Genomic DNA, 64,775 nt, shown 5'->3' with positions numbered 1-64,775 from the left:
CCGGCGGTCGAGGAGCGGCGGCGGAGGAGCCGGCGGCGGGCAGGTGAGTGCCCCGGGCCGGGTGCTTAGTCATGGCACGGCGCCGGGCTCGCCTCGCCACCGGAGCCGGGCGGCGCGGGCAGCCGAGCCCGGGTGCGGGATGCGGGATGCGGGATGCGGCTTTGTCCCCGACGGGGCCACTGGGGGTGGGTTCCCCGCGGTGGGGCGTAGGGTGTATAGCAAAGGGAGAAAGTTAGCGTGTGTGTTGCATTGTACCTGGGTCCTTCTGAAAATCTGCTGGGGAATGTCACGGCAATGTTACGGCTTCTATATAATCCGTCTGAAACAAACCAGCTGGTGGTCCTGCTTATCTGTGTCGAGGGATTATTTCTTTGGGAACTTCTGTTCTGGCGTTTCCTAACTTGTTAGCAATCAGCAAGCCCTTTCATAGCCGTAATCTCTCTCTTTGCTATTACTATTGACTACTGCATGGGCATTTCACCTGCCTGAGATGAGCAATGGGATTCTGGGCCTTGGAGCAGAAAGCAGAATAGGAACGCACCGAGCAGGTTTCCTACATGCCAGCTCCATGCAAGCTCCAGCCTGGGCAGCTCTCGGCAGGGCTGTGCCTGCATGGGCACCCTGCTGCTCCGGGTGGCCCCACTGAGGGCTTTGAAGGGCTTCCAGGTAGGAGCTGCTGTCACGGGGCACATGGCTGGGACAAGAGCAGGTGCCAACACACAGCACCCGCAGCCCGCATCGGCAGGACAGCTCTGTGGGAAGAGGGAATTGCACCAGTGTTAGGAAATGGGGGCAATGGCACTTGCTGGTGTGCTGCACTTTCAGAGAGTTGAGAGAGAAAACCCAAACGATGGTGATGCTGTGAGGCGTACCCAATGCATGCTGTGCTGTGTGTTTAGGAGCAGCCTCACAGACAGCCCCTCAACAGGGTTGGGAATGCAGCGTGGGGAGAGCTCCGAGCCCAGTAAGCGATCTGAAAGCGGTCACCTTGTTTTGGTGGAAGGGGGATCTGCCCATACGGACTCACGCTGTGCTGTGACATTTGTCCTCAGAGCTGGGAAATAGGACCTGGTCTGGTTTAGCTGTTAGAACGGATGTAGATTGTAACATGATTTCGGAAGTATACTGCCATCTTCTTGGGGGAGAGACTGTTATTTTGTCTTTTGTGCACATGAATACTGACAGTTTGGAATGGCGAGTTTTTGTACTTACTCTTCAAAGGACAGATGAGGTTTGTATGCTTTCATAAAAGCCTCCTGATTTAAAATTCCAGGTTTGAAAGGTGCCAGATGTCCTTGACTATCATTCAACTGATCAGAACACTTAGCAACTGCTGGCACTGAGAGGTTTTTGTAGCGTGGGTCCTTCCCAGAGAATCCTATGAAGCCCATAATTCACAGAATTAACCACAAATTATAGAAAATATGTCGTTATTCTTTGCTTCAGGAACAAATACAAAAATTACATTTAAAGGGAAATGGAAGTTAAAATGTATTAAATCTGAAGAAGTGAAACTACATGATGTCCTAATGAGAAAATTATTCACATTTTCATTATCTTACTTACCGAACTTTTAAAAATATATATTAGCAGATTCTGGAGTTGAATGGGTCAGCTGAGTACTAACTGAAAATAGAAATTGTAGACAAATACACACACACACATATATGTATGTATAGAATTTATATAGAAATGCAGAATTCTTCACCTGGGATGGAAGAACCTTATACAGCTGTACAGGCTGGGGACTAACCGGGTAGCAAGTGTTTTGCAGCAGGACATGGGTAGCCTCCTGGGTGAGAAGTTGCAGTCTGTATCCTGGGCAAGGATGCTATGGAGAAGAGTAAAACCCGCAGGTCAGGGGGTGTAATAATTCTGGTTGTCCAACACTTCTTGGAACGTTGCGTCCAGTTTGGGTTTCCTCTGTAAACAGGGCTGAAATACTGGAAGAAGTCCAGTGGAAGGTCATCACGATGGTGAGTGAACTGGTTTCTGATATATAAGGAGAGGGATAATTGAGTTTTTCTACTCTAAAAAGAGAAGGTAAAGGGAAGAACCAGTGCTGTCTCCAGCTGCCTCATGTGAGGGTGTAGAGAAGGGAGAGGCAAACTCTTCTTGGAGGTACATTTCTCTCCCAATGAGAAATTAGGAAATAAATGTTCACCTGGACAGCGGTCAAGATTTGAAATGAGTCCAGAGAAGCTGTGAAATCCCCATCCTTGGTTATATGCAAAATCCATTTGCATCAGACTGGGAGGACCAGTTCACACTTTGAAGAGGGCCCTTCTTTAATGGGAGTTGGACTGGGTGATCTCCCGTGGTCCTTCCCACCCTAGGGCATGCCACAGCTCTGATTCTGTAACCCTTAGGTAATGTGGCTGAATGCCCCACTGCTGGAAAGTGACTGAATGTTGTTATTATTAAAGAACAATTGCTGTTTGCCTTACACACGTTACTTTCCTCGGAATGGTTGTTATTTATAATGTGAGTGAAGGTTTGGTATCTGCAGCAGTTTGGTAGTGTTTGTGGAATAACCTCATCTATGAAACTCTTGAGAAAAAGATCTAGGCTGCAAAGTCAGGATTATCTCACAGCTTCATGGATGGTGCTGGAGAATTAGTGGATTCCCTCCAGTCGAGACCATTAAATGCTGCTTGTAACCAGATACCATATCACAGAATCATAGAATGGCTTGGGTTGGGAGGGACCTCAAAGATAATCTAGTTTCAACCCCAGTGCCATGGGCAGGGTTGCCAACCACCATGCCCAGGAACCCACTAAGCCTGGCCTTGAATGCCTCCAGGAATGGGGCATCCTGAACTTCTCAGGGCAGCCTGCACCAGTGCCTCACCGCCCTCCGAGTGAAGAATTTCTTCCTAACACCTAACCTAAACCTCCTTTTAGTTAAAATTCTGCGTAAAAATCACTCCCCCTCCTGCTTGTAAGCTCCTTTCAAGTATTGGAAGATTGCAGTGAGGTCCTCCTGCAGCCTTATCTTCCCCAGGCTAAGTAATTCCAAATCCCTCGGCCTTTCATGGCAGAAGTGGTGCTCCAGCCCTCTAATCTTGTGCTGGGGGCCCCAGGCCTGGACACAGTACTCCAGATGGGGTCTTATAAGGGCAGAGTAAAGGGGGACAATCAACTCCCTGCTGGCCACCCCTCTATTGCTGCAGCCCAGGATACGACTGGCCTTCCGAGCTGCAACAGCACACTGCTGGCTCATGTTCTCTCATCTACCAGGACCTTCAAGTCCTTGGTCGCAGGGCTGCTCTCCAGGAGTTCATCTCCCAGTCTGTACTCATATCTAGGATTGTCCTGATCCAAGTGCAACACCTTGCACCATCTGCTGGAGGTACCTTCCAACTCGAAACATCCCAATGTGCTGATAGTTGGAGGCTGAGTGGGAACCCCAGGCACAGTCACTGCAGAGCCAAGTCCTATGTGAATGTCCAGCTATTTCCTGCCTGTGGGGATGGGGTATGTAGACTTTTACTGTCAACCTGTATACAGATCTCTTGAACCTTTGCACTTAAAACAGGCAGAAAAGGTGAAAGGAAATGACCCTGGAGGTGTTTTTTTTTCTGAGCAAACCCAGTGAATAAAGGAGAAATTCAGGCTACAGGGGAGGTGGTGCTGCTGAGATAAGCTTTAAAGGAACATGTGTACTCACTTGATGTATACAGCAGCACTGAAAGCTCTGCTCGGTTCCCAGCCAGGCTGCTCAGTAAGTGTGCAACCTGTCAGCGCAATTTCTAAAACTCAGGTAGTCACCAATTAAATTTCATTTAATGTTCCTCATTTCCCGCTTGCTCATTTTACATCCAGACATGCTTTCTGAACACACTTGCACACCGCCCACTCCTTCCCTGCAAAGGCAAAACTTTCAAAACGTAAAATACGCCAGATATGAGGCTGTTCTCACACCCTCACAGCCCATCCACACTTCTGATTATCACTCCAGTCTTCCCAAAACTAAGATCTTCAGGCATGTGTTGTGATAGACTTGTGATGCCCTGCTTCTGGCATGGTTTGGATTTCAGTGTCCTGTGGTGGTAGGAAGGCAGTTTTGGGAGTGAGAGGAGGAATGCTGAACCAGAGCTTTTCATGGACGTGCTCCAGTTTTTATGTCGTTTTCATCTTTTTGTCTTATTTATTTCATAAATCCTTTCTCAGAGTAGTGGCTGTAGTTGGGAAGCAGGTTGAGAGGTTCCCTCCATCTGCACTGGCCCATGCGTTACAGCATTTACTTGGGTCGTAGGACACAAAGGTTCAGAGCATCCCAGCTCAGACTACTTGAATGCCGATGCCTCGTATCCTAAATGAGTATTTTAATTGCCAAGAGGCTGGTTGTTCTGGGTAGCTCTCTCTTCTGCTGAAGCTGTTTAGGAATGACATATTTAGGGGAACACGGCTTTACCCAAGCAACAGCCAAGTGCCACAGCAACTGAAAAATGAAGTCACTCTTTCTCTTCCAGTAAGTTGAAGTTATATTCTGCAGAGTGGAGCAGTTCCAGGCTGAAAAGCTGCATAGGACACTTCGGGGCTGTACAAGAACCTCAGGGCAGGAAGAAGGAGGACCTGAGTGCCCCAATTCCCAGTGTCCCAGGGACTGACCCCTCTGCCCAGCTGGGCTCTCCTGCTGCTGATGCTCTTGAGGATCTTTGAAAAGTCTGATGCAGAAATGAAAACAGTAAATTGAAGTCCTTTTGTCTTTTTCTTTGTATGGCTGGAAAACTGCATTCCTCATTCAGCCCCTCATGGCAGGTCTACTTCAGTTTAGGGCATGCAAGCCTTCCTTTAGGAATTATCACCATTTGTATGAGTTCAGTGACATATCTAAAGTTTAATTCTTGCAGTAAGAACAAAGAAGAACAAGAAAAAAAGGTTTTAACAGAGCGGTCTCTTTGTGTATCTGTCTTACCTTGAGCAAAGTCATCTCTTATGTAGTCTCCCTGTACGTGTCTTGAGTTTGTCCATGATCTATTACACGGACAGCCTGAAGGGAGGATGGACTCAGTACCTGAAATACTGTGCTTTTCTCAGTAAGTGCTCTGTCAGGAGTGTTTACCAACCTTCTACCTGATGTGAGTTAACTCCTGTTGGAATTAATCCTTAGCTTCTGCTTAGGAAAAAAAAAATAATCTTCATTCATAGTGAAAGATGGAGCATAACTTCAGGAAGTCTTACGGGCAGCACCTGCATCATTCACTGCCACCGTTGGGGTTGCACTCTGTGTAAATAAATGAAATATAAATATTTTATCCCTCCTTTCATACCTTCAGGGATAACATTAATCATCTGTGTAATTTCAGGGGAATCTGTGGAGTTGCTAGGTGTCAGATCGGCTTTTAGTCAAAGGTTCTTTGCAGTGAGCAGTTGTGACAGCGATGCAATAACTCGGGGCCTGCCTCAGGGGGTGCTGCCCTCATAAGGCATCCACAGCCCTCATGTGTTTCTCTGTTGATAGCAAATACTTAACATGTATATATACCTGCATCTGTAATATTCTGTACCTGTGGTCAGTCCCTAGGAGCTGTGCCTCTCTCCTGTCTCTGATGGAGTTATTCTCTGCAGGTTGCAGATCACTGTCAAAAATTATCCGTATTTCTGATTTTTTTTTTGAGTTTTAAAATGTCAATGTATATTATGCTTCTAGGAGCACATAGTATCCTGTGGGTCTATCAATCTTCTAGAATAGCAGGTCTATAGAAAAATAATAAGAAACTGTGTGTGAAGTCTAGGTAACTCCAACTTAATACATGAGCTCTGGCAATCAAAGCTGCCAATGCAAACTCTCAGGGCTCTGCCAGGCAGACAGATGGCACAATGACAGGGAATGGATGGGTCTCTAAAACTCAATTATCACTGCAGTTCAGGCTTTTTTCCTTATGCCAAGTTGTGGAAGAGATTTGTTTATCCTGAGCGTTATGCATTTTGGCAGATAATTTGCATAGATGTGAAGCTGTAGAAAGGCTGTGGTAGCATTAGCCTGAACATGGCTTTTCCTGTCGTGTGCTGTTTTCCAGGTTACCTTTCTGCTTCCTTGAGAAAGGTAGGTTTCTGAACACTTTTACAAATAAGTCCATCCATAGCCTGGAAATGTTCTCTCAGAACTCCAGAGACAAAATACCTTAAGATTCATTTACAACAATAAGGATGGAAATCACTCAAATAGTTTTCCAGGAGAGCACTTTTTGAACTATTTTTTTCCAATGACTCCTTCCTTCCCTATTCTGCTTCACTTGGCTCCTTGGCAGCATGTTGCCAAGCCCAGATCTTCCTTGATTTGATACATTATCTCCAAACCATCATTATCTTTTGCATTCAAGACTGATTTTGCTACCTTAACAAATTGGTTGCGTGTGCAAAAATGAAACCACAGAAGTCAGCCATCAAGTAGCATATTCAGTGGGTGATTCTTTCCTCTTTTTCCGCCCTGATAGCCTAATTTATTTATTTGCCATTGGTTGTTGCCTTCTCCCCTGAAGACCTCTGAGCAGTTGCAGCCACATCCTTCTCACTTACATGGCATAGAAAGCATTGGTTGTTCAGATTTCTCAATCTGGGTATTGCTGATGGGTGTCTCAGGTTCATATTCACATGCCGCTTCCTTCCAGCTGTGGAATGCTTTCCTCCTCTTGATTTTTTTACCATACCTATCACAGGCAAATGACGGCAAACCTTTCCAGCTATTTGAACAGACTGCAGTTTTTAGAGGACCCCGAACATTATTTTGGTTCCTTCTACTTCAGCAGGCACCTGATGAAGCAGTGTCTTGTTGTTACAGCTGTAAGATTCTCTGAACCCACAGGATGGAAGTAACTGCATAAATTTGTCTCTATTTCTTTTTTTTCTCTGCAAGGATTTTTAATAGCAGCATCATTACTTTTGACAGCCAGTATTCACTGCCTTGACAGCAAAATGTTGTCAGACCTTTCTTAATTGCCTGGCAATGTGTTTTATTACAAAATAGCTGATTTTTTTTTTTTTTTTTTTTGTGGATGTCTGCTGGTCTGAATCAGGGCTCGTATCCTGTGCTGCTGAGATGCTGAACCCACAGTCTATGAGCTGCAGCACGTACGGCTCAGCAGGTTTCAACAGTGGGGCTGATCTCAGCTACTAAAGGAGCCAAAAATGTGACTTCCCTACAGAATTTCAAATTAAATTTAATCTGAATCTTCCATTCTGATGCCACTAAGTCCTTTCAGAGTCTTGAACGATCACACTTCATAGGATGTCTTCATTCAAGAAGGTGTTATCCATCTGCACAAAAGATGGTTCACAAATTACTTAAAAAGATGAGCCTTATTTTGGAAACAAATAAGTCTTGCTGTGTTTTGTAAAAGGACTCAAGACCCTGATACCTCTTCAGAGCCAGTGTCCTTCCTCCTCTGCACACTCCTCTGCCTTCGCTTCACTGTACACTAATGCCTCTCCTTTATTTTGCTTCTTTTTGAGCACAAGAATAGTTAACACGGTCAGCTTTTAAACGTCTTTACTAGCAACTGACTTGGCATGTAGGTTATAAATGACATTTTGTAATCACAACAATAGAAAAATGGGGAAAAAATGAAAACAATTAAGATGTTGGTGTTTTAGAGCCCTCCATCCAACACCGACACATGACAGCTCCTATCACTCAGCCTTGCCTTCCAGCACTGCCTCAGCCTTGCAGAGCTGGCCACACACACGTGTGCCCCTCATCCCTCCTGACTGGGCTGACCTCCAGCCACCATAGCTCTGTCCTTCTGCCATTGTCCCTTCTGCAGCACAGTCAATCTCGGTAGCAGTCTGTAGTGGAGTCATGGCTTGGTACACAGTGGGGAAGAGTCACAAAGACAAGTGGTCTCTCCCAAAGGTCACTTTCTCCATCTCCATAAGGCTTTCTTGCAGCTTTTCTATTTTTATGACAGCTGTTATTCTAAGGATCCATAAATCCTAGTGTCCTTGCCCTAGAGAATCCCTGCTGCCCAGTGAGAGGCATGCCCCATTAAACACCGCCTTACAGCATCAAATTAATAGTAAGTGGTACAAAAGATCGTTGTGGGTTGCAAAGAACCACAAGGAATTAATTAAGATGTGAATGGTAACTGCTGAGTCATGGCCTTAACCACTGATTGAGCACCTGGAGGAAAGACCCAGTCAGCCCTGGGAGCACAGGTGAAGGCAATTCACCTGTGTGACCAGAAGGGGTGGAGCCAGGCTTCACTCCTCTTAGGCCTCATTTAAGGGCTGACTGGCCCTGGGAAGGGTTTTCTTTCTGGAGATCCCTCCTTGGTGGAAGCTTTTCCCTGGGAACCCAGAATCTTCTGATACAGGTGAGTGATCTGCTTCCCTTCCTTTTTAGCACCTTGCTATTGTGCTGGTCCTTCCACCTCTTTTGTAATACCTTTTCCATCATGTTGGTCCTTCTGATTGCTACAAGACGCTTCTTGTAAACAATGATTGATAAATATCAGCTGGACAGGTGAGGGTTAGTGCAAAGGTTTGGCCTATGTGAATAGAGTTTGCCATGAAGGTGTCTAGTATTCATTCCACAAATTTATGATAGCTGTTTTCTGTGAGCATCTTCAAAATAGGTGAAGGAATAGCTTTCCTTAGCCAGCCTATGGGTCTGGCAGTACCTCTTCCATTAATTTTGGGGAGAATTATTATTTTAAAATGAGTTAATAAAACTAAAATGTATAAATCCAGATCACTGAATCCTCTGTACCAATTCGAAAATCTCAAGACCCCTATCCTGTACCCTTTCAGAATCAGGAGAGGCATGAGTGTGTTTGTGCTGTATGAAAAGCAAGACCAAATAGTCTCTGAGGTATGTTCCATAGGCAATTAAGTTGGCCTATTAGGAGAAATCACCCTCTGTAAATTAAGACGCAGCAAGTAATGACATATGCTTCTGTTCTTGTCAGCTTACTGTAAAACAAGTTAGATTAACTGCCCTGTATTGCTGTCTTTCTTTGCACTGAAGCAGGCGTATGCACACAAAACCAGTGTGGGGAATGTAACCCTCTGATATTTACCAACTGGGTTGCTTGTGAGTGTGACCCCACACCCAAAGCAAGGGAGAGCTCTCCTGGGGAGGTAGGTCTTGGTGTACGTTGTGATGGAGCTCAATGTTTGCATTGATTAAGTCCCAGTTTGGTGATTTTATCATTTGGTCATTGTGAGTATGGTGCAAATCAAAATTGTAAGTGTATACATGCAAAGCATAATGCATGTAGAGCTCTGTTGTAGTTTAATGGGTCAGCCATTCACTGTTTCCCTTCCAGTGGGATGGAGGAGAAAATCAGAAAAATGGCAGAACTCATAGGTTAGGATACAGACAGTTTAATAGGACAGGAAAAAAAAAAGGAAAATAATATTAACAGTAAGAGTGAAAGAAGACAGAAAACAAGTGATGCACAACACTATTTCTCACGACTTGCTGAGTGATGCCCAGCCAGTCTCCAAGCAGCAGCAGTCCCCAGGCCAGCTCCCCCCCAGTGTTATTGCTCAGCATGACACCACACGCATGGGACGTGCCTTTGGCCAGTCTGGGTCAGCAGTCCTGGTTCTGTCCCCTCCAGATCCTTGTGCTGCCCCACCAGCGGGGAGCTGAGGGTGCACAAGAAGCAGGAAAGTCCTTGAATCGGTGTATGCACTGCTCAGCAACAACTAAAACATGGGTGTGCAATCAAAATTGGTCTCATCCTAAATCCAAAGTGTGGCAGCAAACCACACCAGCTACAAGGAATAAAATTAACACTATTCTAGCCAAAGCCAGGACAGGTGTTAGCCACTGTAACATGCCTGTTGTCCCTTTTTACACTGACTTATTTTGGAATGCATCCTCATTCAAGATAGTGTTTAGTTTCATACGCGCACTTTAATCCTACAAAAATAAGCAGGATTTAAGGTTATACTTAGAGATAAGAAGGTGATTTTTGAATTAGACTCTGAGACAAAGCTTGGGAAAATTGTCACAAAGTACAGGAGGCAAAAAGATTACACTGCAGAGAAATGGAACTATGGAAATGTCCCTTCCCTTTTAGGTAAAAAGAATAGAAATCCATCCAAATTCCTCAGTAGGATTGTAAGCAGTGCCAAGGAAAAGTCTATACTACACATAAGTTAAATCAATTGACAGCTATTCATCCACAGAGAAAAATAATGTAATTGTAACTGCGAGCAGCAAAATGGTTCTGCCTAATAGTTAAACATCAGTAAGCACCAGTAGTGTGTCTAATAAAATGCAGATCTCATTATCTGTTTGTTATGTGCATCATGAGATAAGTGTTTGAGTTGAAAAGTATAAAAATTTGATTTAATTCACTGACATTTTGGATACAACAGGGTCAGGTCGGTCTCATAACAAAGAACAGCTTGGGGCATATGGAAAGGAGTGTAATTGAAGATAAGGCTCTAGCAAGATGAGTGGAAAATGTAATAGAGTTCAAGGATACATTAAACAAATGCATCCTGGCCTTCACACTGTAATCACCTACATGTGCTGTAAGGCAAACAGCAAATGTAATTGACACCCCGAGGAAGATCATTACAGCTTTGGTGCCTTCTGCCTCATGTCACAGTTGCTGCCATTTGCAAGACTGAAAATTCAGACTTGGCGAGTTTTGGGTCCCTGAGGCTGCTCTAATTTATACAGGGAACTCAGAAAGCTCTAAATAAACCTTGAGAAGTTTGCAGTGGCTTCTTAAACATTAAACCTGTGGCTGTGTCTACTGCAGTGTAATAGACTTAAAATGACCAACACGGATGAGAATATGTCAGGAAACTCAGGAAAGAGGAAGATGTTCCTTTAAGGATATTTTTTTGAGACCTAAAAAGTTCAGGCTTCGGTATGCCAAAATGAAAAGGGGCAGATTATTCTCAGGCTGGTGTCCCGGGGAGGTTCCATGTGCACACATTCTCTTGTGTGCAGCATGGCAGTTATCCCTCGTCTGCAGTTTCTGGGCAGTTTTAACCATATCTGTCTCTGCTGTAGAGGCATCGGGGATATTCCAGAGATGACAAATGTCATTACACATGGAAGGAGCCATGCTGTGAACTTAATCCTTGCCAGTTCACAGAGGAATTGGGCCTTGAGACATGAATCAATTGGAGGCCTTCTTGGTTCAGAGAACTGTTTGTTCACACACAGGGAGCTTCAGCATATCACAGAGCATATCTTCCAAGTAGCCAAAACAATTTGGGATTCAAAGAGCCTTTACTGTCCTGAAAGCATCCTGGAAGCAAAAAGAAGAGTTAGAGCCAGGGCTGGCCTGAGAGTCCAAGCAGTATGGCTGCATTTGCATTTAGCTCAGGGCAAAGAAGTCTTGACAGTGAGACCTGCTTCCTTAGATTCCATTTCCTGGTTATTACTGAGTAGCTGAGGTCATTAAAACAGGCTTACTCTATATACCCAGTCAATAGTTCTGTTTTTTTTTTTTTTGCATTGAAGAATGGCAGATAATTAGGGACCTAAGCAGCAAATGTGTTACTTCCTAATGTTTTTCACTTGGCATACTAAAAAGAAAGAGTCCTAGATATCAATCTGTAATTAATTAAGCTGGCAATGAGGTCATGTTAAAATTATTGATCAGCTAAGAACAGCAGTGGATTCTTCAACTCAATGGCTCTGTATCAAGATTCTCTTGATACTCTTTTTGGGAAGTTCCACTTTATCTACTCAGGATACTCAGTTCACACAGACTATTTTGGATAAAATTTAAGGATAAAATTTAACCTATAAGAAGAGCTGGCCAGAAGATCTACTGGTCTCTTCCATCCTCAGAGCTGTGTGAATGCATAGTTTTATTTCAAGCCTAAATGCTAGCAGAATGCTATCAGAACATAATTTTTCAGAAATGCTGGTGTAAGTTCATTTCATTTGAAAATATGTAAGTAATGAAAACCAGGTCTCTTCCACAGAAAATATCATACAATCATAGAATCATTAAGGTTGGAAAAGGCCTCTAAGATCATCTAGACCAAACATCAACCCATCCCCACCATGCCCACTGACCATGTCTCTCGGTGCCACATCTCCACATGGTTTTTCTTGAACACCTTCGGAGAGGTGGTGGATGCCCCATCCTTGGAAGACATTCAAGGTCAGGCTGGACCAGGCTCTGAGCAACCTGATCTAGCTGCGGATGTCCTTGTTCACTGCAAGGGAGTTGGACTAGATGACCTTTAAGGGTCCCTTCCAACTAAAATGACTCTGATTCTCCAGGGATGGTGATTCCACCACCACCCTGGGCAGCCTGTTCCAACGCCTCACCACTCTGAGAATAAATGCTTTCTCATATTGAACGTGAACCTTTCCTGGTGCAATGTGAGGCCATTCCTTCTTGTCCTGTCACTGCTACCTGGAGAAGCGGTCAATCCCCACTTTGCCACAACCTCCTTTCAAGTAGTTGTAGAGAGCAATAAGGCCCCTCTTGAGTGTCCTCTTCTCCAGATTGAACAATCTGAGCTCCCTCAGCCACTCCTCAAAGACTTGTGCTTCATGCCCTTCACAGCTTTGTTGCCCTTCTCTGGACATGCTCCAGGGCCTCGATGTCTTTCTTGTAGTGAGGAGCCCAAAACTGAACAAAGTACTTGAGGTGTGGCCTCATCAGTGCTGAATACAGAGGGACAATCACCTCCTGCTGGCTGCATTATTTCAGATACAAACCAGGATGCCATTGGCCTTCTTAGCCACCTGGGCACACTGCTGGCTCATGTTCAGCTGGATGTTGACTAATACCCCCAGATCCTTTTCGTCTGCGCAGCTTTCCAGCCCTCTGTCCAAACCCGCAGCAATGCATGGGGTTGTTGTGGTCGAAGTGCAGGACTTGGCACTTGGTATTCCATTCCATTGGCCTCAGCCCCCCTGTCCTGGTCCCTCTGTTGGGCCTTCCTACCCTTGGGCAGATCAACACTTCCTCCCAGCTTGCTTTCATCTGCAAATTTACTGAGGGCATGCTCAATCCCTTTGTCCAGATCATCAGTAATGATATTAAACAGGCCTGGCCCCAGTACTCATCCATGGGGAACACCACTAGGGACTGGTCACGAGCTGGATTTAACTCCATTCATCACCAGATAGTCCAACCATATAACAGCATCTTCCACCTGTGTGCTCTGGGAGCTTCCAAAGCCACAACCATAAAAGTATGGCATATGCAATCAGCTTCTCTATTTGCAACATGTCATAGGCAGGTAAATACTTACCACATTAGTGCCCATGCCATGCCAACACTGAAGCAGTAACTGAGTCAGGGAAATGACCTGCTGAAAAAACAACTGTTTTTATGAGGCTGTTCTCAGCAACACTGGTGTGGGTCATCCCTGGGGCACTGCAACTTTTGTGTGAGCATGTTGCAGAAAAAGTGCAGAGGCATAAATAAGTGACCACGACCAGGGGACATTTTGGAACAGTTTAATTCAGTTGAAGTGATGTTGCAGGTAGACTGACTTCAAGCATGCACTTTGTTGTGTGTTGCAATGGGAGGAGAGACAAAAAATTCTCACAGCTTGTTTTGATCTATGAGCAGGAGTGAATTCAGACAAGTGTAACTGGTGCAATTACACTGCATACCATCCTGCTAGCATTGCAATGCTTTGATAAAGGCATACTCAGATGCAGCTTAGGGCTATTTTTTTTATCTTTGCAATGTGACATGCTACATCTCATTCACCTTTCCCCGTGGACTAATATGCCAGATAAATTCCTTGCCAGGCAATAGAAAGGCATGTATCTCCTCCTTTAATATCATCTTACCTCCAATTTAAAAAATGCCCTTATGTTATGTGCGTTAACAAGAGCGTTCCCCTCCCCTACCCTTGCATGCACTGATACAGTAAAGGTATACCTTATCACTTGGCATTTGCAAAACATTTTGTAACTATTCCATTAAAGAAAGAAAACTGTCAAGAAAGCGATGACACACTCTCAGTGCAGATCTGGAACTTGAGGAGAATCAAAACTGAAATGATCAGATCCAAATAAGCCTTTTAGGATTCAGTGTTGTAGTACAGAGAAAAAGAAAGTTTTTAATTATAAATCCTGTTTGCCTTTGCATGTAGTTCCATTGAAGGAAAGAGGAAACATGCACATTTCAAGCTGAAGTGGAGCCCTCCATGTGTTCCGCATATTTTGGTTTTGATATAAAACCTCATTCTTATTCGCATTAAGAAATGTGTATGGTGACAAGGCAGGAAGCCTGCTGTATGTGATGTTTCAAAAGCTTTCTGGATACACTGAAACTAACAGCATTGGTATTTTGTGAAGATATATTTTCTTGGAAAAGTAACATGTAGAGCACCAGCTGGTATGAGTATATATTATTAACACAGGGCTGGGAAAAGCTTCTGCTCACTGGAGTAAAACAAATATACAATTTAAGCTCGGAATTTAATTAACTGCAAAAAAAAAATTCAAAATGTTGCCTTTTCACAAGTAATTATGCTTAAATATGATGCTGTAGGTGCATATAAATTTTTCATGTAATCATTTGTGCACACAAATAAGGCATTTATGTAAGCAAAGACTAATAGCACAAATCTTGTCACATCGATAGGCTTTCCCTGTGTGCAAGCAACACTGGTTGCAAAGGAAACATCATTCTACAGCTTTTGTGAATATAAACTTGTGTGTACAGACCTTGCATTGTTAAGGCATTAGATACTGCGCTTGATGTTTTTATACAACAAAAAACATGCTGTTCAGATCATTGTGGACTCTTTGCAATGTGCAAAAACTCTGTCAATCTATCCACTAGAGTAACTAAGGTCAGAAATGAACTCATATTAAGACGTTGGTGGTCTCTGTGAGTGGTTACTCCCATGGAATCACAGTGTTGTGATGCATCACAGCAAAGGCAATCGCACTTTAAGAAAGAGTCCAATCTCAGTGTTTCCTGGGTAGATTAAGGTTTTGCCATGAACTAAGCATCCCTGAAAAGGTTAAGTTCTCTTGGATTGGTTTCATCCCTCTGTGCTGGGATCAGACCTATGTTCATTCAACATGTTCATTCCGTATTCAACAACAGTTGCTTGGCTTGACACGCAAACACACCACCATGTGGCTCAGCATCCCATGTTGTGTGATGGGCACATGTCCAGCAATGTGACAGGGAGGTCCTGCAAACCCTTCTGAATGAGGGTGAAATGAATGGGTAGAATGAACACTGTTAGAGAAAACTACGTCATTATGGATCCAAGAGAGACATGGCAGCTGCTGCTTAAAGTCCCCAGGTCCAACCAGTAGCAAGGCTGAACATGTATTCTCATCATCTATTTTTATCCCCATGCACCTCTATTTTCCCACTTCTGTTCCTCTCTAAATCTATGCCTTGCTAGAACTAAGCAGACCAGCCTGCTGATTTGGCTTACCTCTGTGTGCTGTCCTCTGAGCAGAATCTAAAGGTTAATTTTGGCAAATACAGGGGATATTTTCCATGTTCAATAGCATACTTTTTCAAGCTACTTTTCTGTTTGTTTCTAAACTAGATCACAGGTATGATGAAGAAACAGGAGTTATTCATTTTTGTTTGAAGTAGTTAAATTATTAGAAATTAAATAACTTGTTGACAGATAATTCATTAAATATATAAAGAAGTTAAAAAGTCTTCATCAATTTTGTTCTCTACGGACAAATTATAGCAGCCTTCCAGTACTTAAAGGGGACCTGAAAGAAAGCTGGGAGGCATTGGCACTGCTGCCTGGAGAAGCAGTGGATGCCCCATCCCTGGAGGTGCTCAAGGCCAGGTTGGATGGAGCTCTGCGCAACCTGCTCTGGTGGGAGATGTCCCTGACCGTGGAGGGGGTTGGAACTAGATGATCTTCAAGGTCCCTTCCAACCCAAACCATTCTATAATTCTAGGATTTTTAGTTGATAATTCAAGAAAATAATTTGTACATTTCTACAGTAGTCGCTTCTCCTGTGTGTGATCATCTTGAAGCCAGCAAAACTGTGGATAAAAAAATATATACTTACGTAGTATCACTGCTTAGATGATATCACTACTTAGATTCATATCACTGCTGATAATACAACACCCTACATGACCAGAAGACCGATACTGAGATTTACCAAACCACTTCTCAGCAGCCCCTAAAACTTCTAGCTATCTAAAACAGAACATAAGGAGGATGCAGGCATCCAGTGTCTATGCTTACCTGTGCTTCAGAGGAAAAGCTCCTTTTAACTCATTCAGGAAGAGAAGGAAAGACCTGAATGTCTGTCTCCCACATCCCAGTTCAGGGCTTCAACTTTATCTTTGCTTTCTGGGATCAAATTTTATAAAAGATTTTTTCTTTGTAAAGCTATTTTAATCAATTCTTAATCTCTATTTCTACAGATGGAATTAAACTTTTTTGTTATAATTAGTCAAAAAGAACAATTCTGTTTAAGACTGGCATCATCTTAATGGATATCATTTTGCAAAAAAAGATTTTGCAATGAATGTCAGTGTTCTAACGCAGTACTCTGACCTTGTATTGCTAATATCATAGAATCATAGAATATCCCAAATTCAAAGGGTTCCACAAGGATCATAAACTCCAACTCTTGGCTCCACATAGGACAACCCAACATTCAAACTCTATGACTAAGAGTGTAATCCAAACCCTTCTTTGAACTCTAACAGCTTAGGGTCATGACCACTGCCCTATGGAGCCTGTTTGATGCCTGACAACCCTCTGGTGAAATCTGATATTCTGTAGATGATTTTAAAATTGATAGGATTTTAAATACCACGTTTACCTCATATTTTTCTGATTAGTTGAACAAACAGAAGATCTAAAGTGACACAACCTGATGCTTCAATAGCACAGTTTGAGCTAAATGTTTAGGAAAGGACGTCATTCTTAGAAACCACGTTCAAAATACTGTTTGTTTGCCGTATGCTTCTTTGCTAGTATTAGTGCAGTGCCTGATTGGAAATATTTGCAATCTGATTGTATGAAGAGCTAAAAATAATGTGGATATGGTGAATCCAAAGGATAGGAACACCAGGGGAACTCATTATAGTAACAAAGAAAATAGGCTGAGGAGAGAAATCAAGAGGAGGGATCACTTTGGTTTTCTTTGTGCAGAACGGGAAGATGCAATGGCATATAAAATTAGATATAAAGAAAGAACTCATGTGGAAAGGGGCAATTTAGCAATCACACTGAGAAAGAAAATGAAGCCAAGTAATGAATGACATCATGAAGAGAAAATAATTCAGAGAAAAACGTGAAACAAAAACCTAAAACCAGCTATATTTATGCAAGAAAAGAGGTGAGAATTAATGCTAGAAGATGCAAAGGAGGTACTGAAATCCAAATGGAAAGAAAATTCAAGAAGCAATGGTTTTAATGATAGCTGATAGATCAAAAAGAATAGGAAAAAGTATTTCCCTCTAGGTGAAAGGATATTTTGGTCAAAGTAGTTCCAATTTAGTGGGAAGAAGTCAAAATGGATCAAAAATGGATCAAAAATAGAGTTAGAGTGAAAATTACATGACAAAGAAAGCAAGGGCCAGATTTGAGGGGCCTGGATGGCGTCTTTATACAAAGGCAGAGAGCAGGAAGGTGTTCTTTCTTCAAAGACGGTCTGGGAAATACTTGGGGCATAAGAAAATGAGAATAACAGGAGTCAGTTATTAGGAAAGATAAAAAGTGAGATGAGAATATGAATTATTGCATGGAGGAGACAGACTGAGATGCAAGACCAGATAGTTCTACATTTTTTCTGTACTACAAAAAAAATGTATCATATAGAAGTGTAATGACTTTGTACCTTAGTTTGCTAAAATATTAAATTGTAGTCAGGGAACTAATACAATAAAACCTACAAGCAAAGGGTAAGATCTCCTTGAACAGGAAAAGAACTGGTTAGTGCAGACTTTAATAGGTTGGGTGTTTCTTCCTTGGCTGGAGTAGAAGGGGATAGATGTCATAGTGAAGAATCTGAAGCACAAATTTTATGAGGAGAGGCTGAGGGAACTGCAATTGTTCAGTCTGGAGGAGGCTGATAGGAAACCTTATTGCTCTCTACAACTCTGAAAGGAGACTGTGGTGAGGCGAGGGTTGGCCTCTTATGAGTAGCACTGATAGGATGAGAAGCAGTGGCCTTTAAGTTGTGACAGGGGAGGTTCAGGTTGGATATTAGGAAGAATTTCTTCTCAGGAGTGGTGCTGCACTGGCACAGGCTGCCCAGGGAGGTGGTGGAGTCACCATCCCTGGAGGTGTTCAAGAACTGCGGAGATGCGGCACTGAGGGACATGGTCAGTGGGCATGGTGGGGTGGATTGGTGGTTGGACTAGATGATCTTAGTGGTCTTTTCCAGCCTTAATGATTCTGTGTGAAGACTTGGGAGACCAGAAGAAAGGCAAATGAAGTATCTTCCATGAAAAAGGAGGAAGAGTCAGGAACTTGTACACTATACATTTCACTTCAACTATTAGAAAAATAATGGATAAATAATAAATTCCTTCTAAACAGATTATTAGTTTCTGCTTGGTATGCTTCAAGAATAAATCAGGTTAAATAAATCTAATTTCTTTTAAGAAAGGCCTTGTAGTTAGGAGACAGACAATAGATGGCCAGTAGTCTTATTTCAGTAAAACTTTTGAGGGAAAAAGACTCATTTCAGTAATATTCTGTACGTTCATTAATGAGCTGGATGTTGGGATACATTCTGTGGCTATTGGGTGTGCACAGGCTCCCAGCTGGAAGGGCTGACAGGTAAATTTTGGGAAAGGACTGAACTTTGGAATGGTTTTGACAAGTTGAAAAAATGGCTTGAAGCTGGAAAGTGCTCAGTGTTGTTATGCGGTGTGTGCAGCATGGCTGCAGCCAGGGCCGCTCCGCCAAGCGGCCTCCAAGGCCTGCCCCTGGCAAAGCGGACAGCGAGGAACGGCTGAAGTGGTATTCTACCCGCGGGCTACCGCTCCGGCCTCAGAAAAAGAAGCTAGAGGGTTGAAGCGGCCGCTGAGGTGAGCGGCACCGACCCGCCCGTGGGGGCGGGGCCGAGGCGGCGGGGCGGGGTCCGGGAGGTAGAGGGGCGGGGCCGGAGGGCGCCGCGCTCCCCTCCCCTCCCCCCTCACCGCGCCTGCTCGCTAATGGGCGGGTCCGGGTATCCCCGCTGCCCGCCTCTGTCGTTTCGGGAGAAACCATTGCTTTCCGCGTGTCGGGGGGGAGCCGGGCCCGGCCGCTGGCTCCTGGTTCTGTTCGGAGACAGGGCGAGGAGCGGAGGTAGCGGCCGCTGAGCAGGAGCAGGGGCTGTTCTGCGGCAGCGGAGGTGGCGGTTCGGAGCGGGGAGCCGCTGGGCGCCGGAGGCCCGACCCACCCCTCTCGTGCCACCCCCGCGTCCCGGCGGGGGATGGTGCGTCCCGCAGCGCGCGCCTTGCTCGCGCGGTTCGGCGGCACGGCGGGGGAGGGGACGGGGGACCCGGGCCCCGCGGTTCAGCGCGGCGGGCGGATCGAGGCGGCGGGGAGACGCGCCGTGCGGGAGGGCGGCCGGCCGGCACCATGTCGGCGGACGAGGAGGAGCTGAAAGTCCCGGAGGAGATGTTCAAAGATGTCAAGTTCTTCACGGTGGGAGACATCGACCCGAAGGTACCGCCTCGGCCGCCTCTTGGGCTCCTTCCCGCCGCGCGTGTCCCCGCACCCCAGGCGGGAGGTGTGTGTGTGTGTGTGGGGGGGGGGGCAGGGTGGAATCGTCCGCCTCCGCGCAAACGCTGCCCCGCGCGCCTCGCAGCGCGGAAGGGGTGGGGGAGCGCGGCCGCGTCCGCTCAGGGGGTGCGCGGGGAGCGGGGGGCGCCGCGGTAACGGCCGTTCCTTCGCCGCCCGCCCGCCATAGGAGCCGGCGGCCGCGGCGCGCAGGCCCCGTGCAGCCTGCGAGCGGAGGAGGGGCGGGAGAAGGGACTTCCTGTGAGAGACGGGGCCGGAGGCTGACCCGGCTGCGGGGAGCGGGCCCGCTGTTCGCCCCTGGCGCTGAGGAGTGGCTGAGGGCCGCGGGGCCCGCGCGCGCGGAGGCTCGGCCCAACCCCGCACGTGTGTGTGTGTGTGTGTGTGTGTGTGTGTGTGTGTGTATGCGGGGCTCGGAGCGGCCCGCGGCGGTGTGGCTGAGGGCAGCTCCCGCCTGCTGTCCTGGCCGTGCCCCGCACCCGGTGGCGGGGTTGGAACGGCCGGTGGGGCGAAGGGGTTATCAGACAGGCGACCAGAAGTTGGGGTGGGCTCCTGACGCGTTTGACGCTGGAATTAAAGTCTCGGTTCCTTTGCCAGGTGCGGGAGTTGAGTCTTTGTTTGGAGCAGGTTGCTGTAGGCTGGTGTCCTGCCGTGCACTGAGTCTCGTGGGCCTGAGAGACAGTTCCAGGAGTCCGCGCTGACCTGCGAGATGGGTTCTATAGGTTATGTGTTCACTGCAGCCTTGAGGTGTACTCACATGGGACGTTCTCCCCGAGTCCTTAAACTATTTGAGAATGGTCTTGGGATAACGACTCCTCTGTCTCAAAATCTATAGCAGCAATAGTATTGTGTGTATGAAGATGAGTGCAGAAAACAGATGCCTGTTACCGTATAAATAATGTCCCGAAAGGCATTCTGTTAGGTTTGTGTTGACATAGCAGGATGGTCAGCAGTGTTGCCAGAGAGGGAGTAAACAAGGAACCACTTAGGCAAGTTTTCTTTTCGTGTGAAGTTTTATCCTTCCTAGCAGTGTCATTGTTACAAGGCTTTGATTTGCTCTAGATCAAGTACACAAAACACTCGTCTCTTTGTGGTTGGATTTCTTGAGTTTCAGATAGACTCTACACTTTATAGTTTCTCTAAAACTTATAAAAAAGCTTTGCATGTATTTATTTTACATACCAGTGGATGCTAGGCTGAATTTGCAAAGCAGTTTCTTTCTTCACCCTTTGGGCATGAGCACACTTAGATCAGCTTGTTTCCAAATGTTTTCACTGAAGACCGGTTACTTTAATAAATATTGAAACAGGCCTAGCACAAGTGAGCAACCGAATCAAAACAAATCCAAGAGTTAGAAAGGAAACGTCATATAGTCAGGTGATAGCTGCATACCCACTACCTGTTAAAGCATATGCAGCATAAACTAGAAGGGAAACAAAAGTCTGGCATCATGCCTGACTGTTCTTTGGCAAATGAGGGAGAATTAGGCTGCTGGCACTCAAATTTGAATCCATTCCATTGGGATGTGCACTTGGCTGTTCTCACCTTACAGGAGGTGATGACTAGATGTCAGCTATTATTATTTTTTTAGATGCTTTTATTGCTTTCCTAAATGTGTAAACCCAAACTGTGGAGCTTTGGTAACTTTGGTTAAAATCAGTGTTTCATGCAGACAGAGAAAATAATGCAGTGTAGCATAACGACTTTAAGCAGGGTATTTGGTTTCTGGTTATCTCTTGTTTTATTACAATTATTATTATTATTATTATTTTCTTAGTATCCATTGTCTTATTTCAGAGACTCAGACTCTTCTTTTGCTTCTTTTGACTCAACCTTTAGTGGGAATGATTGAAGAGGAAATTTTTCATGCCTAAACAATTAAATTTCATTTAGTGGATTTAAGCTAGCACCTGAAGTGCAAGATTTTTTACAGTAACCATTTTAGGGCTTTTCAGGAATTTATTTTCTAGTTAAAGATATATGTACATATACGTGTGTATCGTTCTGTACAGGGAAAAATCTCTGGGTATAACTTTTCAGCCCTGTTGCTACTTCAGCTGAAGAGATCGTGTGCTCTGGGAAGAGTTTTGAAGCTTTCTAGGGTAGCCCATGTCAAAGTTTTCTTCATATTGCTTTAATCCCATGAAATGATCTTCCTCTGTTTCACCATGTTAGACTTACAGCCTGATACTAGCTTAACTTCCTGCACAAGCAAACTCTTTACATTGACTCTTTGGTGCAAAATTAAAAAATATATATCTTTATTAGTTGTAAGTTTTTCCTCATGCTGTCAGATTTGGATGCTTGGCTTTGATTACAGTTTATCCTCTCTTACCCTTCCCATAAATAGACAGTTGAGGGGAACATGTAACTTGTAGGGCTGTGCAGGACAAGGAGCTTGTGTGATGGAGCTGATCTAGTATCTACTGTGATGTTTGTGCCAGTTTGGTTCTGCAAAACCATTACATAGTAAAACTGTTTGTTTCCAAATAATGAAGGTAAAAAGGAAAGAGTAATCTTAAGTGGGATTTTCAACACTGGAACTTTAGACCTCACTTTTTTTGAACGTTTTTCTCCTGTTCCTCTCCTCACCCTCTGCCTTCTGTGTTACCTTTATTCAAATCAAAGTGAGTTCCATTTCTTGTCTCCCATTTTTCTTATCAGCAGGGCTAGATTCATCTCAGAGACCTCTACTACAGAACTGAGCAAATGACGAAGTCTTAATCCAACACTTTACATATTGGCCTTGCAAAAAATGAATAAGATATACTTTGTGAGTAGTGAGGGTTTTTGCGTTTTCTGAGGACAAATCAATGGAATGAAAAATTTCTGCTTTACCTCTTTAAAGTAGTAAGTTAGAGGGCATATGTCCTGCTTTTTTTTTCTTTTATTTTCTTTCTGCTATATCAAAATCAGTTTTAGTCCTCCACCATTTCGTTTCTCAATACAGCAGCTCTTTGTTAGCAGCCTCCACTTCTCAGGACAGTGGTTATGACTTACTTTGCTTGTAGGGCCTTCTCATATCCAAATATTTTTTGTATGTTTTTTTTCCATCTGCTTTTCTGTAGCTTTCATAGCTACAGATTCTGTTAGGTTGCTTTTGTTTTCTTTGCGCCAAGTGTATTCAAAGACTTCTGAAGCTAACGTATGGAAAATCAAATGCTGAGGGGAGAGAATTTCTTCATCTGCCTGAGAAAAAAAGTTTTTGAGGACTGTGTTTTTTGGAAAGATGGTGAAACATTCCAAATTTCTGCCCCAGCCTGAATTATTTTGGAAGTAGAACTTCAACTTGAATCATCTAAACACAGCAGAGTTGGAAGCCTTGGGAAATCAGTATTTAAATGGGTTGCATCTGCCAAAAAAAGAGTGCTATCCATTTATACAAAGCAACCAAGGGAGAAGGTTGAACTCATTCCCTTGACATGCTGCTGTTCTTTCGTTATTGTTTTACTCAAATGAAAGGTAATAATTTTTCACTTCTCCCCTTTCTCTTTTGGGTTTAGGTTATTCAACTTCTGAAAGCTGGGAAAGCAAAGGAAGTTTCTTACAATGCCCTGGCCTCACATATTATTTCAGAAGATGGAGACCATCCAGAAGTTGGAGAATCTCGTGAAGTTTTTGATCTCCCCGTGGTGAAGGTGAGTGACTCCTCCACTATGTTGTCTGACATAGATATGAGGCTATTGTAACAGAAAATACTAGTGTTTAGATAATGTCTGAATGAAATGTATCTTTGTATTTCTTTTATTCTTGTTTCATGATTTTTTTTTTCATGGATTGTAGACTTTTACAATTCTGTTCTTTCCTTCTGTTGTTGTTCTGTATCTAGTGATCTGTTGGCAAGTTTTCTTTTGTGTGTGTGTCCCTTCCCTGAAATTCTTCATTGTTCTGTAAGATGCTGCACTGTTCAGCTTTACTTAAGAACTTTCCCATCAGAAACATTTCTAGTAATTTTCAGGCAGTGGAAAACCTCAGCATAAAAGGTGTAGAGGTTGAGGTCGTTTTTTTTGTTTGTTTGTTTTCAAACACACGTACTTGGCAAGATGCGGAATCATAGGATCATTTAATGTTGGAAAAGACGACTAAGATGATCTAATGCAACCCTCAACCCATCCCCACCAAACCACGTCCCTCAGTGCCACATCTACCCTTTCCTTGAACGCCTCCACAGACCGTAACTCCACCAGCTCCCTGGGCAGCCTGCTCCAATGCATTATCACTCTTTCTGAGAAGCAGTTTTTCATGATATCCAGCCTGAACCTCCTGAGAGTGATTTTGTGGATTCTGCGTGTGTGTACGGTGCTAATTTTCAACGAAATAAACTTAGAAAAATAGACTTTTTTTTCCCTTATTTTTTTTCAAGTCTTTTGACTTTTTTCTTTCTTACAATCATATTGTCAGTATTTTTGTTACTATCTTGCGATATGTGCTTATTTTTCCAGTGAAGGCTTCCAGGGTTCATGTTTGAAAATGTGAGCTTGTTATTTTGTAATTCATGAGTGATGAGAAAGAAATCATGATTATTTCTCTGCTGGTACTTTTGGGTGCATGATTTCGGAGTATTCTTTCTATGTAGTTGAAGGCAGCAGTCCTGAATTTTGATGGCTTATAGCATGAGAGTTCATCTTGCAATGAAGAAGTATGAATTAAAAATTCCAAAAAGGTGCTTAGCTAGATCCCTAATGGTTTTAGATTTTAAGCTTAGTTCTTGTTTTTAATTTCTCCCTTTTATAAAGTGTTTTGTGACATCATTTCAGTCTTGAAAAACAAGAAGACTGCAGCCGTTCTCGTGGGACAGAAGGGCATCATTGTCCTAACACTCCTTTCTGTTATTGGATGCCTTTCCCTTAAATAATTCAATTTTCTTTTTAAGTACTACTGACTAAACTTTCTTCCATTTGCCAAACAGCAGGCCTTTCAGTGATGTCACTTAGTTGGACTGGAAAACATCGCAGTGTGATCTGTAATCAAGAAGATTAGACTTGGTATTAAGAGAGTGAAACTTGGAGGCAAAGGTAGCTTGCTGCAGAAAGAAAAGGGGTGGATAATAATGAAGAAAAAAATTTGAGGGCGAGAAATCTCCCATTTTTATTTTTTTTTTTTACACACAGTAAAGAAAAAATAACTTCTCTGACTTTTTCTAAGCAAGAGAGAGTAGTGGGAATTGGGACGCCATAAACAGTTACAGTGTGTGTGTGTGAATGTGTACTGGGGGAGGGGAGAGTGTGGGGAGGAAAAAAGTTTTATTAAATGGGATGCTACTCCTTCACTCATCTTCCTTATATGTTGTGTCAGGATCACTGTCCTGCATGGCCTCTATTCTGCATTTCCTTCTCTCTCTTTGAGCCATTCTGTTGCAGCCTACCATTGGTTAGGGGCTGTCACCCATGTGCTTAGCAGCCAGCGTTTTTGTGCGTACATAAACCCCTTTCTCTGTAAGGTTATGGTTCCTGACTCCTTGGTTACAAACGTAAGGTAGGGAATTGATCTTTTTTAGACCTGAGTGCATGAATAAATACTGTAAATAGCATTCAAGCAGCAATGGAGTTACGTGACAAAGGAGTCTTATTCCCATATTGCTGTATAGTCTTTGAGAACTGTCTGTATTAACTTACAAATGAGTCAGAATATTTTTTCTTCGTATAGGCCTAAGTGAAGTGTCTGTGAAACACTTAGACTTCAAAACTGAGAGATGTGTATTGAAACTAGATGCACTCTGAAGTTGGACACTAACTTGCATTTCACTCATGCAGGATCGGTTTGGTTTTTTGATCTCACGGTTTTTGTTTTTCAGCCTTCCTGGGTGATCCTGTCTGTTCGCTGTGGAGCTCTCCTTCCGTATCCTTTAAGTTAGAATTTGATGAAATGCTGTAGGAAAGAAAATGGATAGCATTTGGTGATTGAGGATTGTCACATGTATGTATATCTTACATTTTTGAAATGATGGGATGTATTTTGCTTGTTAAGATCATAGTGTGCTTAGAGCTTCTTTGTCTCACTTGACTTTTCCTCTCCCTTTGGCTATTTTGGATAAGCACTTAATAAGCAGTTGCAGGAAATTCGTTATCAGATGAGCTCAAACATTTGAGCTTGAAGTTGATAATTAACTCTGAGGATCTGGGAGAAATGCTGGAATGCAATAAAGGGACAATTGTTGGTTGGGTGGAATGGCCTACTTTTATCACCTTTTCAAGAACCAAAGTTAAGTAAGAAATAAACACACAATACCTCATATCCATACTCTTAGAAATAATGCTTTGTTAACTGGTAATGATAACACTCCTGTTACTGGGAAGTTTGTGTCTTTTGTAGGTTCTTGTGGTTTATGTTGGCTAGGTTTATTTTTCTTAACTTGCTTGGAGCATGTATTCTCGCATGTGGATGGTGTATTCTGTTTTATTATTTATTAATGTTTCATCTTTATTTGTTTTCCTCACTTTTTCTTTGGATCCTAGGAATGATGACAGTGGCTGTTATTACGGGAAGAAATTCATGCATTTTTATCTCAGCCCATTCATAATAGAGATTATGTATATGTAAAAGCTGAAGCAGAACAGTACCTTTCAGTACAGATACCAGCAGATGATTGCAATGAACAGCAGGACTAGGGAGGAAGGCTGTCAAGCATGAGATCTCATTTTGGAAGGATAGCAGGTGGTAGTGTTCATAATGGAAAACAAGAGGTGGTAGAAGCCAGAGTCCAGGTGTTCATATTAAGAATTCCAGGTCTTAATGTGCTTCAGTGATTCAGAATTCAAATTTTATATCTCATATTTCAAAATAGATGCCCCTGCATCTATTTGTGTGTCTGGGCTGTTTTGGAGATGCCTTGTATATCCTCTGTTTCCTCAGGAGAATTCAGCTCAGGGAGTGAGCTGTAGGTGGAAAAGAGAATCAGAAAAAAATGATATATTGAGGTATTTAAAGCTGTTTTGATCATAATAATGAATATGTCAAATAGAACTCACCAGTTAGTATGAAACATTTGCAGTAGTCCTGGGCTATCCTCTGACCTAAGGAGAATTTTCCTTGAATGACTTCACTTACAAAGGGAAAAGATGCACCAAACATGACATGGCAAAACCCCAAATTCTTCTGTATTCAAACTAGATCAGTTGTTGTCATGTGATCTAGGCTGGTGATTTCTTTGTATTTTGTACTAGAAACAACGTGTTTCTCAGCCTGTTGTTATCAGGAAGGGAGCGTACATTTGTGTACGTCACACTAATGTAATGTGTAGGGCTGGTTGGGGGGAAAAAAAAAGAATGAATTAACTTGGACTTAGTTCTATTTTCAAACTTGCATAATCTAGCACTGTATTGCTAGTGTTATTCTCTCCTGTAGAGAAGGTGCACAATTAGGCAGTAGGTTTTCTGGCTGAAACCGTATGTTTTCAAACGGATGCTTTAAGTGCTGATTTTATTACAAACCCAGAAGAGAAGTCAACAGATAAAATGGAGTGGTGCAGTCTATAACTAAATAGTAGCAAAATGTGTGGGAATGTAGTCCTGAATGGCAATTGCTTAGGAAGTCTTTATTGTGGTTATATAGGAGCGGCCAAATGAAACGACAAGTCTCAGGGGGATCATATTCTTGAGTTGCATGGAAGAAAGCTTTGTACACCTGTCAGCAATAAATGTGTACTTGGACATTTACTTTTATTCTTTCTAGCCCTTAGAACGTGGTGGTTTTGGATTTTATTCAGAGCTCACTAAAATGGGTTGTTAAGTCTTAACATTGTTCTGTTTCAGTCCCTTTATGACTTCTGCTGCTGTGGCATCCGGCCTTTCATTAGGGTTTTAGGTACCACAATAAGGAAAAAAATGTTGTAGTTAATAGAAAACTTACTTTTTTTCCCAGTTGATTGGTTTGTGGGGTTCTTTTTAGTCAACGCTTTGATATTCAACTTCTTTTTGCCTTTGTTTATTTATTTATTTTTGTTGGTGTTGAAATTCTCAGAATACTGAATGTACTGAAGGAGCAAGACCTAGAAACATCTTTTGATAGTTAAATAAATGGATCTAGTGAGAGCCTTACAGATTTTATGTTTGCATGCCAATGCTTACTTGATAGGCATTTGACTATATAAGAAAATGTAATACAGTATAAACACAATGATTTTTCCTTTTCCTTATGAATACATTCTAATGTTCTGCTGTGAAAGTTGTCGTCACCAGAGGGGACTTCAGAAGGCAAAGTGTTCTGTTCACTACTAACTGATGTCGACAAAATCTGAGTATCCTGCAGTTAAAGGGAAGTAACAGAAAAAGGAATCTGGAAGCAGCCTTCCTGAAGGGGAATATAAGAGTTTTGTGTGTGGAAAGCCACAGTTATAATACCAGAAAGAGGGCTAGTGATTTCTTTCTTACTTCTTTTGATAGCAGCAAAAGCAGTAGCGATGAGGAAGGCTGGTTTTTGTTGTTGTTGGGGTTTTTTGTGATCCTGTGTATGTATGATGAAAGGGAGTCAGAGCATTTCTGAATGTTTGTTGCTGAGGAAAAGAGATGTGAGCTTTGTTGCATCACTCTCTTGTTTTTCAGGCCCACTTGGAACGTTGCTCTGCTGCTGCTAACTTGTAGGATACTCCATTTCGCTCCTGTTCTTTGGAGAGTGCAAGCTGTGGTCAAACTGATTGAACCTATTGGAAGTTACGTACTGAACTGTTGCTGCTCCGTGTGCTAGCAGCAGATGCCAAAGTAGAGAGACAACTGTGCACTGTTAAAAAATGTGGTACTGAATCTCTGCCTTAGATGAGATTCTGAGCAAAACTGTGAAATTTAGGATGCTCTTTGGACTTGCATTTCTTGGAGTACTCTCTGGATCATGGCAGTAAATCTGCTCTTAAGTTTTAATGTACCCTAGGCTTTGTTGTCAGTTTTGTGTGTGTTATCTCTTCTTTGTCTCAGAATTTTACTATTGCATTGCCTCTTGTCAGCAGCACGAGGAAAATAATTTTGTTTGATGACAGAAGTCTTGGTATGTACTTGCTCTGTAACACAATGTAGATTTGTTTTTGTAATCAGTTTTTCCAAAGAATTATATGTGTACCTTAATACCATATAAAAGTATAGAAGAGGCAAGGAGGTCATAAAGTCAGCTGGTCCGTCTTGCTTTTCCGTGTCACTTCTGTCAAACCATTCTCTCTCCTGTTTTGTGAGTCCTGTCCCCTCATCCACCCCCCCCACACACAGTGGAGACTTAATTCATAGTCATAGAATCATAGAATGGCCTGGGTTGAAAAGGACCTCAAAGATCATCTAGCTTCAACCCCCCTGCTGAGTGCAGGGTCGCCAACCACTAGACCAAGCTGCCCAGAACCACATCCAGCCTTGAAGTCTTCCCAGTCACCTTACAACAATGATGGGATGTATTGCTGGAGTTTACCTCATTACCTGCTGCTTCACAAGCCCATGTTGATTTATTTGAGCTGCTCTGACCAGGGAAAAGAAATGTCTTCTCTTTTCATTTGGCAGCCTTTGATGGACTTGAAGATGTTGTCTTAATGTCTTAAACCCATCAGTTCTGGTTCTTTCAGTTTCCTCTCATAAGTCATATGTACTTGCTCTCAAAGAAGTTCTTGTTGCTCTTTTGGCATACTGTTTCATTTATCCATCTCTCTCATGCATCTGAAAACAAATATGCATTGCTGTCAGAGATCTTGTTGAGTGTTGAGAATATGGTGGAAAACTTCACATTAATTTCAGGCTGTGTTTCTGTTTTTACATCCTAGTGTGATGTTTTCTCTGTTTGTCATTCACAGTAGTGCCTGGATGTTTTTTTTTTCTCAGAATCTGTTGCCTGGCTAACTTTCTGTCCAATTTTGTACCTTGGTATGAAAAAAATTCACAGCAGAAAGTCTGGTACTTGCTTGTACTGACCTGTCTCCTTCTGTTTTCAGATCATCTCTGTCGTACTTAGTTTGGTTTGCTATTTTTCTTGATATATGAGCTTATAAGCTTATTGTTCAGCACCTTTTATGGTCTTCATAACATGTTGTATATTAGGAGAATATGTTTCTACTTTTCCAGTCTTTGAGAATTTGAAGGGCAGGTTAGGTTCCAAAAGATTCCTTCAGCCAAAAAATACCATCATTTTATGGAATTTATTGCACGCCAGATTCATCCTGTTTTGTCTTCTGCTGACTGAAACTAAACTTCCTTCTTCGGATTCTCACGTGCTTCTAAGTGTGGAAGATAAGCAGTCAATGAAAATGGAAGAGAGCTCTGATAAAGACTCAACTCCTGTATGCTTTACTTCCTGTGCTTAGCATCTTAGGGTAGAATTGAGGGAGATGTTCTGGGAATGTTTGTAATATTACCGTAATTGGTCATAATGTTAAAGATGTCCCTATCCAGTTAATACATTTTTTCTTTTTTTTCTTTTTGTTATGCATCTTGAATTGTAAACAAATCACATGCTTTTAAAAGTAAAGCATGAGAGTACTATGCACACTGCTTAATTTCCTTCTTATATCCCTGAGGAAACTCTCATTTATTTACATCCTTGACACCTGCTTTCCAGCGTGAATGGCTTCTCTCCAGAATCGTGTCAGACCTTTTTTGGAGTTACTGCCTGCCTCTCTCAGGTAAGAGGTGAACTGTGTTTCACCCTACCCTGGTGTACAAAGTGGGTGTGATGCTTCACTTTTCAAAGGAGATACCAGTTTTTCTGTTGTAATGTGACTTTTTATGTGCGTGTGTTTTAGGAGAACTAGCACCTAAAAGTTTTTCACCTGAAAATAGTTTTCCACTGAAAATGAAGGCATGAGCATTTGAAACTGAACATTCAGTCAGTAATTTATCTTGTATTCAGCAGTGTGATGACTCTAAAATGAAGAGTAAAGTACAGTATAAAATCTTTGTTCCTATTTTTCTGTTCAGGCGTTAGCTCAAAATCAGACAGCATGATATACGTGCTTTGCACTGGAAGCTTAATAAGGATGCTAGTAAGTAAAATAAGTGGAAGTGGCTTCAGTGACTTGTGTTCATACCCAGCTCTATGGCTTAAACACATGTGGCTTTCTTGTCAGAGCTGAACATCAGTTATTAGAAATAAACCTTTGTTTACGTAGGCTATTAATGGAGTACTTGTTAATAAACTTAAAAAAATAAATTCGCCTAAGATAATAAATAAATCCTGTTTGCTTGATCACTAAAGTTTACTTACTGTGAAAGGTGATATGTTAGTGCTCTGTGTTAAAGAAGGGAAGAACTTCCTGCTCTGTTCAGGTTTAAATGTTTGCTGAATGTTTTTTCTTACTGAGTCTCTTTCTGTCCCTTTTTTTCCTCTGTGATTTTCATGCTAATTTGGTATTTATTAGTGATGGGTGATACATTAGCCAGATTTGTAAACGAGTACGTCAAGAATTGTACTGAAGTTCCTCAAGAAGGAGGCAGCTGGTTGCACAGAGCTAAAAGGCTTACTGACTTTCTTAGGTTTCATCTGAAGACCGAAATACGCTGTGGGCTTTGATTACTTTTTATGGTGGGAATTGCCAGCTGAACCTGAATAAGAAGTGTACTCACTTGATTGTGCCTGAGCCAAAGGGGGTAAGAGTTTATTACATGTATGGTTCTTCCTGTTGTAGCTCTCATTTGCTTTTGAATAATAAAAAATGTTACTTCTCCCTGAAATAAAGATTCTTAAGCTTGTTTGTTAGACTTAAGTGGCTAAATTCAATAGCTATGCAGTGCAGTTAATCAGTTGGTCTTTATTTTCTGCATGGCTTTAAGCCTCATTAATTCAAAACGTCCAATTTCATACTGTCATTTGTATCTCTGGTTGAATAAATCATATTATTCTTTATTTTGTTTGTCCTAATCTAATTTGACATAAAATCATTAGTGGTGATGATTTGTATATCTGTAGCTAGAGTCAGTGGGGAAAAAAAAAAAAAAAGAAAGGTACAAGTTTGAAAAATTGAATAAAATGCCCTGAGGTGTTATGGAGGGAAAGGAATACAGCGTGGAAGGAGGAACAGATTTTTTATTTTTTGAAATACAACTCTCAAAGAGCCGCAGCACTTTGCTCTTAAAGTGGAGAGTAGTAGGTAAGCAGCACACAGCTTTCCTGTACAAGTTCTGATTGACAAAGTAGTTATGCTTCAGATCACTCCCTTGTGGAAAGTGAAATGTTGTTGTTTTTATGCAGCTGGTGAAACTGAACCAGAAAGGTCAGGTAACTAGCTAAAGGCAGCACTGAGCCCATCAGAATAGCCTTCTGTACTGAGATGACTTTGGTTATAGTAGTTCCACTGAAACTTTCTGAAGTGTTCAGATAATCTTCTTCCTGAAGAAGAAATAGCACTTAGAGTTGATTTAGTGCATTTGTTCAGAGACTAAAATTACTTAGAAGAAATTGAGGCTCACTTAACAAAAATGCGTGCGTAGATTTTTCTGGTTGATGCAGTGGATGAAGCAAGTTTTAACTATAATCTGCATGATATTTTTTATCCTTCAGTAACGTGAGAACGTTTTCACTGTCGCTTTTTAAATTCAGATTGGTAAGAGGGGCTACATGGGTTAGTTATTTGTGAGTAACTCTGAGGTCTATGTAATATCTCCTTACATGAATACAGAAAGATTCGTCAAGTTGAATTTTATACAGATTCAAGATGGTATTGTTCCACCAACAACCCTTTCAGTATTTCAAAGTTAATATAAACTATCTGAAGAGGAAAAACATACAGCTATTGGGATGGCTTTAAACCTCTACGTGCAATGTGTAGAAAAATGCTTTAGAATAAATCATGCAGTGACGCTGGGAGAAGGGAAAGTTGCTTATGCAGTATGGGTATTTTTTTCCCTTATTTCATTTAAAACTTTTAAAAGAGCTTTTAGGGTTTATTTTGTTGAAGTGTGTGATTATTCTTCTGTGGAAGCAAAAAGAATGTATCGAATGGCATCTTAGTTTTCTGTCACAGTAATATGTAATGTTTGATTGAAGAGCATTACTAACTAAAATTGAATTTTTAATGGACAGTGGTGTGCATTTAAGTGTTACCTTAAATCATAAGCATTTTATAATAAGGGCACTGTCTTAAATTTGCCACTTGAACAGAGGAAAACACACTAGCATTTCTTCTCTTTAGGACAACATAAATACTTTGCTTTGCTTCTGCAGTGAATGAATAGAGGCAAATTTATAGGATGATTATTTAAAACGCATCTAGGCCTGCTGCTCTGATGTACCACTACAAGGGAAAGCACAGCAGTTTGTAATGAGAATAGTTTTGACACTAATGGAAGCTTGAATTATTGCTTTGTCTAGACATGAGATGATAAAACAAGATTCTTAATAATTCTCACCATGAAAAAAGAACAAAAACTTGCATCTGCAAATAAACTGTTTCATGTGTAATCTCTTTATTGTGTATGAATGACAGCTTCATTGTGGGAACTAACTCTAGAGAATCATTAAATGAAATTAATTTCCTCTGTATGCACTGATTGTTAATTTATATTGTCTGACATATGAAGAAAATCCCAGTTTAATCATTTTTAAATATTAGATCCTGAAATTAGTATTAAACCTCATACTAAAAGTTTTTTTTCACTATTTTGATACTTCTGAAAAGTTTCTATCAAAGAGGACTTTGAACACATAGAACACTCATTTTGTGTGTACTTCATAAGGGAATAAATGATGAAGTGATAGGAAGGAATAAAATGTTCTATGTTGTCAGTATCATAAGCTCCTGTTGAAACTGATTTAGCTAATACATGGACGGAAAAGTGACTTTCAAGTTGAGGGCAGTACTGCAGTTTGCAACTTCTGAGGAGGTATGAAAAGTAGCCTTCCTCTTACTGATCCATATTCATGTTAAAATTCATTCAGTGATCAGCTCTTAAAGATTTGTGTCTACTTTTTGTGAATTGTTCATTTATGCTTTTTCATAATAAGCTGTATTTAGGCTCACCTTAATGTTTGTCTTGGAAAGAGCTGCGTTGGGATATTTACTGTGATGCACTTAGCTGTGGGCATTCTGAAGACCTTTTCAGAACCCCGTATCTTTTTGAATCCTTTGGTGATTGGGTTTTACAAGAATTTAGAATCGCAGAATCTTTAAGTTGGGAGAAGCTAAGATCATCTAGTCCAACCATCAACCCATCCCATCACGCCCACTAAACCATGTTCCTCAGTGCAACATCTCCATAGTTCCTGAACACCTCCAGGGATGGTGACTCCACCGCTTCCCTGGGCAGCCTGTGCCAGTGCCTTATCTCTCATTCTGAGAAGAAATTTTTCCTAATATCCAATCTGAACCTCCGCTGGTGCAACTTCAGGCAATTACCTCTTCTCCTAGGTAGTGATGTTTTGCAGGTGAAGACTTGATCATCTGCCTATTTGCCTTCCTGGTCAATTAGATTTTAAATGGGGAGGGTTGGTTTGAGTTGGAACCTGAGGTGGTTAAGCACAGTGTTGTAGTTTGTTCTGCTGGTTCTGGGAAAGAGCAGTTTCTGTGATTGAACAATCTCTTGTGATCTTCTGTACCCTATCCTAGCCCCACCAAATGTAGCTGTTGGGTTTTTTTTGATTGTGTTGGTTTTTTTTGTCTTTCAATGAAATGTTTTCATCCTTGTCTTTTTCCTTCTTTTTTCCTAGGAGAAATATGAATGTGCTTGTAAGCATGACAGCATAAAAATAGTGACACCAGAGTGGGTATTGGATTCTGTAGTTGATAAGGCTAAAAAAGATGAGACTCCGTATCATCCTCGTTTAATTATATACGAGGAAGAAGAGGAGGAGGAGGAGGAGGAAGAGGAAGAAGCAGAAAATGAAGAGCAAGACTCTCAAAATGAAGCTAGTACTGATGAAAAGTTATCGAGCCCAGCATCTTCTCGAGAAGGATCACCTTTGGGTGATCAAGGTTTTTCACCCAAATCTACTACTGCTGATAAGGCAAAAGGGGAACTGATGTTTGATGATTCTTCAGATTCTTCTCCAGAAAAGCAAGAGAGGAATTTGAATTGGACACCAGCTGAAGTTCCTCAGGCATCCACAGCAAAGCGTAGGTTGCCTCAGGGGAAGGACTCTGGGTTAATTAACTTATGTGCCAATGTCCCACCAGTGCCAGGTAATATCTTGCCTCCAGATATGAGAGGCAATTTAATGGCTTCGGTACAAGGTGCCCAAAGTTCTGATCGACAGGAAATGATGGCTGCGTGGAGTCCAGCGGTGCGGACGTTGAGGAATATTACTAATAGTGCTGATATTCAGCAGATTAATAGACCATCAAATGTAGCACATGTAAGTGTTGGATTTTTCGATCGTAAGATATTATTATTGTTATTAGGAGCTAACATTTCCAAGAAGTTAAGTTTCCTTTTATTTTTCTCTAATGGTACAAAGGGTTAAAACAGTTAATTAGAAGTTGTTGCCAAATTAGTAACCTCCCCATAGTAATTATCTTCATTTCTAGCAGGTTCACAAAAGTAAGAATGCATGTGGAGGAAGTGTTAAGAGTAAAGCTGTGCTTCATTATGGCTTGGTTTAGAGTTTCACAGTATTTCAGTACTGGGGAAAATAAAAGGTTCATTAATTTAAAATCATTTGGTTAGTTTAAAAAACCTGCTTTCAAACCCTTCAAGCTTCTTATTCAGCGCAAGGAATTATTAGTGGTATAAACACATAAAAGTGTAAAATCGATTGTTCTTACAGTAGGTTCAGTTCTATACTGTTCTGCTGGGCATCATTAAGTTGTTATGCAGCATAGTTGGGGTTAGGATGCAGAAGTCCTAATTTGCAACTTCTTTTGACACTCATTCTTGAAATAATGGTAGCTTTTGTGCTGAATTTATTTTTAGAAGAGAATAAGAATCGAGTGAGCATGCACTGAAATAACTTGCAGCATTGAATTCCTGTTTATGGGAAGGGAATGTGGGAAAAGCAGGTGCTGCTAAATGTTAGGCATAACTTGAATTATACTGATGAATTTATTGAGATGTTTGTCTGAAAGTAAAACTTTCAAAGATGCCTGAATAATATACAACCTTACAGGCAGTACTCAGAAGAAATACAAAAAGTCACTGAGAAACATTGGTTCTTTGTTGCCTGTGTGAGAAGGAAATGCTAGCTTCCTTGCAAGACTTAAGTTCCTCCACTCAGTGCCTTGAACTGTTGAAGGACTGAGATTTCTGGTACCAAAATTCTGGTAGGCTGGCCAGTGCTTTCATGTCTAAATACAACATTGTCTACAACACAGTCGTTGACTATGTAAAATACTCTTTAGTGGTCTCAGAGTATTTTTGCATAACTAGTATTTATGCAGATACAAGGCAGTTGGTGGTATTGTAGACTTTGTTCTGTGGAAGTCTGTTAGCTCAGAGATCGACTGTGATGTACTTGGACTGTTCTCAAGAACCATGCTTGGCTGCTGTATGAGTTAAGGTGCTAGCTCCAGTATTTGGAGGAAGTCTTTGCTTCTGAGAATTGTGGAACTGTATCCCTCTAGTATACCAGAATATAAAACTTCCCCTTGGCTTGGTTAAGTTGTCCTCTATCTAGGTTGTCTCCCTTCAGAACTTCTTTATTTTGAGGGCAGCAGAACACAGGAACTATCTACCTCCTTCTTTGGAGATACTCAGAACCTTCCTGAATGCTTTCCTGTGGATCCTACTGTAGGGAACCTGTGTTAGCAGGGGTTTGGACTGAATCATCTCCGGAGGTTCCTTCCACCCCCTGCAATTCTGTGATTTTGAGATATCATGGATCCTGCTCGGGTCTTGAGTGGGTTCTATGTTATGGTGCACAGCCTTTGGAAGTTGTACCAGAGGTTTCTAGTAAATGGCAAGATCCATATTAATAAGATGTTCTGCAGCTATGAAGTTATTATGTGAATATAGCCCAAGGATACTTCGGAAAGTTCTATCCCTTTATTTTGAAATATCTGTCCTGAAGCTCCTGTGATTTTGACTTTTGGTACTTCTTGTGGAGTCTCCTAATACTGAACCACAGAGAAATTCTTTCTGCGTCGGTTAATTTTTACTTATTGATTACTTACAGTGTGTGTGGTGCTGCCTAGAGCTTAGTGTGATGGGTATTGATTGCGTTGGTAATCATGATTGTAATGTGTGCTATACCAGTGACGTAACATTGCACATACGAAACCTGAGGTGTTTTGAAGCATGCTGTAAAAGCACTAGAGTCACTTCTGCTGAAGAGTTGATGAGCATCTGATATTGAGAGGATGCAGTTCATTGGATTTGTGGCTTAGCAGTGTGCCTTGCTTCCTCTGTCTCATGCGCACATGCATCACTGAAGTTTGAACTGTGTGTGATGAAACAGGAATCATGATTCACCAAAGCTGATGTAGTGTTGAAAAGATTTTATGAATGGTGAGACTGTAGTTTCCTGTTGCTCCTTCTGACTTTTAATAGCTGACTTTATTAGGAATTTGCCCAAGCTTTGTCTTTCTTTAAACTTCAGAAGTTTTCTTGCTAACTTGTTTCCACTCTGTTAATTATAGATCTAAAAATGAAATTGAATTCCAGATTACTTCAGCACTTGGTATCAACTGAAAATCTTTTTTTTCCTCAAAAACTATTACTGCTGAGAAAATCCATGTTTTTCTTTGTATTTTGGGACACATTTTTTAAAAACATAGCTGAATATCTCTGCATTGGATCAAGAGAACAAAGTCTTGCATTAAACTCCCATGTTTCAAGCAGCACTAATTAATGGCAGCATTATTAATGATTTTGAAGTAAAGGGAAATCTATGGAGCTAAACTTTAAACTTAATGGGCCAGCGGGATTGTAAATTGAGCATTACAGTTGGTTGAGTTGATGAGTATAATTACTGATAGCAAATTAACAGCCATAATGCAATTTGAACATATTATCAAGGATATGGGGATGGGTTTCAATCTTCAGTTTTGCTGAAGTGTGTTGTATGTTTTATTAGGAGCAGAGTTTCATCAGCATTTCTCTGTGTGTAAGTCTTGTCTTTGCACTTTGGAAAACTATTAGCACTTAAGGATTTTTGTTGAGCTTAGTATGTATTTAAGCATAAGATTCTTTTCTTTTGAGAGCTATTTTCCCAGTAGTTGTTTAAGTATTTTAAAAATGGAATGACAACAAAAAGATCACAAAACTAATCTTTGTTTTCTAGATATTACAGTCACTTTCAGCACCTACAAAAAGTTTAGAACAACAAGTAAATCATAGCCAACAGGGACATCCAAACGCGGTGCTGTTTAGTCAAGTGAAACTAACACCAGAGACACATTTATTGCAGCAGACACATCAAGCACAGCAGCAACAGCACCATCCTCTTTTACATCTTCAACCTCAGCAACTTATGCAGTTGCAGCAGCAGCAGCAGCAGCAACCCCAGATTTCCCAGCAGTCTTTCCAGCAGCAACAGACTCATCAGTTTTCACAACAGCAACAAGTTCATCAGCAGCACCAGTTTGCACAACAGCAGCTTCAGTTTCCACAGCAGCAGTTACATGCTCAACAACAGCTACACCGTCCTCAGCAGCAGCTTCAATTCCAACAGCAGCATGCTTTGCAACAGCAACTTCATCAGTTGCAGCAGCAGCAGCTACAGCAGCAACAGTTGCAGCAGCTTCAGCAACAGAACCTTCAGCAACAGCAGCTACAGCATCAGCAGCAACAAATTCAGCAACAGCAATTACAACAGCAGCACTTACAGAGATTACACCAACAGCATCAGCAACAGCAGATGCAGAATCAAGCAGCACAGCACTTAACTCAGACATCTCAAGCACTACAGCATCAAGTTGCAACCCAGCAGCAGCAGCAGCACCATCAGCAACAGACACAACTGCAGCAGCAGCCGCTTTTTGGACATGATCCATCAGTAGAGAGTTAGTAATATTACATTCTGGTCCTGGAAAGAAATGGCTAATGGCATGATGGAATTTGAGTTAGAATATAAAAAAAAGTAGCTCTGTGTTTACAATATGGGATTGTAAGACTTAAACTCCATTCATGGCTCGGGACCTGTTTTAATAATTTTCATGCTAACGCTTAAATTATAACTAAGGATGTCCAGAGATCTGGAAAGCATGAGAGTCCTGAAAGCTTTTTATTTTCAAATATATGCTAGTGGTGTAAAGTGTATAAATTATGCTGTGGGAACAGCGTTGGTCTGTGCGTAGTGTAATTTCTTTCAATTAGAAGAGGGGAATGGGGAGGGTTTCAAAGAGGGTAACAACTGGAAAAATAGCTTACATTTTGGAAATACTAGCTCCAAACTAATGAGGAGTCAGTATCGGATAAAAGTTGTTGTAGTTGGCTTTGAATTCTGCTCATGCCAGTAGAACTGAAAGCTTTTTAATTGTTTTGGTTGGTCACAGATGATCTGTGTATTCCTGTCAGCATCCGTTCCTTCTACACTTCCACCCACCCCTTCCTCCAGCAAAAAAAAAAAAAAAAAAAAAGAAAAAAGCCACAAACACTGATCCAAACTGTGCCTTTAGATGTGGTTGTCAGCTTTGAGGTTTTGCATCCTGCTTTCTACAAGAAAACTTTACTGCAGAATTGAATGTAGTTTCTAACTTGGTAATAGCAAAGAGTAGTGTAGTGAATGTGTTCTGAGATGAACTCTGCAGACCTTTAAGTATTTAATTTTCTGTTCTTTTATGTGCCAAACTATTCCAGTTCCAGAAGATTATTTCCTACTGGGTTGTGTCTTTGCAATTGCTGATTACCCAGAACAGATGTCTGATAAACAGCTGTTAGCAACCTGGAAACGGGTAAGATTCTACTGTGCTTCCAAAGAACTATGATAATCTTGCTCTTAAAGTAAGTGGATCCTAAAAGGAATAATTGGAAATATTTTGTCTCTGTGCACTATTATTTAGATATCATTTGGTTTAAAGTTTACGTTATGACTTAAATGAATATAATTCTACTGCAGCAGACCAGAAAAAGTAATAAAATCTTTACCTGTGGAGTCTGACTGAATTGGGTTTATACTCAGAACATTAGCTAAGTTAGAGCATTAACTGTTACCCAACTGTTTATACTTTTAATCAGACAACTGTAGTGCAGCAAATGTAATATAGTATTTAATAGTACATTTTTTTGCATTTAATTTTGGCAGTTAGTAGGCTGTGAGGTATCCACCTGGGTACATAAGATGGAGGAATAGTGTTTCTATTTTTTGCCAACTTCTATTTTTCAGAAAAATCTGATTGTATCCTTTCCTAAATGAGAGGACTTTGATGTTCTTCAGAAACTTCTGATGGATTTTGTAGTTGAATTTTCCCAACAATTTTGCATAATCAAGTAAGCTGTTGACATTTCTAACAGCACTTGTATTTATTGCTGAGATAGAATTGAATGGTTCATGAAAAATTGTTTAATAGTTGTATTGCAAAAATAGAAAATGAGGTTATTTTTGTTTATATGTAATTTTTTCTTTTCTTGCATCTTAAAAAGTTAAGCTTTTTATAGTTCACTGAAAAGGTGCATATTTCATTTTGTTTTCTCTTTTTTTTACTCCAAAAAATTCTTAAGCTAGATAACAAACTTCTTTTTGGTGGGGAGGGAACTCTTCAGTGAAATAGTTCAGTCTCCTCAACACTTGACTTTCATTTCAGACTGTTTGTTTCTTAGAGTGGTTTCAAAATTGTTAGGTAACTCTTAGTTTTGTTGTTCTCCCAGATCATTCAAGCACATGGTGGGACTGTGGACCCTACACTTACAAGCAGATGTACACATCTTCTGTGCGAAAGCCAAGTCAGTAACATGTATGCTCAGGTAAGCAAATTAGTAACATGTATTACTGAGTGATAGCGTGGCATGGGTTGGAAGAGACCTTAAAGATCACCTGGTTCCAAGCCCTGTGCTGTGGCCAGGGTTGCCACCCACTACAGATTAGGCTGCCCAGAATCCCATACAACCAGGCCTTGAACTCCTCTGGGGATGGGGCATCCACAACCTCTCAGGACAACCTGAAATGCCTGCTTTTATTCCCTTAATGGTAAGGTAGGGGGTTTTCAGTATGTACTTCATGCTTTTTTTTCCTGGGTATCAGGAAAAACTTCTTTATAGAAAGGGTTGTTAAGCACTGGAACAGGCTCCCCAGGGAAATGGTTGAGTCACCATCCTTGAATGTGTTCAGAAACCATTTGGATGTGGTGCTCGGGGACATGATCTAGTGGTGGGCTGTTAGAGTTAGGGTAGTATGCTTAGGCTGCAGTTGGACTTGGATGTCAGGTCTTTTCCAACCTGAGCAATACTATGATTCTATGATTAAGTGTAAAATAGGTTTCCCATGGTATACTTTTTTTTTTCCATTCATTTGTTGTTTGTAACATAAGAGACTTTAATAATGCATATAGTAGTTTATTCCAGAGAACACTGAGTAAGATTCTGTGAGAAACAGGGTCTTGAAAATGTTGAGAGAAAGTCACTAAAATTGAAGCTTTGTACTGTAGAAAAGGTCTAAAATAAAGATGTGGTGCAGTTTTTAAAAGTTGTTCATGCATATCTTCATAGGCTTTAAGAGAAAGGAAGAGATGTATTACAGCACATTGGCTGAACTCAATCTTGAAGAAGAAGAAAATGGTACCACCTCATCGAGCCCTTCATTTTCCAGTGGCATTTCCACCAGGAGGAAAGCCATGCTCTCAACATGTAAGAAGAAAAAGCTTGCCTCTGAAGAATGCTTGCTTCATTACATGGGCTTTATTAAATTGTATCTAGAAAGTGCTTAGTCAAAGCAAAATGCATGTTTCTTATGTCATACAAAAAAAACCTTATCTTAATCTTAGTATTATGTTGATATGGGGCATACTACCACATGATTCAGAGTGCTTTGCACATCTTGCTGAATTCTGAGAGCTAAATATTAACACCTATATTTGAGTGTCCCTCTCTTAAAAGGAAGAAAGGTACGAAGATAACATGAGTTATTCGTAGTAACGTGACAGGAATCCAAACCTTTTATGTCTTGAGTAACAGTGCATCTAACATTTGATGCTTCTTTTACAGTAACTCAATGTTTTGAGGATTTTTTGAGCTCGTTCTTTTTTGTGGTCCATACCTAATATATACTATAAAAAGAAGCTTGTGCTTCCAGGTAACAGTTCCTGTAGTCTGTGTAATTTGGCATTTCATGTGGAGTGCTGGAGAAATGGAAGCATCTAGGGTCAAAAAGTGAACTTGAAGTTGAATGAGATTCATCTTGGTATACACTGCAACATGAAATGATGTGAAAGTATGTCTTGATTTTGAATTTCTTTGTCATGAGTGCAGACAAGATGACAGCCTTATTACTAGTAGTTTCTTAGGGACATGAAAAGGTACAGGTTTGGTGAGATTACAGTATGGCAATATGCGTGTGAAACATGGTGGTTAACAGTTTATTCTCAACAAAATTGCAGTTGCTCCTTTTTAAATAAAAGGAAAGAATGGCAAAAATGAAAAATTGGCAAGACTAAGGGTATGAAAAGTGGATGAAAAAGTATATTAGGATATTACCTAATGATAATAAAGAGGTGGAATTAAAATTTCCTTCCTGTTATCAGCTGATACTGCTTATTCAGCTTCATGGCAGGGTAGAGCAGAGAGTTGAGGAGATTTTTTTTAAAGGGAAAGTAGGGTAAGTAAGTATAAAACTTTGTTTTCAACAGTATGAACAGCAGCAGAAGGAAGAGGTGAAAGATGCATGAGAGGAAATCTAGATGTGAGATTATTTTGTAGTAAAGCTGTAGGAAAAATGTAGTAAAGGACAAAAAGCTGACCAACAGAGTGAAAATAATTCTTCCTGAGTCAGAGCTAGTGCTAGAAACCTGTAATTTTTATGTATAAACAAATCAGTTTTTATTTTGCTTTATATATACTGCTAGCCATTTTTCAAGTGCCTATATACCATAGCTAAGATGTATGTTTTATTAAAATGTAAAAAAGTTGCTAAAATAGAAATATTTTCAACAGGGATGTTTCATAAGAACCATCTACTTTCAGTTATTTCTGTCTTTCTATCTGTATGTAGATAATCTCTGTGACAGGATTTGTTGACAGTGACAGAGATGACCTCAAACTAATGGCGTACCTAGCAGGTGCCAAATACACGGGCTATCTATGTCGCAGCAACACAGTTCTCATCTGTAAAGAGTAAGTGGTTTGTCTCCAAAGTGCTCACATCCTCAGTTGCTTCTTACCACTTCATGTGCTTCTAAATGTGAAGTGCTCATGACATCTCCCTCGGAATGTTTAATCATTTTTTGTGATTTGAAAGCATTCAATTTTGTATATTTCTCCTTGAAGTAAATTTGGCCTCCTGAAAACAGGCAAAAGAAAAGTCATTTCTTGTTGTGCTGTTTTGGAGTATTTTGCAAGTGATCTTAACTGTTGTATTGTCAATAATTAAAATATGTTGGGGGGATGGAATATTGGTTTTTAGAGGTTGGAGGAGGGAAAACTGAGTTAAATCCAGTTCTAGCCTGATTCCATTTGAGGCAGAAATTCTCCCCTAATTGACATTGTTTGTTTAGCACGTAGAGCAGAAGTATTTTTTGAGAGTGCCTACTCTATTACAATTAAAATAGATAATAGACCAACAAACAAATACCGATATTTTAAGTTTATTAGTATAAATGCTATTTATCTGTTTTATTAAAACCTTTTTTCTGTATCTCTGAACAACAAGACCCAGTGGCTTGAAGTACGAGAAAGCCAAAGAATGGAGAATACCGTGTGTAAATGCACAGTGGCTATGTGACATACTGCTAGGAAATTTTGAAGCTTTACGGCAGATACAGCACAGTCGATACACAGTATTCAGTCTTCAAGATCCACTTTCTCCTAGTCAACATCTAGTCCTAAACCTGCTGGGTAAGTTTCCCAAAATTCTGTGATCTGTAGCACATGTTTATATAAATAATCAAGAGAAGCGTCTTTATTCTGTCATAAATAATTTCATGGTGGTTTCATTTCTGTGGTGTTCTTCACTTCCTAGATGCTTGGAGAGTCCCATTAAAGGTATCGCCAGAACTTCTAATGGTACGTTGAGTTACACAGCTGTTCTTATAAGATTGCTGCATAGTGTTTTTAATGTCTGAGCATGCGTGCATATGGTGTGAGAAACGTGCCGGAAGAACCCCCACAAACTGTCCTGGTTGCACTTGCTTTTAGTTGTCTATTTGCATGAATCTTAAAAATAACCTTTTGCAGAACTAAGAAACTACAGTGTGTTATGTAAGATTGTTCCTTTGAAATATTGTGGCCTCGTTCTTCACTCTTCATTTTTACATCGGACCTTTAGAAAGAGGCTTTGTATTTTGGAGTCAGTACCTAACACAATCTGAAAACAGGCCCCATATGGGTTTTTAAAGCAGAGCACCCAAATTCTGTGAGAATTTTGTTACTATCATTACTAAATTTTAAGTAGGTTAGGTAATGCAAATTATGGGTTTGAAGTACTTTGTATCCTGTCTAAAAACTAAGGCTGTGGGCACGCATACCAGATACTCACTTCAAGAAAATAGACTGTGATTTAAAAAAAGCAAAATTGTAAGAAACATTAAGGAAACTAAGAATGTACCACTTAAAAAAAAAAAAAAAAAAGTTTTTTTCATTGTGTGAAATATGTAAAATATGAGACAGGTATAAATTGCTGTCCACACTGTAGCTCTTACCTTCTGAACTGTTTCCTTGTTCTGAACATGCAGAATACTGTTTCAGTTTTAGCTTACTGAAAGTTTTTGTACTGTAATTTCTCTTTCCATTTCAGATTTATACTTGATTACTGTTTTCAGTGTGCCTGTCTTGACGTAGGTAATTCCTAGTTTGAGCTAATGAGCATAAGTTCATTTGTGCAACAGGTGACTGTCAGTTAACATTTTATATTTCACAAAAATACTTTGATTTAGCCTTTGTTTTCTGGATTGCTTACCTTAGTCCATTTGTATACTCTTCTAAAGGCAGGAGTTTAATAACTGTAATAACTTAATTAGTTCCCATATCTAATTTAAAGTATTAGTACAATTAGTACAATAAAGTATTAGTACAATTTGTTGGTTTATTACATTTCAGCTTTAGAAGTAGCCACTATTTCTGTATCTCTTACTGTGACCTTAAGTTCAAAACAGTCTTATACTTGTGGTCACCTGTAAAATGGTGTTGTAGTCCATTAGGAAGCTAATGAAGAAAAAAGTTTGTATTTAACCTCTTCAAGGAGAAACCATTAACTTAAATTTCAGGTGTAGACTTGAAAGTTAAAAATAAGTCTATGTCACACTTCCTGCCAGTGAGAACTTCCAAGTTAGTTCTGCCAGGGAGAGTCTGAAATCTGTGTTTCTCTACTTCTGGGCAAATTCTCTGGTGAATAATCTAGTATAGAAGAGGCAGGAGTTTCTATGAAATGACTACCCCAGCATCCACTGGAGCTTCTGTTTCTAAAATGCAGGTGCCACTGTTCTCTGTTGACACATAAATTCCTGGAAGTCTACTGTAGCCTTCATGTATTTTACAAATGAACGGTTTTTTTGGTCTCTTTCTCATTTAATTCCTTGAGTTTTCCAGTAATAATCATCCTCATTATTTAAATGGGACTAAAAAAAAAAAAACCCACCAAAAACATTTCTTTGGTCTTCACTTTAAATGGTTGCGTAACTTTGTAGAGAAGCTTTAGTTAATGCTCAGCTGTGTGAGCAGTCAGTGTATCACTACACACTTGGTAGCACATCTTTCTCATTTCTGTGGTTGAAGTGTAGTCTCAGAATACTGTTGTACAGTTCTCCTGTTTCAGAATAGAACTTGGATTCCCTGCTCAGTTCAGATCTAAACACATAAATGGTCTAATTTCAGGGTGTGAGGCTGCCTTTGAAACCAAAGCAAAATGAATCCAGTCTTCAGCCATCTTCCAAGAGAGCAAGGTAAGAACAGTTGGTGCCAATAGTCCTTAATTTACTTTTCTGTGCAACTATGAACTGCTCATCATTCTGCTTCCATACCATGCCCTGATAACTGAAATAACTAGTAGTATGTTATGCTTATTGCCAGCTGTTCCACAGGCAGAAATAGAATAGTAACTGGAGAGCGGAATAGTGAGAGAACAGAATCAGGAGAAAATGCTCTGTTCTCAGCATAACAGTCTTTTTTAATCCGGAAGATTGATCCTGCCTGATTCTCATTCATCTTTGTCTTTTCATTCCTAAAAGTTGCAGGAATGTGCTTATCTGTTTTTAAAATAATACGACATTGCACCCAGACTTCAGTTCTGCTGTACTTCCTGTATTTTGTAGGATTGAAGACCTCCCGCCACCTACTAAAAAGCTTACACCAGAGTTGACACCAATGGTGCTTTTCACAGGATTTGAACCTATGCAAGTTCAACAGTACATTAAGGTGACTTTTGCACTTAATTCTTGTGAACTACGTGGAAGCATTTGATAACTTCCTGGATGTTGTGTTCTTGCTTTGTAAGACTCGATTAGCCTGCGTTTAGTGGATGAAAACTGATACTGCGAGTGAGATTAGAATGTAGATTTACATGAAATTAGTTTTATTTGATAACTTTCCTGCTTTAGTTTACTTAGTGCTTCACTGCTACGTTTTTGTTCCCTATAGTTGTTCTAAAAGGCAAGACCCTTTCATGTTTTGTGGTTGGTTTTTTTGTTTGTTTGTTTTTCAAATCAGCAAACTTCACAACCAAACTTAGGTGAGGAAAGTAGTGATTGCTGTACTGGATAAGACCCAAGCTGCTTCTCCTGTAATGCCAAATGCTTCAAAGGAATTTAATGGCAAAGCTTATGGCAGACTTGAGATCATACGTTCCCGTGTTTTGTTCTGTTCTCTCATAAATCTCTGCCAAAACGTAACAATGTAAAAATCCAATCACTCCTTGAACTTTAACAATCACTAAGTATTAGGTCAAAAATAATTTTTCATTCTTTGACACATGTTGGCTGAAATTTGAGGCACGGTGATGGTTTCTTTAACTGCTGACCTCAGTAGGGCATGAAATATCCTGCTGCTTTTACCCGCTCCAGATAACCAAAAGCAAATGAGGACTAGTTTAATTCTCTGATGTTTCTTAGAAATACGTGTCAGGTAAACATGCCCAAAATAACCTAGTTTCTTCTTGATCACACCTGAAGTATTTTTCAGGTAGTTGGAATTTTGAGTTTTTTTCCATTATGGTGTTTTCATTTGAAGCTTGATAGAACATATTTTGGAACATAAACTGAAAAAGAATTTATCTCAGTAAATTTCCAGTGCCAGCTCCCCATTGTGTCATATTGATACCAAGTTGACCAAATGTAGAATGTTTGTTAGAGCTATGGCTCACAAGTATATTAAATAAATTTTGACCTCAGGGCTTGTGATGTTGAAGCCAAATGTTGCAGTGATATCACCATTAAAAGTGTCAGTGTTTGAATACCTTCCTGAGGCTAGAGACCTCCCATCTTCTTGAAATGGAGAGTTAGTCTTTTTTTTTTTCCTGTACACCCAGATGGCTTCTTGATGATCAGAATGCAAATTTTGTAAGGTACTCACAGGTATACAGTGTTTGAGGTGAACACATATTATGGATGAAAACAACAGCTTTTACAGAGGTGTACGAGTTTAGTATTCACAATGTGTTTTTGCATACCTCAAAGGAGTTTAGCAGAGGAGAGATGTAGTGTATTGGATAATACCTTTGTGTACCATCTTGATGCAAGCTGTCAAAATAAGCCAGCACAGCAAAGAAAAGCTTAAAACATCGTCCCTGTCTAACTTGTTTGTTATTATCAGAGCAGTACAGTGGGATGCCAGAGATCTCTCAGGGCTTCTAATTCATGCAGTAGGCCTTGTGTCTGTGGTGCATAGGTAGTGAAGTTGTCCAAATACTTATGAATGTTGTCATCGTTTCAAGTTTTATCAGAGGAGGCGCGCACTTTGTTTGCAAATAATTCTTCTTGTAATTTGATATGCTTCACCAGTTGGTTGTTAACGATGTGCATCTTAGCTGGGATGTCAGCTGTGATGAGATGGTTTGGGTTTTGTACTTCAAACTTGGGAAAAAAAAAGTGGTAGTTACTCAGTATCATCTAAAATACATATGGAACTGATGTATTTAAAATATATGTGCTTTTCATGCAAAGAAATTTTTTCCTCTGAAGAAGAGACTAGCAAAATGAAGTTTACCAGAACTACAATGGATATCATATTTCGTAGAGGAAAAGAGCAAAATTAGTAAATTTTCTGCCTATGAAAACCCACAAAATTAATTATATTTTATGATTATTGCTTTATATAGAAAAGTAAAACTGCAGCATCTAGCTCTCATTCTAGCTAGATGAAATCTATGTCTGGAAATACCTGGATTTTCCATGGCTGTAAATTCTGTTCTTTAATCACCTTTAGTAAACGAATTACTGTAATACAGAAATCTCTTATGTTTACTATTTCTTTAAGGTCTTTGCCTTCAAATAAAACTATGTTATGAGTCCACATTCTGTTCCTTCAAATTTATAAGGACTATTCCATTCCGGTTTGTATTTTTTACAACTTTCAGAAGCTGTACATTCTTGGAGGTGAAGTAGCAGAATCTGCCCAGAAATGCACCCACCTAATTGCCAGTAAAGTGACCCGCACTGTCAAGTTCCTGACTGCAATTTCAGTAGTCAAGCACATAGTAACTCCGGAGTGGTTAGAAGAGTGTTTCAAATGCCAGAAGTTTGTCGGTAAGTGAAGCTGGTATCAGTTTTTATAATAAACTTAAGGTTGTCTGATTTAAGTGTGTGAAGGTGGCCTTCATATTTAAAAACCCTTTGTTAGATTTTGGACGTTAATATCTCCTGAAGACTTTCTGAAGGCTTCTGTTTTGAATGCAGAGGTTTTTAAGTTTATAGCAAGTCTGACCATCATAGTTCATAACTCACAGAGGATTATGTGCTAAGTTTAAGCAGTTATACTAGCAAGTTGTGTTTCACTTGAGGTAGAAGATCATGTTGGTATGGTTAAAGCTGTCACAGGACTGTTTTTATTAAGTTCTCTTTCAATGGAAATTTTGTTACGCTTAATTTTCATTTGATTTAATCCCATCTTTCCATTAAGTGATCTAAAAAAGGACTTCAGGAGTTTGCTTTAGAGTGGTTAAAATAGTTGATTGTTTGCAAACAGTCTGTAGCTATTCACAGTTCTCACCTATGATTACTTTTAAAGTCTTGGGTGATGTTAGTTTCATTAATTCTTCTACAATAAAAATTGTAAAGAAGTAATTGTTTTAAATGAATTCTTGTAACATTTCCATAATTAAAATAATATAAATTAATTTAGTACTGTAACAGTGTTGTGATATATCGACTTTCTTTTTACACTTTTCTGTTGATAGCTAAAAATAAAATAGTTCACTTGAAAAGGATGCTGAATCTGAAGAAAATCTTGTTAAAGGCTGATTGTTTGTTTTATTGTTGTTTTATGCTTTTCATGTAATTTATTTGAAAGGAGCAAGTGTATAACATTGCTGCCAAAAAATCGCAAAGACTTAAATCTGGATAATTAACCAGTACATCAGCAAACATTTTTATTAATCTGAAGAAGACAGCTTTCTTGATTCAGCATCAGTGAACTGAGAAATCAATCCATTTGAAAGCTATTAGAAGATGAATAAGGTCTGGAGATTTAAAAGGATGACTGTTCTGATGTAGCACTTAAAGTACTTGTCTACTGAAATTTAGTAGCTTTGTGGGAAATGGGTTGCCTTCACTTTTGTACCTAGTGTAATGATTGAAAGTATGGCAGCTCTTCAGAAAAATTGCAGGTTGTCAAAGTTGTCCCTAGAAGACCAGTTTTTTCTTAATATAAAATTGTTTTTGCTCTTTGAACTAGACTGTTTTGAATTAAATCTGGTTTGGAAATACTTAATGTAACTTTTTGTGGAGTGGTGAAGGTAAGATTGAAATCCCATCCCAAACTTAAACAAAAATCAGCTGAATAACAGGAAAAAGGGAAATAGATGGAAAGTTTTTTCTTTTAAGGCTGCATGAGGGTTTGAAGACAGTTTTTGGGCAAGTAGAAAAGGAGACTGTATAACAGTGTATGTTCCTAGATATACAAGTGTGAAACTTATTCTCCAAGTAATCGTGGGTCATCCTAGTAGAGGGGTACTACAATCATGTTACAATGACTGTCTTAGCATTTAGAGTCACTCAGCCACTAACGTGTTCTAATTGGGTTAGATCTTAGGCTGTGCTGATGTTAGTCTTTCCCATATTGCATTTATTAGTCTTTCTTTTTCAGACGAGCAGAACTTTGTGCTGAGGGACGCTGAAGCTGAAGTGCTTTTCTGCTTTAGTTTGGAAGAGTCCCTGAAGAGGGCACAAGTAGCTCCACTGTTCAAGGTAGGCAGTTTTAAGAAGGGCATCTAAATGCTTGGACCTTTTCAACTGAATCGTTTCAGCACTGAGAACACAGCTTTTATAGCTTAGAACAGTAAAACAGACAAGCACATAACATACATATATACATACATATATATGAATTTATATGTATATTACAAATGATTTCTATATAGAGAGAGTTGACTATATGCATTTTTCTTGCATAAGTATTGATGGGATGGATCTGAGCCTTCTGAGTGGCAGAATCTTGTGGATGGGAACAAAATCTGTTCAGGGTGTAAACAGTATTTGTTCCTTTTCAAAGTGCTACTTATGAAAGGGGCAATTTTTTCCCCAAATTCTCTAGTGGTTAAAGAACATCTCCAGAAAAGTGAGAGTCATAGCGAGTGTGCACTTCAGCCTCATTCTCCTTGAAGTGCTGACTGCAGTTAGCACCAGCCTCTTTACTGGCATGGTGCAAGATAGTTTTCCTGCCTTTGATTGCAAGTATGCTGCTGTGCAGAGAGGGTTTTGGATTCAAGTTGCTGGAGATTCTTTTGCCTAACTGAATTTGAGTTGTCTTCTTGAGACAAACCACCTAAAAAGTGTATTTCCACAACCTGTAATGAATAAGCATCTGTCTTCTATTGTATCTAAATACTATGTTTCAATCAGTTTTGCTGGTAAACAAAGTTGATCTATTTGGTGATCTGTTCATCTGTATCAATCCCAATCAAGTTGCAGGATAATTTTTGTCAGGAAGTACTGTATGTAATTAATATATTGTGATATTTATTTTAAAAATGAAAGCTTTAATTAAAATAACAAAGGTTTTTGGAACCCTTTAGGCATGCTTGTGCTTGAAGAAGCAAGGATTATTGTTCTTAACAAATTGCAGTTATTTTTTTCTATGTTAATCACAGTTTAAGCAGTGGTTATTTAAGGTTTTCTGGTTGTTACTTTAAAGGCATGGGAAGAGGCACGTCCAAGCTATTAAAATTCAAAAAAATTGCAGGTTTTCCTCTCTAGGGAAAGCAGATGAGCAGTGATTAAAGACAATTTGTCAACACTTAGATTTGCTTCTATAGGTCACTGTAAGCTGTTTACAGGCAGCTAGTGATTGCACTGGAGTTCATCCATAAAGAGACATGGATGTATTGCAGGCATAAGTTAACAAAATAACATTTCTTGTTCTTTTTCTCTCTTCTTAGGGAAAATATTTTTACATTACACCTGGAATTTGTCCCAGTCTTTCCACCATGAAAGCTATTGTGGAATGTGCAGGAGGAAAAGTGTTATCTAAACAGCCTTCATTTCGAAAACTGATGGAGCATAAGCAGAATAAAGTGTGTACAGTGTTGCCTTCTAAAATTTACTAGTAATATCTTATTGTGTTATTCTGAGCTTACAATTGCTTTCTTTCTTTCAGAGTTTGCCAGAGATAATCTTGATTTCCTGTGAAAATGACCTTCACCTATGTCGAGAATATTTTGCAAGAGGCATAGGTATGTATAAGCTACCAGTGTACAGTGTAGAGGATGTGAAATTATAACAGTAAAAATCAATACAAGTACAGATACCTGTTGAAGATGTCAGATACTAGTAGAGGGATATGTGATCTATCCAGCAGATCGTGGAGAAGTCTGAGCTGGCTGATTTCTAGATGTTTGTAATATGCATATTTTCTAGCCCGGTCGCCAGAAATCTCTGGAAGAGTAGTCTTGAACGTGGGGCTTTGGTCCTTGATAGTGCAAGACTGTCTCAGTATTCATCAAGTTAAAGATCTGAGGTTTTTCACTCTAGCTGGTTTTCAGTATAGAGCCCAAGGACATGCTGTTTTTATCAATAAAACCATACATTCTGAAGCCTGATACCTGTAACGTGAAGTGTGTGGCTAAAAGTATGGCACTGGTAGTGATGGGGCCATATTCCCTTATGCCTCTGCATGAGGAGCAGAAATGTACTGAATGGCTCCTCCTGATGAGCCTGCCAAAGGAAGAGAAGTGTCTTTGTAAGAGTGTAACTATATACATGTTTTTAATATTTCCAGATGTCCACAATGCTGAATTTGTCCTGACTGGAGTACTTACTCAAACACTGGATTACGAGTCATATCCTTTTTGTGTGAAGGCTGTCAGTTGCCTAAGGAAAAAGCTAGAAGTTTTTCTTAATTAGGAGCTAACTACTTAAACTTTAGGATGTGTAATGTTGGTTGATAAGAGGGCAGCTTAACACCCAGAAACCTAGTTTAAATTCAATGTTGAGTTACTTTGTGATAGGATACTTCAGTGGAGGTGGGATGCAGAGCTGTCAGACAGTATCAATAGTAGAACATTAAGCAACCAGGGACAAAAAGTGTCAGTAAGGAAATTATCCACACAGGTAAGCTGTAGATGACAGAAATAGCTTTTACTACGGAAGATTATAAACCCTATTTGATAAATGCATTGTAGGACCAGGAAGGCTACAGTATCTTTGTGGGTGCGTTTTACACTTGTAAAAGTTCTGTTTTACAGTCATTTCTTGAAGTTGTTCTTTCTTAACAAACGTACATATAAATTTACTTGAAGGATAGTAAAATGCCTTAGTGCTTCGGAGTCCTTGGAGCATTAAATCTAGCTATTCAGCCATTGTACAAAGTTAACTAAAACTTCCTGTGGATGCTGTTTTCCAGCTGTTTGCCTAGGGATGAAGAGCAGTTTAAAGCAGGGAAGCAAAGATAAACTGCATCATTTTTAGGATGTGTAATTTTATTATGAGGAAACATAATTTACTATGTTTTGTATTATACTACCATTTTAAAAGATCCCACTTTAGGTATCATAATTAGCCAGTTTTTAAACATTTTAACGTTAATGATGGTACTTCAGCCAAAAGTATAATTTGGGTGTAAAAATAAAAGGGCTTGCTGTCTATTAAATTATGGATGTTGAAGATGAAAATGTTTTGTACTTTATTTTTATTTCTTATACTCTATTTTCTTTTATATTGATATTTTGCCCACATTTTAAATAAATGTACTTTTAAATGTTTTACTCTATATTTTAGTGGTGGTTCATTTTTTTGAATACTGTGCAACAATGGCACTCTGGTAAGAGTAAATTACTCAAATCTTTTTCCAAGCGGTGTAAAATTATTTTAAAATTACTTTATGAGGTATGTTTTAATATATAAAAATCCCAGTGCTTTGAAGGGGAAGTTGTTAAAAAATTTATAGATGTGTTTTTACTGAAAAAAAAGAAAAAGCTTGAAGGAAGGAGAAACTATTACCCCACATACTATGCTGTTGTGATAAGTTTTGTTTGTATAGTGAGTTTTACTAAATAAATATTAAAAACCAGTCTTCAAAATCTATATTCAGTTGTTCTTCCTAACTCACACCCAGTTTTAATAAATCTGACTTCATGTTTGAACATTCTGAACCAATAACTTCAGATTCTGGTAGATGGAAATTGGCCTAAAACCATTTATTCTTCTATCAGCAAGCCATTAAACTCTAGTGGGGGAGTGCAGATATTCACTTATGTGCATAGTGTCTGGTGCATCGGAGCAGCTTGTGAACCATTCAAAGACCAATTCAAGATGGGAGATAAAACCTACTTAAAACAATGGCTTATCATGCTGGGTTTTTTGGGTGTTTTGTTTCTGTGCAGAACTGTTTTACAGGGAAGGTTTTTCAGTCTCATTAAAGAGAGGTAAGCAGCTATTTTTAGCTTATGCAAAGCTTTCTGCAGAGAAGTTATTAATTTCAAATCTCGTTTGTGCGATGGCTTGGAATGTAAATCCACCTGATATTTGACCACTATTTCTGTTGCCTTTTTTTTTCCCATGCCTCAGTTCAACGAGATGCTTAAGCAAATGACAAATTCAAGCTGTAAGAACACAGAGTAAATTTCAAGATGAGTGAAGTCCCATAGAGGTCAGTACTGTGCTCGTTGCCTGTTAGTGCTGGCTCTGGGTTCCTCAACTACCCTGATATATTCTTGTATTCACCATTTGTTTTTTAAATAAATAGTAAGGTTTTTTAAGTAATAAGGAGTTACATGATGTTAAGAGGAATTTCTGCCAGCCTGACCTTTGGTGAGGTGACAAAACGTAGTGAATAGATGAAGATGTTTTTAGATCACAGGAACATGAAATACCCCAGGTTGGAAGGGGCCCACAAGGATCACTGATTCCAGCCTCTGTCTCTGCACAGGACCACCCAAAATCCAAACCCTATGTCTGAGAGTGTTGTCCAAATGCTCCTTGAACTCCAGCAGCTTGGGATGGTGACCCCTGCCCTGGGCAGCCTGTTGCAGGGCCTGACCACCTTCTGGTGAAGAATCTTTTCCTAACCCCCACCTGACCCTCCCCTGATGCAGCTCCATGTTCTCTCAGGTTCTGTCACTCTCACAAGAGAGCTGAGATCAGCACCTGCCCCTCCACCTTATGACAGAGCTGTAGGCTGCCATGAGGCCTTCCCCTCAGCCTCCTTCTCTCTGTGCTGAACAAAACAAGTGACTTCAGAGACTAAAAAAGTATGGTACGGGGTGAGAGAAAATAGTTCTTTTCCCCAAGTGCCGTTTATTACTTAGAACAGAGCTATGTGCTTTTTTGTGTGTGTGAGTGCTGTTTATCTGTCCATAATAAACTTCATTATGAGACTGATTAAGAAAAATAAATCTGTAAATGTGGCGATAACATGTTTTTACACTTCTAAAAATAATAAAAAATAATAAAACAGAAAAGGATGTAACATAGAAGGGGAGTTATTTGTTGGCTAATGAGTTTTCTAAATGGCTTAAATTGTTCTGACACAGAGACCCAACCTAGTATGGCCTGCCTTTACTGTCAGTGGAGGGGGGAACGTAGCTCTAAAACCTGAATTGAAGACCTCTGCAGAGAGCACATCCCTTAACAGTTTAGCAAGCTGGTTTAGTTATCTATGCTTTCTAAAGAGCACTAAAATAGACAAGGTGAATCCTTCCAGAAAGAACTTCAGTAATGCATTGCGTACTTTCTATTTTTTAATGGAGAACAAGGTGCACTTTTTTCTCTTCAAATACATTTCAGGATGTGTAACATTGAATTAACATAAATCTGTGCTACTCTATGGCTTAAGTGTTTCTTCATTATACTAGTTACTAGCATGCAGGAAGTATTTTGGTGCATTTTCCTTTAGAATCATAGACTGGCCTGGATTGAAAAGGAACTCAAAGATCATCGAGTTTCAATCTCCCTGCTGAGTGTAGGGACTAGACCAGGCTGCACAGAGCCATGTCCAGCCTGCCCTTGAATGCTTCCAGGGACGGGGCATCCACAACCTCCTTGGGCAACCTGTTCCAGTGCGTCACCACCCTCTGTGTGAAAAACTTCCTCCTAATATCTAACCTAAATCTCCCCTGTCTCAGTTTAAAACCATTCCCCCTTGTCCTATCACTGTCCACCCTCGTGAACAATCAATCCCCCTCCTGTTTATACGCTCCCTTCAAGTATTGGAAGGCCACAATGAGGTCTCCCCGGAGCCTTCTCTTCTCCAAGCTAAACAAGCCCAGTTCCCTCAGCCTTTCTTCACAGGAGAGGTGCTCCATTGCTCTGATCATCTTGGTGGCCTCCTCTGAACTTGTTCCAAGAGCTCTGTGTCTTTCTTGTACTGGGGGCCCCAGGCCTGGACACAGTACTGCAGATGGGGCGAGTAGAGGGGAACAATCACCTCCCTCTCCCTGCTGACCACTCCTCTTTCAATGCAGCCCAGCATTTAAAAAAACAACTGTTGTAGCTTTTGAACTTTTCAAAATACTGTGATACACAAAGCTGCTTACCTTGAATAAATACTTTCTACTTATCAAGGATTCAGTATATCTTTTGTGTATCTTGCAAATGATGGATTTCAATATGAAATGTAGATGCTGATTTCAAAAAGCAACATGTGCCTATAGAATGGGTGTCCCTGTTTAACTGTGCCTGGAGTCAAACACAAGGCATAGGAATTCGTATCACCAAGGTCTAGAAGCTAACAAGACCTACTAGGACAGCTCTTGGCAGAATGAAGCTTTTTATAGAGGGGAAGAGAAGCAGACAGAAACCAGATTTGGATGTGTTAGAAGTTTCTGTCTCGGCTGCTAGAGTCAGTTATTCATTTAGGTCTTGGAAATGGTTCTCACCTTTCTGAGGATTAACCTCCATGTTTTCCATAACTGAGCAGCACTGAGGGTACATAACACCTTTGCCAAAGACTGTTCTAGTTAAGAGATGTGTGAACGCAATAGCATCTGAAAGGTAAATTTCCTTTTTATGAGAACTATCCAAAATGCTGTCAGATATTGCATAGAGAAGCTTGAAGAAAAGCAAATGCAATCATGGAACAAATGAACCCTGTGGGAAACAAGAGTGGTAACACATCTGTTTCATCATCAGTGGAGACAGTGTGTTTATTTAGCCAACATACAAGTATGACTGATTTGATTAACCTTTCAATTAGAGTAGAAAACAGAACCTGCCAAGAAATAGTCTTTCAAGAACCACAGGAGCTGTCCAGAGCCAACTGGCTTGCACAGATGTTACTGTGTTTGTGTGATTAGTGGTAGAGAAAGGGTTTGATGAAGTTTTCTGATACTAGATTGCTGCTATCAGCTTGGTTTTCTTTAGTGGAAGGTTATAATACTTAAGTGTCCTATTTGATCCTGGCTCCTGTATTTCTTGGGAGAATAAAAAAGCTTCTACTTTGTTAATCAGTTGTCTGCAGAAACACTGTGTTTGCATCATAAATTTTGTGGTAGAAAACCTGTCTTGATGCATTAGTTATTTGATGGTAAATCGATGTGAAACATGGTCTTGATAGCAGAGGTATTCCACCAGTAAAAGATGTAGTGGATGTTAGGAAGACTTGGTCTCCACTCATAACCCTGCAACTTTCATTGCCATCAGTCGTAAAGCAGAACTGTATAGCAGAGTAGTGAAGCTGAGGTTGGGAGATGATTCTGGAGATCCAGGTAGAGTTTCAGTACCTCAGAGGGTGGAGACTCTACAGTCTCTGTGGGCACCCTATTTCTGTGTTTTACAACCGTCCATTTAATAAACAGTCATCTGTATTGGCCTTAAGGTTGATCCCTGGGAAGGATGCTCATTGCTGGCTGCTGGGTGGGCTTGCTATTGCTCGTTGCAGCCCTTTGACTCCAGTGGTCCAATGAATTTTCCACCTGCTTTATCTGTTTACTTCTCTATGTCTCATGCTTTGTCTATACTGGTAGTAATGGGAGGCATTATTGAAAACCACGCTGAACCTGAAACAGATGACAGCCTGTGCTCATCCTGTGTCTGTGCAGATTCAGTTGACTCATCTTGGAAGGCAATCAGATTTGTTAAGTGATTTGTCTTTGTGAAATCCCTTCTGGCTGTTGGTACTTGTCTTGCCTTTCACGTGGGTGTCAGTGGCTTTGGGGAAGATGTGCTCCATAACCTTCCCAGGGGCTGTGGTGAGGTTCACTAACTTTAATTCTGTGGTCCATCCTTGTCCTCCTTTGCCTTTTTCCAGGCATCAATATCTTATGCCGATCACCCTGCCCTGTCAAAGATCAAAAGTGGCCTTGCAGAAGCAGCCACCAGCATCTTCAGATGGCCTTGTCTGGTCCTAAAAACTCATGTAGGTCCAACTAGCTTGAGTTGGTAGTCTAGAGCCCAAGTGGCCTGAGGTGAAATCATAATCAGTGAAGAGGGAAAAAAGGTTCTGGGTACCTTGGCCGCCTTCATGTTTTTCATCTCTGGATCCCTTGCCATGTTGAGCTGCACACTTCCTTCTTTTTCCTTTCCCTTTTACCACTGATGCTTTTACAGAAGCATTTCATGCCACCTTTCACATCTCTTGATAGTTTCAACCCAGGATGATCTACTCTTGAATAAAATATTAGCTGCACAGCTCAAGATGTGTGAAACATCTGAGTGGAGCAGATGAACACCAGGATGGATGTGTTTAGCAAGGTTGCGGAACTTTAATCTTTATGCAGCTGTACTATTAAAAATGCATCAAATATCTTCTAAGAGCAATTTAGTTTATCCTACCTCAAGGCAGAAGAGTAGACAAGAAGACAGGTCTGTTGATGTTTGTGTATTTCATGTTCAGAAATCATGTTGCTTTACAGGGTGCTAGGAGGTTAAGCTAATGTATGTTTGTTAAGAGTTATCCTTTTTCTGGATGTAAGTTCAGAGAGAAGTTTGCACTGGGTGTGGTGAGGCAGGAACTAAAGCTAAATTCAAAGTTCACATCTTGACAGCTAGTCAAAGCCCATTTCCTTTGGCTTTCTTCTTCCTGTCCTGTGCTGCCTGCAGAAAGAGTTAAGGAATTATCAAAGCAACAGAGCTGAGGAATGGCTGCAGAAGAAACAACGCTCATGAAAGAAATAAGGAAAGAGATCAACTTAGAGGCTGACTGCACAGAGAGCAAACTTTTACAAGTGACTCTAGGGTTTAAGAGGAGTGCATTTTTGTAAAATTGTTATGGAATAGTGGTAATGAATGCAAAGGTGTTAATAATGATGTTGTGCACGCTGCCTCTATTTGCAGGGCTGTGAGATCAAGTGAGACTATCTCCAAAACGTTTGTACTTGCTAGAATTCAGGAATTCATTCAGGAAGCAGTGTATGGTACAGGCACTTCTTGTTTCTTAGTCTTCAGAATCTGATTTCACTGAAGAAAAATACATTCTCGTTGGCTGAGTCTTAGCGGTACTGTGATGACATTTACAGTTCATGGAGTAACAGTTCCGACACACAGTGTCTACCCAACCCACTGCATTCTGATGCTCGTGATACATCTGATGCCAGCATCCTTAGCTTGCTGCCTATGCAGTCCCTCGGAAGTCACATATTTGGAACGTGATCTCTGTCCCTGTGGTTTGCTGAGGAGCAAGTTACACTATCTCTAGGGAAGCAGGTTAGGAAAGTACCATCTCCTATTCCTTAAAAAACTGTTCCAGTATCTCTAGGAAATGCAGTAGGCCCATCTTTAGGGAAAGGCACGCTTGAGGAGCTGCTCAGTTGGATGTAGGAGCTTTCCCTGGAGAAAGCCAAGGAGAGAGAGGCTGGCTGAGCCCTTGGGAGACGCTCAGAGCTCTGCCAAGGGAATTCTAACTTACAGAGAACGTACTCAGTTGTGAAGAGTGAGCAAAGCTTGGGAAGGGATTCCTCTCCTTAGCACTATGGTAAATTATATTGGTCCTCAGGCAGTGTTTTGTCAGAAGGCTGCAAAGATGTGTCTGCTAGGGAGAAAGGCGTGATAGTCAGGGGGTACCCCGGAGCAGACACAGCTTTGTGTCTGCAAAGGATATTTCCTCATAGCAAGAAGCTGGTGGAGTGAATTCAGGGGAGGCCATGGAGATGGCTGGAGCAGCTCTTCTATGAAGAAAGGTTGAGGGAGCTGGGCTTCTTCAGCCTGGAGGAGAGAAGGCTCCAGGGAGACTTCATTGTGGCTTTCCAGTACTTAGAGCTTATAAGCATGAGAGAGACCAATTTTTTACATGGTCTGATAGTGATAGGACAAGGGGGAATGGTTTTAAACTAAAAGAGGGGAGATTTAGGTTTGATTTTAGGAGGAAATAGTTTACTTAGAGGGGAATGAGGCACTGGCACAGACTGCTGAGAGCTGTGAGTGCCCCATTCCAGGAGGCATTCAAGGCCAGGTTGGGTACGGCCCTGGGCCCTTATCTAGTGGGTGGCAACAGTGCCCATGGCAGGGAGTTGGAACAGGATGATCTTTAAGGTCCCTTCCAACCTAATCCATTCTATGAATAAATTTAGTGCCTGCTGCCTCTGGTCAGTAACACCTGCAGGGTGCTGTTTGCAGCATGAACAGCAGCTCTTGTTTCTGCCTGTGCTTTTCAGCTTTTCCATGCCTCACATTAGTGTAGGGTCATAGCATGGCTTGGGATAAGAAATAAAGCACTTTGCTCCCAGGCAAATCATCTGGAGTTTCTGTGCAGCCTTCAGAGTCCCAGCATAGCTGCAGCACCTCAGTCAGCAGCTACTGGTATGACTTCATCTGGTCAGCCACAACAAGAGGTTTTTATTGCAAACTCTATTTCTACTTCCCTGGAGTTGGCAATAAAATAACATCTACTTATTAAAAAAATAGCATATCTCAGTCTTGGAGGCAGAAGTTAGGTAGAAGAAAGCAGCACAACATAACAGGACTTTCTAAGAACCCATAAGTGTATTAGGGCTAAATGAAACACCAAGCTGTGTTGCTGGGCAGATGAGGGTGAGTTAATACAGCAAATCTTCCAGTATGTGCTGGGATGGCTGTGAGGACTGAGTCCATCGTCAGCCCAATGATGGAATAGGTCAGCAATGGAGCAATCCAACAATGGAGCGACCCGTTGATGGAGCAGCCCAGTGGTGGAAGAGCCCAACAGTGGAGCAGGTGAGTGCCTGGTGTAGGCACAGGGCTGCTGTTCTTGCCCCAGTGCTAATCACAAGAGGTAAGGATAACCCTAAGCAAGACTGGAGATGTCATGCTCATGCTTCTGAGCAGTGAATGGAAATGTACCCTCTCTCCAAAGATGGTGTGGGGATTTTGTTAACCTAAGAGCTTCTGGGAGCTGATGGATTATTAAATTATTCCATTTAAATTGAAGCATTTTGCAAGAAACTGTCAATTTTGTTGAAACTAGTTTGGGGCTTTATGAGTAGGAAGGCAAAATGAATTATTAACATATCAAATAGTAAACTAATTGGAATGAAACTAATTGAGGAGGCAAAGTTGGAGTAAAACATTTTATGCCACTGTGATCAGTCACAGGGTGAGGGGGTGAAAGGGAATTCAAGTTCCCAGCTCTACAGCAGTATTGCTGGATCACTGCAGTAGTGCTGAGGATGTCTTGCAGCTTACCCAAACCCTGATTAACCAGAGCTGATTTGCTCATCAAATTCAGAAGCAATAAAGCCAGAGATTTCAGGAGCTGCTGCACTTGGTGCTGCTTTGCTTTGCCTCTCTGTGATGAATATGATGATAAAGTACAGTGAGCACATGTTCCAAGGGATTTGGTGTATTTATTGCTTGCAGTTCCTTGGTATGCATTTCCTCCTGCACAAACAGTCACTGCCAGGCCCCTGTGAAAGCAGGAGGTGATGAGAGAAAGGGGCAAAGAGCATCATGGAGGAGGCTACACATACTAGGGTGCTGCTTCAGGGTCCTGGGACGTGTACCAGGAGGGAGAGCATGCAAGGAGAGGGATGCTCCTGCAGAAGTGTGGCCCCCAACTTTAAAGGCAGCATGGAATCATAGAATCATTAAGGTTGGAAAGACCAATAAGAGCATCTAGTCCTACAATCAACCCATGCCTGTGACTGCTCAAGGCCATGTCATCCGTGCATACAAAAGGATTTTCCTTTAGGACAATATGAAACAAAGCACTTGGCGGAACCAGACCAAGCAGCAGAGCCTTGCCCTGGAGCAGCTGCTCATTCCACTTTGTTTTGTTTGCTGATGTCCTTGGGCTCTGCAGCCTGGCAGAATGCTGCATTCCTGGTGCTTGCCTCCTGCTTTGCAGTGGGAGCAAACTGAAAGCTGGTGAGATGCAAGCTGGTTACAAACATGCTCATTAACGGAGATTTATTGCTTCCACATCTACCATCGCAACTTTAGATATGCCAGATGCTTGTTGGACACAAGTGTCCCTGCTCTAAGAATGCAGTTATTTATATTTAATGCTAACAAGCATTAAATATTGATATAGTGCTGTATATTTAACAAGATGCTCAGACAATCATAGGCCGAGTCTCTCAACGACACAACCTTGTCTCTTGCACTGTGTTCTCCAGTTGGATGGTGGAACTGGCCATGGTCCTGACACCCTGCAAAGGGTGGCACTGCTGGAACAGGAGGACCCAGAGATTCTGCCAACCCCAACCAGCCTGGATTCTGTGATACAGCTCCTATAACTCCATTTGGAACTGTGTGATCTTTAAGGTCCCTTCCAACACAAGTCATTCTATGATTCTATGACTCTGTGAACTCAGACTAGGAGTTTGTGTAAACCCTACAAGGTGAGGGGCTGGCACTTGAGGTGAGGATATGACTGCTGCCATGCTTTCTTGGTAACTGGTGCCAGGAGAAAGGAAGATTTTTGGGATTATGACCCTGTGCATGGAGCTGTCACTGTTGGGCTGTGAGCTCTTCATAGCATGGAGAAAGCACGATTCACTGCTGTAATTGAGTTCTTCAGAAAAAATCCTGTTGTATCCTGAGTATGAAATGCCTAATCAAATCATGTTTACTGCTCAGCACTACACTGCTAATTTGCTTTGATTTAGAATTTAAAAAGATAATTGCAGATGTGTGTGTCTGCGTAGGTTTCTGTGAAAAGGCTTTCCTCTGTTTAATAAGCAGCCTATTAATATGGACTGCAGTAATTTGACTTTCCTCTTCCACTGTGATTGATTTGAATCCCTCTGTCAGAGGGGGAGATGCAGATAGGGAGCTGCAGTGTGCTCAGCCCCAAAGCCTGAGGTTCCCCTTGGAGGAGCAGCAAGGATGCTGAGAAATCAGCACCGAAGACCACAGCACAGGGCCGGGTTCCATGGCAGCAACTCAGCATGAGATTCAAGAAGGGAGCAAGAGGAAATTGCCAAGGGCATCCCAAGATTTTGTTCTTATCTCTGTCCTCCCCTAGCAAAGCAAATGTAATGAGTAACAAGCCTATTCCAGAATATGGCAGCACCCAATGTGCCATGGAGGCTGTTGAGGAAGGTGTAAGACACTGCTGCCATCTTCTAGCATCAGCTTAATAAATTGTGAGGAAGAATGCACTGAAATTCATAGAATCATAGAATCATAGAATGGTTTGTGTTGGAAGGGACCTTAAATCCCATTCAGAGCCAGCACCCACCACCATGGGCAGAGTTGCCTCCCACTAGATTACGCTGCCCAGAGTCCCATCCAACCTGGCCTCAAACACTTTGGACACAATTATTTTCTCCTTGTTTTTATTTTTCCTTGAAATTCTTGATTCCACTCCACTCCGTCCCATCCTATCCAATCCTATCCCATTTCTCTGTTTTTCTGAAGCACTTGGAGGAATTCGTTGTCTTCCAACGTGGGAATGGCTTGCATGGGAGAAGCAGCAAATGAAGCAGATTTCCCATAGAGTGAGAGGATGTGCTGCATGCATTCCATCAGTGCCTAATGCTGCAGTTCTGGGGATCTGGAAAACTATATCTAATAAGAAACCTAAGTTAAAATAAATAGTGCTCCTAACTACGTCTTGTCATGTGGCTCATACCCTAAAATTTACAAGTGCAATGATAAAAACCTTACAAACACACTCTAATTTAATTCTGTCCATTCAAAATACTAGCACACTGCAGAAGTAATTGCTTTTTGTTGTTGTTGTTGGTGGTGGTGGTGGTGGTTTTGTTTTAGTCAAAGTGTTGCCTTGAATTCTGCAGGTCATGCCAAGGCTGTAAGGTACATCTCATAACTTTAAACAGCTCTTTTGCAACTGTCAAGGTGCTGAGATCTGCAGGGAATAGTGTACCCTGACAGAATGCAGCCACAAAATGAAAACAGAAGGGAAGGAAGATGAAAGGAGTTGCAATGCAAAGCTTATCTCGTAAGCGGGGGTTACTCCAACAAGATAAAATTTCACAGCTATGAGCATCTCTGACGTGACAAAGAGGGAACCTTCCCCGAGGGCTGGGGAGAAGGCCAGCATTTCTGTCTTTCACAAGCTGGGTGTTCATCCTGTGCGTGCTTCGCATCTGGAGCCTCTCACCAAACCCCAACCAACTCCCTGAGGCACTGCACCTCTGGGGCACCGCAGTTGCTCGCTTTGCTTTGGGTTTTAGAGACAGTTTTTAGTTCATTGAAACTTCTGGCTAACTCCAGGCCCACCTGGCTTCTTCCTATGTAAAGAAATGCAGGAGCACGCCGTGTTGATGCATCCTAAAGAATAAACTGATGCTGTCTGCGAAGGATCTCATCCCTTTTTAGTCCTCCGCTCCGCTCCTCGCGGCCTCTGCTGCCATCTGCCGTCCTGTGCTGAAACCCAGCGCGAGGAGCAGTGCTTCGGTGGGCAGCCCATTCCAATGCCTGACCGCCCTCTCCGTGGAGAAATCCTTCCCGACAGCCAAACTAAACCTCCCCTGGTGCAACCTGAGGCCGTTGCCTCGTCTCCTCTCACTTGTCACTGAGAATAGAGACAGACAGAGACCGACACCTCCTCGCTGCTGCCTCCTTCCAGGCTAGTTGTGGGGAGCGATGACGTCTCCCCTCAGCCTCCCTTTCTCCAGACTGAACAGTCCTAATTTCCTCAGCTGCTCCTTGTTACTCTTATTTTCTAGTTCCCTCACCAGCTTCATTGCTCTGCGCTGCACATGCTCAAGCAACTCTGTATCCTTCTTGCGTTGAGGGGTCCAAATCTGAGCACAATATCTGAGGTACTGCCTCGCCAGTGCCTCAGCAGTGAGTTCTCTCTTCCTGTCTAAAACCTGAGTGATGACACTTAGGTAGAAGCCAATGATGTCATCTCTCTGTTCACTGAGAGAAAGAGATTGTTTCTAGAGCGCAGTGCAGCACACCTGCTTTCTGGGGACTTCCCATGTGCAACTCCCCAGCTGTGCTGCATAGGACATCTCAGGACACAGCTCTGTGCAAGCACCTGCTTTCGACTTGTATCTCCCTAATGCTGGGCTGGAATTTGTCAGGGCTGGGAAAGGGAGAAAGAAAAAATGACACATGCACCTGCACAGAATGCTTGATGAGTCTGGCAGTAAAGCCACATCCCAGTTTCCCTTTACTTCTCATGTGATTTCACCTTTTTCCCTTCCCTTCCCTTCCCTTCCCTTCCCTTCCCTTCCCTTCCCTTCCC

General features: G+C 41.0%; 1 protein-coding gene across 3 annotated transcripts; it reads left to right on the top strand.

The window, feature by feature from the left end:
- On the top strand, positions 19,377-53,287 carry PAXIP1 (PAX interacting protein 1). Of its 3 annotated transcripts, none has more exons than XM_021387114.1 (21): positions 19,377-19,572; positions 23,148-23,282; positions 25,439-25,482; positions 30,166-30,229; positions 31,080-31,193; positions 34,249-34,893; positions 37,756-38,476; positions 39,273-39,367; positions 40,281-40,376; positions 41,118-41,255; positions 42,616-42,737; positions 43,273-43,457; positions 43,582-43,625; positions 45,432-45,499; positions 45,869-45,971; positions 48,127-48,295; positions 49,854-49,954; positions 51,145-51,279; positions 51,363-51,438; positions 51,984-52,044; positions 52,486-53,287. In XM_021387114.1, the coding sequence occupies exons 1-21, from the start codon at positions 19,486-19,488 to the stop codon at positions 52,499-52,501; spliced, it is 3,219 nt and encodes a 1,072-aa protein (XP_021242789.1). In that variant the 5' UTR covers positions 19,377-19,485; the 3' UTR covers positions 52,502-53,287. The 3 variants fall into 3 exon arrangements, with proteins under 3 accessions (XP_021242789.1, XP_021242788.1, XP_021242790.1); XM_021387113.1 differs by having other exon boundaries at positions 19,382-19,636; XM_021387115.1 differs by lacking the exons at positions 19,377-19,572; positions 23,148-23,282; positions 25,439-25,482 and adding an exon at positions 25,546-27,880.

Source organism: Numida meleagris, chromosome 2, assembly GCF_002078875.1.
Source record: "Numida meleagris isolate 19003 breed g44 Domestic line chromosome 2, NumMel1.0, whole genome shotgun sequence".
Lineage (NCBI taxonomy): Eukaryota > Metazoa > Chordata > Aves > Galliformes > Numididae > Numida > Numida meleagris.
Note: the sequence above shows the minus strand (reverse complement) of the source record. Positions and strands in the feature narration are given on the sequence as shown.

Coding starts and splice junctions, on each gene's coding strand:
- PAXIP1 (XM_021387113.1), top strand. CDS start 19,535: ATGTCAAGTTCTTCACGGTGGGAGACATCGACCCGAAGGTACCGCCTC. Junction 39,368..40,280: donor TGTTAGCAACCTGGAAACGG/GTAAGATTCTAC, acceptor TTGTTCTCCCAG/ATCATTCAAGCACATGGTGG. Junction 43,458..43,581: donor TCTAGTCCTAAACCTGCTGG/GTAAGTTTCCCA, acceptor TTCACTTCCTAG/ATGCTTGGAGAGTCCCATTA.